Source organism: Bufo gargarizans, chromosome 8 (assembly GCF_014858855.1).
Source record: "Bufo gargarizans isolate SCDJY-AF-19 chromosome 8, ASM1485885v1, whole genome shotgun sequence".
Lineage (NCBI taxonomy): Eukaryota > Metazoa > Chordata > Amphibia > Anura > Bufonidae > Bufo > Bufo gargarizans.
The window spans coordinates 90,806,152-90,878,240 of NC_058087.1; the positions used below are offsets into that span (position 1 = coordinate 90,806,152).

At 42.6% G+C, this 72,089-nt stretch overlaps 1 protein-coding gene across 4 annotated transcripts; it reads left to right on the forward strand.

Annotated features, from left to right (window-relative positions):
• The first annotated feature begins 8,539 nt into the window (after positions 1–8,539).
• Positions 8,540–14,436, forward strand: LOC122944613 (gamma-crystallin 1-like). 4 transcript variants are annotated; one of them, XM_044303073.1, is made up of 3 exons: positions 8,540–8,548; positions 9,170–9,420; positions 14,172–14,436. In XM_044303073.1, the coding sequence occupies exons 1-3, from the start codon at positions 8,540–8,542 to the stop codon at positions 14,434–14,436; spliced, it is 525 nt and encodes a 174-aa protein (XP_044159008.1). The 4 variants fall into 4 exon arrangements, with proteins under 4 accessions (XP_044159008.1, XP_044159007.1, XP_044159006.1 ...); XM_044303072.1 differs by having other exon boundaries at positions 9,170–9,412; positions 14,161–14,436; XM_044303071.1 differs by lacking the exon at positions 8,540–8,548 and having other exon boundaries at positions 9,155–9,412; positions 14,161–14,436.
• The last annotated feature ends 57,653 nt before the right edge of the window (positions 14,437–72,089 follow it).

Below are 72,089 nucleotides of genomic sequence, written 5' to 3' on the forward strand. Positions count from 1 at the left end.
CTATGGAATGAATGGCGCTTTAATAATTAATAATGATAATAATAATGTGGGGTCGAGGACCTCATCGTCCTCCACATCATCTTCCACCCAGTATTCACCCCTACCCTCCTTTTCGGCCTGCACACTGCAGAAAGCCTGTGGCAACCTGTGTTTCGTCATCATCCGAGACGTGCTGCGGTGGTCCTCCCATGTACATATCTTGAAACATAAGTGGTTGGGCATCAGTGCACTCAATCTCTTCCACTTCTGTTGCAGGGCTAGGTGGATGGCCCTGGTAAACCCTGCTAACAGACTCATCAAAAAGCAGAAGAGACTGCTGCATGAGATGGGCTCAGACTGCTTGGCTGATTTGAAAGCGGGTGAGGTGAAAGACTGATGGACATCGGATGCAAGTGCCAACTCTAATCTTTTAGCAGGAGACTGGGTGGGAATGTGAAGGAACTGGAGACACTGTCAGCAACCCAATCTACTTTCGCCTGTACTTGTTCTGGCCTCATGATTTGTATAGCCGCATTAGGCCCAACCAAATACCGCTGCAGGTTCTGTCGTCTACTCGCACCTGGGGAATCTGTTTCATGATCGACCACGTCCTCTTGTTGCAACAGGGGCTACACCAGCAGAACCACAACTGGGACCACATCCCTTTATAGCAGAATAGGGTGTATCTAAAGGTTTTTTTTTCACAATGGCATATGCAGCAAAGGCTGCAAAATTAAAATTTTTGCCCAAAATGGGTGTTTTATAATAGCAGAATAGAACAACAGTATCTAAATGGTGTACCTCACACGTACAGATGCAGACTAGGCCGCAATTTAAGATTTTTGCCCAAAATGGGTGTTTTTACAATAGCAGAATAGAACAACAGTATCTAAATGGTGTATCTCACACGTACAGATGCAGACTAGGCCGCAATTTAAGATTTTTGCCGAAAATGGGTGTTTTTTTTTTAAATAGCAGAACAGAACAACAGTGTCTAAAGGGTGTATCTCACAATGACATATGCAGCAAAGGCTGCAAAATTTAGTTGTTTGCCCTAAATGGGTGTTTTTTTAATAGCAGAATAGAACAACAGTATGTCAAGGGTGTATCTCACAATGACAGATACAGCAAAGGCTGCAATATTAAGTATTTTGCCCAAAAAGGATGATTTTTTACTAACAGAATATGACAGCAGTATATAACGCTTGACTTTTTGCCCAAAAAAGGTGTTTTTTAAAACCGAGAAAATTATAGCTGTGTTTTTTTAGCTTAAACTGCACACTGACTAATGAGGCAGAGGCCCATGAAGGGTATTGCCAAAAATAGGTATTTTTTCAAAGCCAGAAAATTATTGAAGTATTTCAAGCTTGTTTTTAACAATAACAGATGAAGCAAAGGCTGCAATATTAAGTATTTTGCCCCAAAAGGGTGTTTTTTTACTAACAGAATATGACAGCAGTATATAACGCTTGACATATGCAGATGCAGCAAGGGCTGTAAAATTGCGTATTTTGCCCAAAAAGGGTGTTTTTTAAAACCCTGAAAATTATGGCTGTATTTCTATCTTAAATTGCACACTGACTAATGCGGCACAGGCCCCAGATGGAGGGTATTGCCAAAAATGGGTGTTTTTTAAAAAAAAGTAGATTATTATTGCAGTATTTCAAACTTGGATTTGAATGTCACAAAAGTACATATGCAGTGCTGGTGCACTGAGCTTGCATAAAGTGGTCACCGCCGCCAACCTAACTAACAGACGGATAAAAGTTATTTTTCTGTGTCACTGGGCTCAGAGCAGGGTAAAAAGATTGTGCACTGCACCCACACAACAAAATCTATGTAGATCGCTGAGTTCAATTGGAGTTCCGATTATAGATTCTGTCCTATTCTCTCCCTCACAGCAGCAGCATCCTATCCCTACACTAAGCACAGCAGAGTGACGTGCAGCACTATGTGACTCCAGCTTATATAGAGGCTGGGTCACATGCTGCACTGGCCAATCACAGCCATGCCATTAGTAGGCATGGCTGTGATGGCTTTTAAGGGCACATAGTTAAACGCTTGTTGATTGGCTGCTCTGCAGCCTTTCAAAAAACACCAAGAAATCGCCGAACACCGAACCCGAACCCGAACTTTCACTGAAAAGTTCAGGTTCGGGTCTGGGGTCCAAGAATCCTAAAGTTCGGTACGAATGGCTACTTTACAGTTTGGGTTCGCTCAACCCTATCTATTTCCCATTCCTGTCTTACGTCACCTCCTGACGAGGTTTACGCAAAACGCACATAGAGGGAGTTGGACACCCAAGTGTGCAGTGTCACGGTAGGCATCCTATAATTCTGCTGCAATGCTGTTTTGTATCAAATAATGGATTAATGGCTGAGAAACTGAGAATAATAGTATAGGAGCATGGTGCCTGATATACAATCCTGATCAAAAGTTTAAGACCACTTGCAAAAATGGCAAAAAATCATATTTAGCATGTCTGGATCTTAACAAGGTTCCAAGTAGAGCTTCAACATGCAACAAGAAGAAATGAGTGAGACAAAACATTTTTTGAGCATTTCTTCTTGACCATTTCTGCTTGTTGCATGTTGAAGTTCTACTTGGAACCTTGTTAAGATCCAGCCATGCTAAATATGATTTTTTTTTTACCATTTTTCAAGTGGTCTTAAACTTTTGATCAGGACTGTACATTTGGATTAGAGATACGCGAATTGAATTCCACGAAGTAGAATTGGATCCGAATTTCAGGATAAATTCGATTCTCCTATAAGCCGAATTTCCTCATGCTTCGTGTCAGCGAATCGATTTAAACTGAAATAGTATCTAAAAAAAAAATAATCAAACTTACCTCCTACATTTTCTCGCGACAGGCAGCCAGCCTCGATCTTGCTTGAAGATCTTCTCCCAAATCCCGTCTAGCCGGAGTGATGACGTAATCTTGCACTGCACAGGATTTCGTCCGAGATCTAAAAGCAAGATGGTGGCGGCCGGCCGGTCGCAAGCAAATGAAGGTGGTAAGTTTGATTGAATTTTTTTTATTTTAATTTTACACTCAGATGTCATGATCATGTATGAATGCGGCATCTGAGGGGTACAATGAGAGGGTGGCGCTATCGCAGCTCCCAGTCATTGCAGCCGCTACTTACTAAAAAATGCGCTTTGTGACGTAGCAATTCATCACGAAGCAAATTTTTGGGTGAAATTCGGTGAATCAGTCGAATTAAGAAATTTGCTCATCTCTAATTAGGATCCAGGTTGCATTAGTATAGAGCATGCAGCAGATCAGGGCCAATATTTTACTAGATTTATAATTATAAGGTTATTTAATTGCATATCTTGTAGGATATCTGATTGTGGGAAGTTTTGGCTGACCCCATATCATATCTATTTGTTTTTGGTGTTTTAATATTAAATTAATAAAAAGAGATTTTATGGGAATATTATGGCTACAGATTTTCCTTTTCTTAATAGAACTACTTGTTTATATGTTAAACATGTCTGAGGTCGGGGCTGAGGATCGCAATGGTTAACAGGCACAGGTTGGGTCAGGAATTAGAGAGTCAGAATGCAGAGAACAGGCAGAGGTCAGTAGAAGGGCATACAACAGAGGACAAGCACCATAGCAAGTAATTAGCAAACTAGGAACCTAATTGTTCAGGCAAGGAGTAAGGGCTGTTTCACACGAGCGGATGCCGTGCGTGGCATCCGCTCCGTGAATGAGTGCCAAGACCCCATGCAGACTGCAGAGGCACGGAGCATTAACATGACTGATAATGCTCCGTGCCTCTCTGTGATCTCTTTACTACCAAATCACAGTGAGATAAAGTTGTCACTGTGATTTCGTAGTAAAGAGATCAGAGAGGCACGGAGCATTATCAGTCATGTTAATGCTCCGTGCCTCTGCAGTCTGCATCGGGTCTTGGCACTCTTTCACAGAGCGGATGCCACGCACGGCATCCGCTCGTGTGAAACAGCCCTAAGAGAATCAACATAATATACAGTATATAGAAGCTAACTAGCAAATTAGAAACGGCCAAGCAACACCACACAGAGAAAACGAGTCTGTTAACTTTTGCAGCACTGCAAAAGGAGGTAAGATAAGGGACACAGGGTGAGTGGACTGGCCCAAAATATCAGGGCAGTGGCAAGCAGAAGCTACTAATGAAATGACAAAGAAAATGTAAGAGCTTTTTAAAATGTCCCATTTAGTGTTTGTACTTTTGAGACAGTTAGCTAAAGGGCATCTCTAAGCTTATAAATATATGCTTTACCGATGTTCTGTGTGGCTTGTTGACAAAGGACAAGGAGTCTGCAACACAAACAAAAAATCATTTCAAATGTGATGTAAAGATCATAATCTTTACATCAGTTGTTCCATGGACCCCAAAGTTTATGAAAATAGAGTAATTTATTAATAAGTGAATTTTTCAAACAATAATGAGGGATTTAATGTATGACATTTCAGTACATGTTTAGTACATGTTTGATAGCCATAATTTTTTTTTTTCATTTGGTTATGTAAATAATTTTTGCACCTTTATTTGTCGATACATGGATCTATATTTTTGTCATTTCTATTTTAGCTTTTTTGTTTTTATATTCTATACCGGGGAAAATGTTAAAAAAGAAAAAAGATAGTAGATTTTTTTTAGATTTTGTTCATGTTTTTGAATGGCACAAAGTATAAACTAAAATACTTTTTAAAATGTATATAGGATGATATATAATATAGGGGTGGAGCTAGAAGCTACACCACGTAGCATCCTTTTTTACATTTTTTTGTTTATTTAATTTTTACTTTTGAATGTGAAAATTTTTTATTTACAGTTTGTGACGTCATACAAGACCATTGGTGGGCATTTAACATTACATTTTTTTTTATTGCTACTTCTCCTGTAACTGAGGATGCCATATTATCCCAAATTACAGTGGAAATGCAGCCCCTAGATCAGTGGTGGTGAACCTATGGTACTGGTGCCAGAGAGGCATTTAGAGCTCTCTCTGTGGGCTCCCACACCATGTAAAAAGGTGTGGGTACCAATATGTCTTAGACTTTTGCAAAAAGGATGGTGGCTCACTCACTGTTCCACTTTGGGGAAGGTGCACTGCCCTGCAGCACTCCCTAATGCTGATAGAGTAAAAAAGGTAAAGAAATGGGTTGGGCGTCACTCAAATATCAGGCAAGCCAAGCTAGGTTATATCACAGAAAATTTTATGTATCACGCATATAATATATACAACATGTTGCATAAAAACATTATACTTTAAAAACAGCAATATGTAAAAATTAAAAAATAAATAAATAGCACTGAGTCAATTGTGCCAAAAAGGAGGCTGTATCACCGTAACCTCTATATATTATCCCAAAGTCTGTAGTCAAAAAGAAAGAAAGTCTCATGCAGATGTATGTCACTATGGGGTTATATCACCGTGACCTTTATAAAATATCCCAAAGTCTGTGGCCCAGAGAGATAGAGTCCCATACAATTGTATGTCACAATGGGCTATAACATGAGAGTCATATATTGTAATATACGTGATGGTCCTCATATAACAGTGCTCAAACGATACTCATATAACAGGGTACTTTACCACTCCTGCGTCTTCTATTGTGGTAAGTTCGCTTGTGCACCTGGAGCTTTTGATGCAATGCTCTGCTGTGAGCTGCAAAGACCTGCAGGTAGGATTTCCCAGGCTCTTGAGTGTTCGTTGTAACAGTAAAGCTCTGTTCCACCGCTATGACCTGCCAGGACCTGTGTGGCGTCCCACGTGGTGCACTAGGCGGTCATGTGATTTAAGTTTCCAGGCGAGGATTTCAAATCTCCTTAGGTGAAGGTGATTTGCTCCGTAATAGCTTAAAGTCCAAATGAAGACATGAAGTTACAAGCGCTTCTTTCTTGGTGGTCCCTCACTGTCAATACCATACACTTTTCGGGGCAAAAGGACCCCTTCCTCAGTGGTGTGAACAGTGATGGCAAAATGTCCTTTTTTATATTGTCCTTAATAGGAGAATTGCATGTTGGGACGGTGAGGGACTTGGAATACATGGATGTGGATTTCGTAGTTGGGATATAAAATTGGGATAACTATCCCTATTTATGAATCCTTTCTATATGGCTGAAATAGCTGGGGCTCAGTGCCGTGTACGAATTAAAAAATAATAATTATAGACGCAAATGCGATTTTTTTCATCTTTGATGTGTTTTCTCAATAAATCAATTCATATCAGCGTCCATGTACATTATACATAAAAATCACTGTAAAAACATAAATCCTGCATATAAATAAACCATTATATAAGCCAAAAAGTAAAAAAACAAACAAAAAAAACGCATGTGCGGTTTTGACGCGTTTTCAATAAGTTTTTTCTAAAAACTATTAAAAATGTTAAAAACGTAGACTGGAGATGTTGTACTGAGGTCTAAATTGCATATTCATCCTCACATGATGTAATAAACATGGCAAGCACAGGGACTACAGACTTGGGATAATATATAGAGGTTACAGTGATACAGCCTCCTTTTTGGCACAATTGACTCAGTGCTATTTATTTATTTTTTAATTTTTACATATTGTTGTTTTTAAAGTATAATGTTTTTATGCAACATGTTGTATATATTATATGTGTGATATATGCAATTTTCTGTGATATAACCTAACTTGGCTATATGTTTGCCTGATATTTGAGTGACGCCCATTTCTTTACATGTCTTAGACTTTACCTACCATTCCTCAGCGCAGGGCATGGAATATATACTATATTGGACTGCAGTATTCAGGTTAAATTGCTATGTTGGCAAAAAAATATAAATAAAAGTGGGTTTTGGGTTGCAGTTTTGGCACTCAGTCTCTAAAAGGTTTGCCATCACTGCCCTAGACGGTTTAGCAAGGCTGTTGAGCGTCATGCTAATCTAGGTGTGCTAAGACCCAGCAGCTTGTGCATACACCTGGCCACTAGCAATCAAATGATCTCTACAACAAGAGCAGTGTTGCCACTTCTTGATCTGTAAATACAGCTCTTGTTGAAAGATGCTTATACAGAGAAGTAGAAAGCTCTCTATGGAGAACCCAGCTGTAACTGACAATAAACTCCTCCTCCCTCAGCTACAAAATGTCCATGTAGCTGCTAACCCTGCAAGGATGTTCAGTAATGTCCTTGCAGAATTAACTTTGAGCCTCCCGGACATAAATAGTCAACAAGTAGTTCACAGATGGTTAAAGGGACAATACCATAACATTCTTTTTCTCACAGCCTATATGTGAATATTCTATGCAACTTAAAAAAAAAACAAACAAAAAAAAACAAGTGGTTGGTTTTCTGGATATAATTTTTTTTAAATCACCACATTTATTTTACTTCCTGTCCCACCACTTTACCTTCCTCCCTTGTCTGGTCCCCCATGACTTGCTCAGTCAGACCATTCACTCTGACCAGAGAAGGAAGGGGGTGATTGACTCAATTAGAGCATAACTCATTACACTAAGAATAATGCTCTGCTGTGCATCTTTGTAGACCTATCAAGAGAACACTAGAGCTGTCATATTTTTATTCTATGCCTTTTAGCATTTATTCTATGTCTTTCTATCCTTCCCGTAACCTCTTACCCCAAAGTAGCAGTAAACTAACAATGAGCTACCTATCTATATGGGCGTTTTCTTCTGACTGCTAAAGAAGGACAATATTTAGTATTTCATTTTTAATGGTAAAAAGACAAATGGCCAAACATTTTGAAAAAACTGTTCTTTATGAATATTGGCACATATTTACTAATGTATCTGAACCAAAAATCTGTCTTAAAACGTGGTCCAAAATGGTTCAATTTGAAGCATCTAGGGTTTCTATACTTTTTATGACATGCTCAACACGGGGGTGGAGGGGTGCCATTTTGCACCAATGTTTCTAACAATTCTGGTATAATAATCTATCTCAAAGTAAGCCAAACAATAGTTGGTTTAGAGTCAGTGAAATGTGCCTATCCCTGCATAAGATTTATCATCCAGCCTGACCCACTGTGATGAATCTGCAAATCTAGACAGCCTCTCTAAGCTTACACCATCTTTACAATTAGTAAATCTGGGCCACTGAGATAAAAGATAAATATGCCTTTCTGATGGACATGTCCCTTCACATTGTTACAGATTTGGTTGCCTTTCCTAAATTACGTGGATGCCAAAATTCAAGGGCATCATACCTTTTCTAATAGTTGCTATCCAGAAATATGTTTTACTATTTCCTGAGTTGTTGTTTTTTGTACTTTGTTTACAGTTAAATATTCCATATTTTAGTTTGAGTTTCATGTATGTGACACAGTTGTATCGCTTATATGTTCCCATCAGTGGAATATATATACAAAAGAAAAAAGTGCAAAGCAGCTTAGTTTAGTGATAATACCCAGCACTACTGTATATAGAGTGAAAAAAGCAGCACACATCCTTTTTTTAAAATAAAGCTCAAATGTCTTTTGTTAGGCAGTTGCTGCACCAGCTGTAAATGGTGTATATAAATAGGAGCTGGGCTGTTTTATCTCAGAGATCCAGTGCCTATATTACAGCCACGATGGGAAAGGTATAGTACATGTAGTGCTTGAAAATATTGTGTGTATTGAAATTTATCGGAATTCCATTTTTTTCTTAATAGAATAGAAACACATATCATAAAAATATTTTCACATTGTTTCTCTCAATTGTTTCTCTTAAGCATTTTACTCTGCATTGAACATAAATCCTGAGACCCTGGAGTATTTAACAAGTTATTCTTCATCAGTTATTCTTCTTACACATGTAATACATATTTTAATTATTTACATATGTTTCATAAAAAATAAAATAAAATATCAGCTAACATTTGTTAGGGGCCATTCACACAGAGGCTTAGGCCCCCGGAATTTTAGTGCCAAAATTACAGCGGCCACATGGTGTCTGCCTCCCATTGTTTTCAATGGGTGGCAGCGCTGCATTTTGTAGCTCAGTGGTTTAAAGCCGGGACTGCGCCAAGAAAGGACTTGAACCTTCTTGGTGTGGTGTATGGATAGCCGCCACTTGAATCTGTGTCGATTGTCAGCTCGTTGCTTAGCTTAAAGAAGCTAAGCAGTGAGCAGGTTTGTGGCATCTGAAGTGAACAACCAATGGATTTTGACAGTGACAAAATGGGCCATTACACAGTAATTTTTGGATGTCTACTACACAGATCATATTCTATGAAGACAAGAACTTCCAAGGTCGCTCCTATGAGTGCAACTCTGACAGCACAGATCTTCACTCCCATTTCAACCGCTGTAACTCTATTAAAGTGGAAAATGGAAACTGGATGGTGTATGAACGTGCCAACAATCAGGGCCACCAGTACTTCTTAAAAAGGGGAGAATATCCTGACTTCCACCACTGGATGGGATTTAATGACTCCATCAATTCTTGTCGTATTATTCCTCAGGTAGGCAAATAGCTTAGTAAATAATAAAATATGTACAAATGAAAATATACCTACAATAGAAATATTACTTTTCCTCTTTTGTAAAGACTCTTACTGTTAAAAGCTATGTACAAGTTTTTTTATGATTGTATTTTACTCATTTTTACTCAATTTACTGTATGTTTCACCCTATAAGACGCACTGGCCCATAAGACGCACCTAGGTTTTTGAGGAGGAAAATAAGAAAAAAAAATTGAACCAAAAGGTGTGCTTTTGGAAGGCTTTGAACTAATGGTAGCCTGTGAATGACACTATTATGGGGGTCTGTGGATGGCACTGTTATGGGGTCTGTGGATGGCACTGTTATGGGGTCTGTGGATTGCACTGTTATGGGGGTCTGTGGCTGACACTGTTATGGGGGTCTGTGGCTGACACTGTTATGGGGGTCTGTGGCTGACACTGTTATGGGGGTCTGTGGCTGACACTGTTATGGGGGTCTGTGGCTGACACTGTTATGGGGGCATCTGTGGATGGCATGACACTGCTATGAGGGGATCTGTGGGTGACAGATAAATAGCATCCTTTGCTATTTGACATCCACAGATCCCCCCATAACAGTTTCAGCCACTGTGAATGACCCCCAATACAGGGGGTGGGAGCTGGCATCTACACTAGTTTTTAAATGGCAGCGGGGGCCCAGTGCAGTCATTGTATTCCATTGCCCCCTGCCCAGCTCACTGTACTAATGGTATCTACTGTAACTGTAGGCAGTTAATGGTTAACTATAGATATGTTCGATCCAGCACTGAGCAGCCTGTACTTACGATCATAGAAGGCTGGAGGCAGGAGGCTGGGCAGGCGGGCACTGGCAGCGTAACTTTCTACGTCACGTGCCTGCACCGCCTGCTTCATTCATAAAGTGGGTGGAGAAGGCACGTGACGTAGGAAGTTACGCTGCCAGTGCCCGCCCGCCCAGCCTCCTGCCTCCAGCCTCCAGCCTGCTATGATCGTAAGTACAGGCTGCTCAGTGCTGGATTGAACATATCTATAGTTAACCATTGCCTGCCTGCAGTTACAGTAGATACCATTAGTACAGTGAGCGGGGTCCGGTGCAATAGAATACAGTGACTGCACCGGGCCCAGCTGCCATTACAAAACTAAAGGCTGGCCCCCGGCCCCTCTTCCCTCCTCGCTGATACACACGCCGGCCGCGCTGTGCAGCTTGCGGTCGGCGTGTATCAGTGTAAAAATGGCAGCCTTCGCGCCATAAGACGCACTGACATTTCCCTCCCACTTTTTTGGGGGAAAAAGTGTGTCTTATAGGGTAAAAATACGGTATTTAAAAAATAATATTTTCAACTGGTCTTTATTTAAAAAATTAAGCTGTTCTATCACAAAGGGTTAACTGTCTAGCTGTGTGAATCATACTTTTCACTTTCAGTTTGTGCTGGTCATCTAATGAACCTTATCTCTAAACTACTAAGAGGCCATAAACACTTATTTAATCCACATTCTGATTAGTAAGATAAGGACTGAGCTATAATGAGCAATTATAATGTCAGAGAGGAGAGGAGATGAGGAGCCAGTCAGATGACGCAGCAGATCTCTCTAAAGGAGCTTGTTAACCCTGTACAGAAAACAAGGTTCCATATTTATAATAAAGACCAATTTAAACAATGCCTTTTAACTTAAAATAAGCACAATGCCATAATAAAAAAAAAAAATTGCCCCCAAAGGTGTACATAGCCTTTAACTCTTCTGGTCCATCTTCTCCATTTAGCGGTAAACTACCATGCTTAGTGGATCCCTTAGTCTCTTCCCCTGCTGGCATAGTGATCTCATAGAGAAGTAAGAGTATTATGGATCATCATATACCATATGTGTCTCATGTGAGCTGCTGCCTGAAAGAAAAGGAAAGTAAGTCCTCTAGATAAGCAGATAAGTGAGTTACATTAGTTTTTTTTTTTATTTGTGAGCTAACCCCTTTAAAAAGAAATACAGTCAGAATGATATGTTGTTAAATAGTTTGATCATATTTTATATCAACCCAGCTTACCATCTCTATATTTTGTATACAAAATGTAATAGAATATAGCAACTTTTACTTCAGCCAACATGCTATGAGTTACAACCTTTGCATTTTTTTAATGGTTTTATTACTGCATTAGAATGTTTAAAGCAAACCTGTAAGCAGATGATGCTGCCCTGTTTAAATGCAGCAAAGTATGAGGACAAGTCCAGTCTTCTATTTGCCAAATGTACAAAACACATGTCATTTGGCTAATATGAGGGGTCAAGGAATACACTAAACACATAGTCACGAGTCTGGTGAACTCATGAGGAGACTATTCTCCCTGTCTTCCACATTATCCTCAAAGTGATTGACAGAATGCTATGTATGCAGATATACAGTAGCCAGCTGTCAATCACCATTATGAGGTAGGGAAGTGGGGTTGTCATGAATACACTGGACTCCTATACTCATTAATGGGGTACCTGTCACCATGAAAATGCAGTGCAATCTGTGGGCAGCATGTTATAGAGCAGGAGGTGCTGCGCAGATTGATGTATAGTTTTAAGGGAAAATATTTAGTATAATCTGTATTTTATACATTTAATTTCCTACTTATTTTGGACATTGAAGTCAAGGAGGCGGTCCTATCAGTGATTGACAGCTATCTCTGTATGCACAATCATAGAGGGAAGGCTGTCAATCCCTGATAGGACCGCCTCATGGACTTCAAAGTCCAGAATGTGCAGGAATTTAAATGTATAAAATACACATTATACTAAATCTTTTTCCATAAAACTGTATATCAATCTGCTCCATTCCTCTTGCTCTACAATATGCTGCCTATAGCTCAGACACCATGTTTAATGTGACAGGTTCCCTTTAACTATGTTTATTTGAGTTCTATAAAAATAAAAATTCAGACTCCTGTACTCCACTTTGCTATTTGGATAAATGCTTTTATTTCAAAGAGCGGTTCCAGTCAAAAAACGTTTTTCGACATATAGCCTTCTTCAGTACAACTGGTTTAGCCGAATAGGTGGAGAAAAAGCGTAGAGTTAGAATACCCACAGTGGGTGGCAGGTTGCTGCAGTGATGTGGGGCCCTATGGCCCTGTATGGCATGCGCTGGAATAAGGCGGTAGCCTAGAAAGAAAGGCAAAGTGGAGTACAGGAGTCTGAATTTTTATTATTATCTGGTCTGGGAACCATCTCCTGTTGCCCACACAATCAGATTGGAGTACTATCTAACCTTACATTATTTATCTTTGATTGCTATGTCATAATATTTTGTTGCTATTTTGGCTAATTGGAGAACATACAACAGACCTGCCTTAATGCCTCAGTTATGTATTCCTATATTTCACCAAGGTTTCATACTTGCTACATTCTGACTCCAGCACATTTTCTGTATGCTGGAACATACATATGTAAGAATTTTTTTCTTTTTCTTGTGTTCCCAGATTTATCCAGTTTAACACTCATTTGACTACAGCAAACGGAAGGGCCAAGCATACAATGATTAGCTTGACCAATTACTCCCAAAATGAATAGCAAAATGTACTGATCCCCCAAGGGACAAATGGGTAAAACTTAACATTTAATAAATATGTTTAAAAGTAGAAGCACTAACCAGGGTAAGACCCTCAAAGACAAACAATAGGACAGCCTGGGTGGGCCTGGACAAACAACCACTGAATGGTAACAGTATAGGATGCCATATAAAAGGAATGCTCTCACCCATCAGAGGCTGTAGAAGTTGATAGTCGAATCACTTTCAATAGGGCGGTCTTCCATGCAGTAGACTGAGATACCATTCAGAGATTGTGCCAACGCTTGACCTCGGCGTGGATAGGAGTCGGGAGCAGAGAGTCCCTAAATCACCCTAACAAGGGGCAGGGACTAGATCTCCCTACCTATCTATACGAAGTACCTGCACCGCAAGGAGCGACCCCGTCTGGATACCTTACCCTGGTCCCGGGCGGTATCCCTAGTAGACCCTACTGGAGGTTATGTTAGAAATGTACCGTCATTTTTGTGCAAAATTCTGCATTATAGGTAATTCCCTTTTCCCCACTAAGCCACACCATTTTTACCAGTCACCTACACCACTTCGACATGCTAAAGACAGACCATTTCTTGAAAACTGGCCAAATTGGCAAAATTTTAATGAAATTTTCAACTCCTAGTGCACACACGTAAGTAAATGTGGGCCACTATCCTTCACCTGGTCAGCCTCTACATGATTCTACCTCACCAACTTGGATGATATAAGGGTTGTTATATAATGTTATGGTAATTGAATTTAATTGGTTAGCTTTACAAACTATATTCAAGATGAACATATATTTTGTAGAAGGTAAAAGTGAAATAATCTAAACTAATTCATTAAAGAGGTTGTTCAGTGGGGAAAGTGGGGAAAACATTTAAGTAAATTGATCAGAGTGGTTCAGAAACATTTAATGAATCCATACTTACCTTCACCACTGCCCCTGTGCTTACCAGGGACTTCATGGTTCAGTATCAACAAACAGGGAAAGGTAAGAAATGACTGTGGGCTTTTCTGGCATTTCCTACATGTCGAGACTGGACAGTGAGACCAGCCTAGACCCAGTAAGCACCGAAAAGGCAGCAGCATGATGTATATAGATTATTTTATTTATTTTTTAAACCACTCTGAACACTTTACAAAAAGATTTCCCCACTGGACAACTTCATTAGAATTTTCATCATAATGAGGTAATCATTTTTATTTTCAGCACCGTGGTACTTTCCGTATTAGAATATATGAAAGAGAAGATTTTAGGGGTCACACAGAAGAATTTACAGAAGATTGCCCACAAGTTTATGAAGAATTTAAATACCATGATATTCACTCCTGCAATGTGCTTGAGGGACACTGGATCTTCTATGAATTGCCCAGTTATAGCGGTCGTCAGTATTACCTGAGACCTGGAGAGTACAGGAGACACTCTGATTGGGGCGCTGTGAACGCTAGGGTTGGCTCCTTTAGAAGAGTTCAGGATCTGTATTAATAACATACATTTACGCTTTCCATTTTAATTGTCAATAAAATGGTTCATGATTGAATTTGACTTTTTATGTTTAACTTCTATTTCTAATTATTTCTAGTTTATTCCTAATTGTTTTTAATACTTTTATCTAAGTATTTATATCTAAGTATTTAACACTAAACAATAATACAACATTTGTTAATTTCGTTATAACCATAAGGTCTCATGCACATGATTGCTCCTGTTGTTACAGCTGCAAAATGTGGATCCTTGTGTCTGTTTTGAAATCCATATCGCATCCTAGCATGTTCAGCACCCATTCTGTATTTTCAAATTTTATAGCCATATTACATCTTTTTTTCATGGCCTGCTAAAATGAATTTAGGAAATAGTCTCTAGATTGTGCGAACCCACCAGGAGGACAACTCATCAATATCATGAAACTGGATAACCCTATTAAATTTATTTTTAGGAAAAAATTACTTGAACAGTGTTTCTAATAAGGGCATAGCTATAGTGGGTATAGAGGTAGCTGTTGCACATGGGCACTAGGATCAAAAGGTGCCCAAAATGACAGTATTATACATAACACATGAGCATTTGACAGGTTTAGCATCAGGCCCATGAACTTCTAGTTAGGCTGGATTTACATCCAGATGGAGCAGGTGATTGTTGGGAAGGAAGCATTCCTGACAATTGCCTGCTCATCAGTGGAGGTGAAGCACTGCATCTCTCGTCTCCATACCAATTGTCTCTAGGCAGCAGAGTGCTGTTTAGGAGCAAGATCTGCTGCCTAGAAGCGATGATTGAGGTGTCCACATAAAAACTTGTTCACCCAATAAATGAGCATTTCGCTTGTTCAGGGGTGAATCTGCGACAGCTGTACATAGGCAGATTATCGGTAATGAATCTTCGTATGAACATTTGTCGACAATAATATACCCAACAATTAGGCAGTGTAATTCCAACATTACACTTTTTAAACCAGAAGTGTGAGGTGCTAAGCATGATAGTGATCAAATCTTTCAGATAAATTGGAATAACCATGCAAAGTTTTGCATCATCTTGTTTTGGTAATGATTTGCAAGGAATTTAATATATTTCAAAATTATTTTGGAATGAAACAAAAAAAGAAGGAGATGTCAAGCCCCAAAAAGACCTTCTCAAGATAGGAGGGAGGTACCAAAAACATGTTGTGTGAATATAGAAAAAGAGTCAACCATAGATCAAAACACTATGATGAGCAATTTAAATATAAATCCTTCCACAAGTATCTCCTCTGTATCTCCACAGCCCTTTTTCCTTTGCCCAATCATTGCAGCAAATGACAAATGTTCATCCAAATCTCACTCCTACACCAGCACTAACCTCACAGGAAAAACTACCCCTGGGGAAGGGAGTATGTAGATAGCCCCCTTTTTTTAGAACAAAGAGGGATATAACTAAGGGATCGGGAGAAGTGGGGATACAGCAAATAGAACTAGCTGTACCCACAGAGGACACAAGTGATAAACAAATAATTAATTTATCTAGACATAGAATAACAACATCACAAAAGGCACTCCTTAGTAGAGGCCTATCATTTTCTCCAATACCACAATGTGATAAATTTCTCTGAATTAAGGATGTCAATCTTTTTGCACGTAAGCTGGCCCTATACAAAATACATAAACAATTGGAATCTGATGCACACAGAACATTTGAAAATGAGAAAAGAAGTGTGGAAGCATTGGAGAGTCTAATGAGGGAGAATGAAGGATATGAAGTGACCCTGGATCCGCCCCTTTATATCCCTTAAACCTAAATCTAAGAGTACTCTATCATTTGCACAGTTCAAGGAAATAGACACCTTTGTGCAGTTGGTAACACAAGATATAAAGTTATTAAAAATGAGAGATCGCATCAAATCTCAGCAATGATGAACTTATAGCTAGAGGAATTAAAAACTAATAATGACATCATAATAAAACCTAGTGATAAAGGGGGCAACATAGTCATCCAAAATCGAGAAGACTATGTGGATATGGTCCTAAGGTTACTCAGGGACAAAAAACATACAGATAACTTCAGGAAAATCCTACTAATGGATACTTGGAAGATTTGAAACATCTTCTCACTGAGGCCAAACAGAAGAACTTAATTACAAAGGATGAGTTAATATATCTGTTTAACAAAAACCCGACTATCCCAACTTTCTATGCTCCTCCAAAGGTGCACAAGAACAAAACACTGATTCCAAGTAGGCCTGTAGTATGCGGGAATGATAGCTTAACTCAGGGAATCAGTGAATACGTAGGCCAAATACTCAGACCCTTTGTAACCTCCTTACCTTCATACATCAAGGATACAAAGGATTTCCCTCTTAAGATTAATGATATATAGTCACCAAACACTTTATTGGCAAGCCTTGATTGTCAAATCATTATATAGTAATATACAGCACCAACTTGGTTTACAGGCAGTAAAATCATATTTGAGCACAAAGAACACAAATTTTTATCAGCACAATGATTTGGTTTTGTCCATGTTAGAATTAGTTTTGGAGCACAATTATTTTGTTTTTCAGGGGCACTTTTGCAAGAAAACCAATAGGATCGCAATGGTGACTTCTTGTGCCCCATCTTATGCAAATCTTTTTTTAGGGTGGTGGGAGGATCACTTAGTATTCATGGACAAGATGTCGTCATATGTCTGCCACATAATGTTTTTGGGCAGATATATAGACTACATTTTTGTCCTATGGGATGGAGGACACTCACTTTTTAACAAATTCGCCCAGGCATTAAACGATAATCAGATATGAATGAAATATACATTTGAGATTCAAGAGAAGGAGATCTATTTGCTTGATGTAAAAATAATGAAAAGGGAGGATGGTCAACTGGATACCAAGGTATATAGAAAACCAACTTCTACAAACAGCTATTTGCACTGGACAAGCTGGCATCAGTGTTCCCTCGAAGCCGTGCGGGTACACGGCCATGCAGCAATTATTGTGCCCCCGCTCACAAGTTTAATAAGTACGCTCAGCGGCCGCTCACTCTGCTTGCAAAAAATGCCCACACTTGCCCATACTCATGATGAGTCTGACTTCTTCGAAAACTTCCTGCTGTGCGGGGTGCCGCCTACTACATATTCCGGCGTTACTGCTGCCTCCTCCTTCTTTTTCTGACCAAAGAAGAGGAGCAGCAGTGCACAGTAAAAGGTAACGTGGAGGCGGCCCTGGCAGAAGTGCCATCTTAGAAGCTAGACTCCGTTCTGAGACCGAGAGCTGCCTGCTGCGCCTGCTACATAAGTATGCTGGGGAGTCAGGTGTCAGCCAACTGGAGTCCAATCAATGAGATGAGATTGGAGGTGTTGGTTTGCTTTTCACAAGAAGCATTGCGTGAATGATCAATTGCTAAACGGTCTGTGGGAAAAAAAATCCCTTTAGGGGTCTCTACCTAATAATAAAATATATAAACTTTATTTAATTCATCTAAAATGTACACTCAACAAGAAAAAAAAACATTGTTAAAATTATCAGAGTGCAGTGAGGTGTGAAAATGGGCTACTCTCTATTACAGGTTGTTATTGGCAACTACCAGGGCTCATCCGTTTTAGCCCTTTATTCATTCATCAATGCCTCACAGGTGCAACACTTGGAGCATGCTCCCATCAGGAAAATTTGGGAGTATATGGTTGTGTCACTTCGAGGGGCAATCTTGATCGACCAATATGTTTCACATTTATTAGTATTTTGTTATTTTGTCTCTTATCTGTTTTATTATTTTTGTCTATTGTGGAGTCCTATCACTGCCACACATCCACCATATGCACCAGCCTATCAGAGTATTTACTGTGTGTGTAATAGTATCTATGCCTGGGAGATGTTGCAACTGTAGCAACAATTCGATATCTCCTCAGGCACTTGTGCTCTGTATGCTAGTTAATGACATAGGTGGGTGCGTTGGTCTCCTACTAGTTTCTGCTGCTTTTGTCCTCAGTATGGGTTGATGTTAAATACGTGTGAGACATACAGATCGCTTCCCCCCTCACTAGATGCTGCCTGCTTGTTCCGCTCCTACTGCTCCTGAATATTCTCACTGTCCTCTGTCTAAAACTAAGTTGCGCTACACTAACATACCCCTCCCGACATGTTTCGCCACATGCGTGGCTTCGTCAGGGGAAGTGGGGTATAGGTGCGCGCGCGCTCGCAGTGACCTCTATTTGTGTGCGTGAATGATGCCTCGCAGAAAAGAGCTCTCAGAAGACCAACGATTAAGAATTGTTGACTTGCATAAAGCAGGAAAGGGTTATAAAAGTATCTCCAAAAGCCTTGCTGTTCATCAGTCCACAGTAAGACAAATTGTCTATAAATGGAGAAAGTTCAGCACTGCTGCTACTCTCCCTAGGAGTGTCCGTCCTTTATGCTAACATCCCTGTTAGCGAATCTACGATACGTAAAACATTAAACAAGAATGGATTTCATGGGAGGATACCACAGAGGAAGCCACTGCTGCCAAAAAAAACATTGCTGCACATTTTCAGTTTGCACAAGAGCACCTGGATGTTCCACAGCAGTACTGACAAAATATTCTGTCCACAGATGAAACCAAAGTTGAGTTGTTTGGAAGAAACACACAACACTATGTGTGGAGAAAAAGAGGCACAGCACACCAACATCAAAACCTCATCCCATCTTTGAAGTATGGTGGTGGGGGCATCATGGTTTGGGGCTGCTTTGCTGCATCAGGGCCTGGGTGGATTGCTATCATCGAAGGGAAAATGAATTCCCAAGTTTATCAAGACATTTTGCAGGAGAACTTAAGGCCATCTGTCCACCAGCTGAATCTCAACAGAAGATGGGTGTTGCAACAGGACAACAACCCAAAGCATAGAAGTAAATCAACAACAGAATGTCTTAAACAGAAGGAAATACGCCTTCTGAAGTGGCCCAGTCAGAGTCCTGACCTCAACCCGATTGAGATGCTGTGGCATAACCTCAAGAAAGCGATTCACACCAGACACCCCATGAATATTGCTGAACTGAAACCGTTCTGTAAAGAGGAATGGTCAAAAATTACTCCTGACCGTTGTGCACGTCTGATCTGTAACTACAGGAAACGTTTGGTGGAAGTTATTAATGCCAAAGGATGTTCAACCAGTTTTTAAATCCAAGGGTTCACATACTTTTTCCACCTGCACTGTGAATGTTTACATGGTGTGTTCAATAAAAACATTGTAACATTTAATTATTTGTGGGTTATTAGTTTAAGCAGACTGTGATTGTCTATTGTTGTGACTTAGGGAAAGAAGTGGAATGTTATGCAATGGCCAAGTCAATCACCTGACCTGAATCCGATTGAGCATGCATTTCACTTGCTGAAGACAAAACTGAAGGAAAAATGCCCCAAGAACAAGCAGGAACTAAAGACAGTTGCAGTAGAGGCCTAGCAGAGCATCACCAGGGATGAAACCCAGCGTCTGGTGATGTCTATGCATTCCAAACTTCAGGCTGTAATTGACTGCAAAGTATTAAAAAGTGAAAGTTTGATTTATTATTAATATTCTGTCCCATTACTTTTGGTCCCTTAACAAGTGGGAGGCACATATGCAAACTGTTGTAATTCCTACAACACTCATCTGATTTGGATGAAATTAAAGCTGACAGTCTGCAGTTAAAGCACATATTGTTAGTTTGATTTCAAATCCATTGTGGTGGTGGTGGTGTATAGAGCCAAAAATGTTAGAATTGTGTCGATGTCCCAATATTTATGGACCTGACTGTAAATCAGATTTTAAAAAAAACACTCCTATTTTACAGTCAGAAAGGGAATTGCAGCCAGTTCTTACCTCCAACCCCAGTATCACCTACCGTAGAGGCCCTAATCTGAGGGACCATTTGGTCCACAGTTTTCTTCAAGACACTAAAACCATGGACATGATCATCAAAGAGAAACATTGAGGATCAGCACCGTGTGGAGACTGTTCTTTATGTAGATATATCCCCCGAATTAAGCAATTTACTAATCCAGTTGATAAGAAGGAATATGAGATTAGACAGTTGATTAATTTTAAGACCCAAGGGGTAATCTACATTGCAGCATGTCCATGTCCTAAATTGTATGTCAGGAAGACGACACAAGAACTAAGACGCTGTATTTAGGGTAATTTAAGTACAATATTGACAGACAAGGACACTTCTATCTCAAGACATATTAAATATGTCCACGAAAAAAATAGTAGCCTTTTACAATGTGAGGCTCGCTGGATCCATAAGCTCAACACAATGAGCCCGTATAGACTTAATGAAGGATTTTCCTTCACAGCATTTATTTAATAGAAAATGAATAGGAATACATTAAAGTAACACTTGTTACAATTATCTCCATTAAGTAATGTACTTACATGTAATAGTATCAATATTTACAGCTCAATAAAGGGAACTAAATAGGATTGGAAGAATATAATATACTATACTGCTATGAGTATATTATATTGGTGCTGTATGGGTTTATATATTGGGACTAAAGGGGAATAATAATATATAAGAGTAATAAGAAGAAAAATGAAATTATGTAAATGAAAAATAAAGGACACTAAGGAACGAAAGACAAAGTATTAATAGATAAAAAGAAATAGATAAAAAGTATATTGGGAGATTTAAGAAAAAAAATTATTTGATCATCATGATCATATATGATAGGTGGTATATATAATGGACATATGATGGTACTGGTAGCTAGGATAGTCCATCTATTAGTTTTCCCATTACAACAAAGACTAAAAAGATTAGGTGAATTTAGTATTCATTATTCATTTCTGTCCTATCCCCTAAAAGAGTAAAACTACATGAATGTTCCATAATCCTGATCTAACCCATACAGCTCAGTGGTCGAGATCCTTCCCTTAAGAATATAGCAAAGAATGAACATGAAAAATCATCAATCAAGTTCAAGCACAAGCGCAGATGACACCTGCAGATCGAGGGAATAATGTCCCGAAACATGCACAAGGAGGAGAAGAGACTCAAAATATAACCATCACCTAATTTATGTGTATTAATACAAAAACTCCAGATAAAATCATATTGGAACTTGTTTATTGGGTTTTCAAAATAAGTTGCTGCGGCGAAGTAAGTTTCGGCAACTATGTGCCTTCATCAGACTAATGCCTTTTGGGAGAGCAAGCCATGAGGGTGTAGATGCCGTACTTCAGACATGCGGATATACCACTAGAGGACGGCTGGAGCGCCGCTGCCTTCTCAAACTGCTGATCGGCGGGGGTCCCGGGTGTCGGACCCCCGCCGATCAGAAGCTGATGATCTATCTAGAGGATAGATCATCAGTTAATTAAAAGTGCAGAACCCCTTTAAAGTTTTCGAATGGCCCAGCCAGAGCCCAGGCCTGAATCCAATTGAAAATCTGTGGGGTGATCTGAAGAGGGCTGTGCACAGGAGATATCCTCGCAATCTGACAGATTTGGAGTGTTGTTGCAAAGAAGAGTGGGCAAATCTTGCCAAGTCAAAATGTGCCATGCTGATAGATAGTGGTGGGTTGGTGTCAAGCTACTTAGGTGTGTAATAGGTTTTACATCAGCGTAACATTTGTAAAGAAGTGAATTAAAGGATGTAGGGGTGTAATATAGAGATATGGATGTATAGGATAAAAACACACACACATATATATATATATATATATATATATATACAGTACAGACCAAAAGTTTGGACACACCTTCTCATTCAAAGAGTTTTCTTTATTTTCATGACTATGAAAATTGTAGATTAACACTGAAGGCATCAAAACTATTAATTAACACATGTGGAATTATATACATAACAAAAAATGTGAAACAACTGAAAATATGTCATATTCTAGGTTCTTCAAAGTAGCCAAGTTTTGCTTTGATTACTGCTTTGCACACTCTTGGCATTCTCTTGATGAGCTTCAAGAGGTAGTCACCTGAAATGGTCTTCCAACAGTCTTGAAGGAGTTCCCAGAGATGCTTAGCACTTGTTGACCCTTTTGCCTTCACTCTGCGGTCCAGCTCACCCCAAACCATCTCGATTGGGTTCAGGTCCGGTGACTGTGGAGGCCATGTCATCTGGCGCAGCACCCCATCACTCTCCTTCATGGTCAAATAGCCCTTACACAGCCTGGAGGTGTGTTTGGGGTCATTGTCCTGTTGAAAAATAAATGATGGTCCAACTAAACGCAAACCGGATGGAATAGCATGCCGCTGCAAGATGCTGTGGTAGCCATGCTGGTTCAGTATGCCTTCAATTTTGAATAAATCCCAAACAGTGTCACCAGCAAAGCACCCCCACACCATCACACCTCCTCCTCCATGCTTTATGGTGGGAACAAGGCATGTAGAGTCCATCCGTTCACCTTTTCTGCGTCGCACAAAGATACGGTGGTTGGAACCAAAGATCTCAAATTTGGACTCATTAGACCAAAGCACAGATTTCCACTGGTCTAATGTCCATTCCTTGTGTTCTTTAGCCCAAACAAGTCTCTTCTGCTTGTTGCCTGTCCTTAGCAGTGGTTTCATAGCAGATATTCTACCATGAAGGCCTGATTCACACAGTCTCCTCTTAACAGTTGTTCTAGAAATGTGTCTGCTGCTAGTACTTTGTGTGGCATTGACCTGGTCTCTAATCTGAGCTGCTGTTGAGCTGCTGTTAACCTGCGATTTCTGAGGCTGGTGACTCGGATGAACTTATCCTCTGCAGCAGAGGTGACTCTTGGTCCTCCTTTCCTGGGGCGGTCCGCATGTGAGCCAGTTTCTTTGTAGTGCTTGATGGTTTTTGTGACTGCACTTTCATTTCTTAAAGTAATAATGGCCACTCGTTTTTCTTGCCATAATACAAATTCTATCAGTCTATTCAGTAGGACTATCAGCTGTGTATCCACCTGACTTCTCCACAACGCAACTGATGGTCCCAACCCCATTTATAAGGCAAGAAATCCCACTTATTAAACCTGACAGGGCACACCTGTGAAGTGAAAACCATTTCAGGTGACTACCTTTTGAAGCTCATCAAGAGAATGCCAAGAGTGTGCAAAGCAGTAATCAAAGCAAAAGGTGGCTACTTTGAAGAACCTAGAATACAACATATTTTCAGTTGTTTCACACTTTTTCGTTAAGTATATAATTCCACATGTGTTAATTCATAGTTTTGATGCCTTCAGTGTAAATCTACAATTTTCATAGTCATGAAAATAAAGGAAACTCTTTGAATGAGAAGGGGTGTCCGAACTTTTGGTCTGTACTGTATATAAAATCTGCATAAAAGATTAAACGATTGTACACATAGATAGGATCACTGCATACCGTCTCGAGTGCCTGAGAGACCGTGTTCTGCAGTATCGTACACAATACAGTGTGGTACAGTTGGGCAAATCAATAGGTAAAATCTGTTTAAAAGGATACCAAGACATATATTGAAATAATGTGGTATCGTAGGTTCATTTACTCACTTCACGAGGGGGGCGGTTTACCAGGATAAGCATAATACACCTGTAAACCGAACACCCCCCCAGCCTGGATCGCTTCTAGAGTTTTAATGGATGAAGGCAGCCAAACACACGTGTGCTTCTCTTCAAAGGTCTTTATTGCATGTACATATAAAAATCCGGCTCTGTACGGCCGGCCGGAAGGGGGAGTGTCCGGCTGCGCTTTTGCGCATGACCGGAAGTTGGTGCGTTTCAAGCTGGAACGCATCGTATCATCCGGTCTAATTTTTAGTTTCCTTCATTTCCTTATATTGTATTTCTATGTGCGGTGCGCGTGTCCGGAAGTTCGGCTTTGCGTTCCAAGCTGGAACACATGTGGGACTTCTGCTTTTTGAGCTCTTTGGTTTCACTGATTCTTGTGTTAATCTTTATGCTGTTTAAGCTCATAATTATGGGGGCACATCAAGCATCATAATTATGGGGGCATTCGAGATGGACATTGTGTATAGTGGGGGAAATCTATCTCTGGGGTACATGGACTGGACATTTGAGTATAATAAGAATAAAATAGATTGGATTAAAAGATCATCTTTTCTGGTGGCATATAAAATCGACCCTATATATAATATGCCATATATAAGCGTCTTATAAAATCTATGTTGCTTTCTTCTAACATTGTGTGGGTATCTGATTAAAGAGGTGTGGGGCTAATTGGCGAGTATCAGTGGGAACAAAAGGGGAAAGGGGAGGGATGTTAACATTTATAGTTAAGGTATTCGGTTGTGTTGTTATGTATTCTAATGGGGTACGTCAGACTCATGAACAAAATATAAATAAATAAATAAAATGAAAATATTAAAAATGAAAATAAAAATAAATATAAATGAATAAAAGTAAAAATAAAAAAATATATAAAAGTTATATCACTTAAAATAGAAATGGTTCTGGTGGTGGGGTTGTTTTTCTCGGGATAAAGTGAATTCGAGTTTATCGATCAAAGACATATGTATTTAAAATGTGGTTTGGGTATAATCAATACTTCGATAAATAAATAAATGTGAAATCGGTTTACTCTATTTATGTTGCTGTTTCTTTATTTCTTGTATATGTATATATACATGTATATATATGTGTGCATGCATATATATGTGTGCATATTCTCTCTACAGGGAGTGCAGAATTATTAGGCAAGTTGTATTTTTGAGGATTAATTTTATTATTGAACAACAACCATGTTCTCAATGAACCCAAAAAACTCATTAATATCAAAGCTGAATATTTTTGGAAGTAGTTTTTAGTTTGTTTTTAGTTTTAGCTATTTTAGGGGGATATCTGTGTGTGCAGGTGACTATTACTGTGCATAATTATTAGGCAACTTAACAAAAAACAAATATATACCCATTTCAATTATTTATTTTTACCAGTGAAACCAATATAACATCTCAACATTCACAAATATATATTTCTGACATTCAAAAACAAAACAAAAACAAATCAGTGACCAATATAGCCACCTTTCTTTGCAAGGACACTCAAAAGCCTGCCATCCATGGATTCTGTCAGTGTTTTGATCTGTTCACCATCAACATTGCGTGCAGCAGCAACCACAGCCTCCCAGACACTGTTCAGAGAGGTGTACTGTTTTCCCTCCTTGTAAATCTCACATTTGATGATGGACCACAGGTTCTCAATGGGGTTCAGATCAGGTGAACAAGGAGGCCATGTCATTAGATTTTCTTCTTTTTTACCCTTTCTTGCCAGCCACGCTGTGGAGTACTTGGACGTGTGTGATGGAGCATTGTCCTGCATGAAAATCATGTTTTTCTTGAAGGATGCAGACTTCTTCCTGTACCACTGCTTGAAGAAGGTGTCTTCCAGAAACTGGCAGTAGGACTGGGAGTTGAGCTTGACTCCATCCTCAACCCAAAAAGGCCCCACAAGCTTATCTTTGATGATACCAGCCCAAACCAGTACTCCATCTCCACCTTGCTGGCGTCTGAGTCGGACTGGAGCTCTCTGCCCTTTACCAATCCAGCCACGGGCCCATCCATCTGGCCCATCAAGACTCACTCTCATTTCATCAGTCCATAAAACCTTAGAAAAATCAGTCTTGAGATATTTCTTGGCCCAGTCTTGACGTTTCAGCTTGTGTGTCTTGTTCAGTGGTGGTCGTCTTTCAGCCTTTCTTACCTTGGCCATGTCTCTGAGTATTGCACACCTTGTGCTTTTGGGCATTCCAGTGATGTTGCAGCTCTGAAATATGGCCAAACTGGTGGCAAGTGGCATCTTGGCAGCTGCACGCTTGACTTTTCTCAGTTCATGGGCAGTTATTTTGCGCCTTGGTTTTTCCACACGCTTCTTGCGACCCTGTTGACTATTTTGAATGAAACTCTTGATTGTTCGATGATCACGCTTCAGAAGCTTTGCAATTTTAAGAGTGCTGCATCCCTCTGCAAGATATCTCACTATTTTTGACTTTTCTGAGCCTGTCAAGTCCTTCTTTTGACCCATTTTGCCAAAGGAAAGGAAGTTGCCTAATAATTATGCACACCTGATATAGGGTGTTGATGTCATTAGACCACACCCCTTCTCATTACAGAGATAAACATCACCTAATATGCTTAATTGGTAGTAGGCTTTCGAGCCTGTACAGCTTGGAGTAAGACAACATGCATAAAGAGGATGATGTGGTCAAAATACTCATTTGCCTAATAATTCTGCACTCCCTGTATATATAGTTCGCTTCCCTCGCTCTTTGCTAAACCTTTTTATGTTTTTTATTTGTATACTCTATTTTGGGTTTTATTTAGGGATTTTTATATACAATATTGGATGTTTTGGTCTGAGTAGATACAGCAGTTTAAAAGGAACATAAATGGAACATAAATGTTAGTTGGGCAGTATGGAATTGGGGGTGGGGGGGGGGCGGGGTTGGTGAGAGGAGAAGGAGGGGGGAGAAGGAGTGCTTTTTAGGACTTCGGAAGGGGTAGAGGGAGAGAGTGATGGGGGTGCTTTTTGGGGGGTATTAGGTGTGACTTTAGCGATAATTAATAATTAGTAGTTGGCTTGTTCCAGTGTTTCGTTAAGGCCAAATGGAGGGTGTTGAGTTAAAAAAATCCAGAACATATCCTTCCTACAGAGTTGCTGGTAGGAAGGGGTTTGTTCTAGGGGGATGACCTTTAGATCGAGGGGGTTGCCTTCGTGCGCTAGTGTGAAATGGCGCGAGACGCTGTGTGTCGTGATTTTTCTTTTTATGTTTGTTCTGTGTTCGTTCATTCACTCTCTCAGGGTTTGTGTCGTGCGGCCAACGTAATAGATGTTGCAGGGTCATTGAAGTAGGTAAATGACGTTTCTGCTGGCACAGGTTATTTGTTGTAGAAATGGGATCTTGCCTATGGGGTGTGGAATGTCTATCTCTCTGTTTGCAGTTTTAATCATCTGGCAGCATTTGCATTTTTTCACTCTGCATTTTGAGGATCCCTTGAATTCTGATGTTTGTTTGTTGATTTTTCGTAATTTTTTGGGTGTGTTTGTTTGAGCATGATGGGGCTAGAATGTTTTTAAGGGTTTTAGCTCTTCGGAAGGTGAGTCTTGGTGTTTTCGGGATTTCTTTACCTAGAATGGGGTCTTTGAGTAGTACTGACCAGTGTTTGGTTAAAATGTGTCTGATTATTTGGTGGTTTTTATTGTGTCTTGTGATTAACCCTGGTATGAAGGGGGTTCCTTTAGTTGCTTTTTTTCTTGGTAGAAGATTTTGCTTCTGATCTATTTGTGAAATTTTATTTTTTCGAATTTCTGATGAGTTGTGGGGGTAATATTTCTGTAGGAATCTTTGGCTTAGGGTCTCTATTTGTGTTTTTTTTTTTAGACTGCAACAGTTATTTATTGCAGTGTTTGGTACAAGCAATCAGATGATCAAGTTTTTTTTTTTAGTTTATATTTTTGTTGTAATTTTCATACAACAAATAACATGGGGGTAACAGGGTACCAAGGTATAGGCACGCAGGCCAAGCTGATGTAGTAGTGAGTACAATGCAAGCATACAGACGTGGACAAAATTGTTGGTACCCTTTGGTCAATGAAAGAAAAAGTCACAATGGTCACAGAAATAACTTTAATCTGACAAAAGTAATAATAAATTAAAATTCTATAAATGTTAACCAATGAAAGTCAGACATTGTTTTTCAACCATGCTTCAACAGAATTATGTAAAAAAATAAACTCATGAAACAGGCATGGACAAAAATGATGGTACCCCTAGAAAACACAGAACATAATGTGACCAAAGGGACATGTTAATTCAAGGTGTGTCCACTAATTAGCATCACAGGTGTCTACAACCTTGTAATCAGCCATTGGGCCTATATATATGGCTCCAGGTAATCACTGTGTTGTTTGGTGATATGGTGTGTACCACACTCGACATGGACCAGAGGAAGCAAAGGAAAGAGCTGTCTCAAGAGATCAGAAAGAAAATTATAGACAAGCATGTTAAAGGTAAAGGCTATAAGACCATCTCCAAGCAACTAGATGTTCCTGTGAGTACAGTTGCACATATTATTCATAAGTTTAAGATCCATGGGACTGTAGCCAACCTCCCTGGACGTGGCCGCAGGAGGAAAATTGATGACAAATCTAAGAGACGGATAATCCGAATGGTAACAAAAGAGCCTAGAAAGACTTCTAAAGAGATTCAAGGTGAACTTCATGCTCAAGGAACATCAGTGTCAGATCGCACCATCCGTCGTTGTTTGAGCCAAAGTGGACTACATGGGAGACGACCAAGGAGGACACCATTGTTGAAAACGAATCATAAAAAAGCAAGACTGGAATATGCCAAACTACATGTTGACAAGCCACAAAGCTTCTGGGAGAATGTCCTGTGGACAGATGAGACAAAAATCGAAGTTTTTGCCAAGGCACATCAGCTGTATGTTCACAGACGAAAAAATGAAGCATATCAAGAAAAGAACACTGTCCCTACTGTGAAACATGGAGGAGGCTCTGTTATGTTCTGGGGCTGCTTTGCTGTGTCTGGCACAGGGTGTCTTGAATCTGTGCAGGGTACAATGAAATCTCAAGACTATCAAGGAATTCTAGAGAGAAATGTACTAGCCAGTGTCAGAAAGCTTGGTCTCAGTCGCAGGTCATGGGTCTTGCAACAGGACAATGACCCAAAACACACCGCTAAAAACACCCAAGAATGGCTAAGAGGAAAAAATTGGACTATTCTAAAGTGGCCTTCTATGAGCCCTGACCTCAATCCTATTGAGCATCTTTGGAAGGAGCTGAAACATGCAGTCTGGAAAAGGCACCCTTCAAACCGGACACAACTGGAGCAGTTTGCTCATGAGGAGTGGGCCAAAATACCTGCTGAGAGGTGCAGATGTCTCATTGACAGTTACAGGAAGCGTTTGATTGCAGTGATTGCCTCAAAAGGTTGCGCAACAAAATATTAAGTTAGGGGTACCATCATTTTTGTCCATGCCTGTTTCATGAGTTTATTTTTTTACATAATTCTGTTGAAGCATGGTTGAAAAACAATGTCTGACTTTCATTGGTTAACATTTATAGAATTTTAATTTATTATTACTTTTGTCAGATTAAAGTTATTTCTGTGACCATTGTGACTTTTTCTTTCATTGACCAAAGGGTACCAACAATTTTGTCCACGTCTGTACATCTGTCATTTAGTTATATCAGAGCAGGTACAAATCATAAGATATTCAGTGTGGGGGAGGCAGACAGACAACAAGGGGAGAAAAGGATCAGACGACTAGAGAAGCCACATAAGAAGATTACCTAATCAGCTTAAATCACATGTAGATGTTGGAGAGCAGACTTGCTCCAAGGGTCTGGCCAAATACCAGAATCTAAGGGCAAATAGTTGAAAAACTACGTTATGTCCACTGACTGCTGCCAGAGGAAGGGCAGGAACCAGTAATAAAACCTTAAGGCCAGACTGCATACCAGTGAGTTAAAGTCTAGCTTGAGTTGGAAGAGTGTCCAGTGTGTCTTTTTGTGTCATAGGGGAACCTAAAAGAAGACCACAGAGACCATTTTTTGAGGAATGCTACGTGAGAACGCATTTCCCATGAGGATAACTCTTCGAACCTGTGTAGCTGATCCACTTTCTGTATCAATTGTTCCTTCAGTGGGACTGAGGGTTGCAACCAAAATTTGGATAGGAGAAGACGTGCAGCTAACAACAACTGTGAGAAGATAAATGGTGGTTGGGTGTGGCTATACTCTTGAGGGAGAGATAAGAGAGCTAATTGTGGGGAGGGCTGGATGTCAGTATGACAAATCTTGTTAGCTAATGAGAAAATCTCAGACCACCATTGGAGGATGATGGGGCAGGACCACCAGATATGAAGAAAGGTCCCCCTCTCCCCACAGCACCTCCAGCAGATGTCCGAAGCAGAATCAGTGAAGAGAGATGTCTTATTTGGCGTATTATGCCATCTGATGCCGTGGGGAGACTGAAAGAGCTTATGTAAGGAGGCGAACGGGAGTATGATATTCAAATCTGTTTCCCATTGTTTCACAAAGGGAGGTTTGTTAAGATAGGTGTAGAACACAGTTTACTGTAGATTTGCAATATCAATCTTTTAGGGGTGGTGGACTGGGATATTATTGATTCTAACCAGACCAGGGGGCGAAATAAATCACTCAAGTGAATATGTTGTTTTATGTAGGATCTGAGGTATAAAATTGAGAAAAGGTCTCAGGCATGGGGATTCAGTAGAGTATTTGTGGCTTCTAGATCTAGTATTTCTCCATCAGAGTGCATCAGTGAAAATAGTGAAATCGGCGAGGCCTTTAAACCTAGGGAGGTCGATGACCTTAGGGAGAGGGGAGCTGTCTCTAGTACATATTTTATTGTTAGAAGTGGAGAGGGGAAGGGTATAGAACAATGAGGAGGATGGCCATTTCCAAGCCCCAAGAGTGGCTTTGATAATTGGGTAATGGAACATCAATCCGGGAAGGACAGTTTGATGACCTAGCAGGAGGGCTCTAGCCGGTCTGTTGAGTAAGTAAATCTCCAATTCTACTGCTAATGATTGTGTAGGGGAGCGCAGCCATGCTACCGCACGGGATATGAGTATGGCTTTGCCATATAGTTCAGGGTTTGGTAGGCCTATACCCCCTGCATGCTTGGGTTTTGTAAGGAGGGAGAATGAGAGTCTTGCTTTCCTCCCACTCCAGATGAAGGATCTAAATGTTTTTATTAGTGAGGAATAGTAAGCTTTGGCTATGGGGATGGGTAGGGTTTGTTGCAAGTAGGTGAGACGAGGGAGTATAAGGGATGTAAGTAGGTTTTTACGTCCGAACCAAGACATTGTAGGATTAGACCGGGCAAGGTTATCTATTGCATCAAAAATTGAGGATCTTAGAGGGATGTAGTTTAGTGGAAAGAGATCCGATATTTTAGGGCAAATTTTAACTCCAAGATATTTAATGAAGGGAGAGGTCCAGTTGAAGGGGGAATCTACCATTAATTGCTGTTTAGTTGAATGGAAAATACCCGAGCATAGGACTAAAGACTTGTTGGCATTAATTTTAAAGTCTGAGATTGTACTGAAGAATGAGATGAGTCAAGATGAGTTTGGATATGAGGCAGAGAGACTGCTGGGTTAACCGTCATTATGAGGACATCATCAGCAAATGCTGCAATTTTTTGTTCCCTGCCTCCTAAACATAGACCCTTGATCTCCCTATCCAACCTTATGACAGAAAGGAGTGGTTCCAATGCTAGGATGAATAAAAGTGGGGAAAAGGGGCAGCCCTGACGAGTCCCATTGTTTATGGCGAATGGAGAGGATAAGTTTCCATTAACTAGTACTAGGGCTGAAGCTTGGTTATACATGGCAAAGGTGGCTTGAACAAAGGGACCAGGAAGGCCAAGCCTCATCATCACCTGCTTTAAGTACGTCCAATTGACCCTGTCAAATGCTTTTTCAGCATCAGTACTGAGAAGAAGTAGGGGGGAGGAGGTACGCTTGGCATGGCAAAGGGTGTTAATTACTCTGGTAGTATTATCTTTGCCCTCTCTACTGCACATAAAGCCTACCTGGTCCCCATGAGCAAGTTGGGGGAGGAGGGTCGCCAGTCTGTTGGATAACATTTTGGCTAGAAGTTTGAGGTCTATGTTTAGGAGGGATATGGGCCTATAATTGGAACAATGTTTAGGATCTTTCCCTTCTTTGGGTATGAGTGTGATATGGGCCACTGTCATATCTCTAGAGAGGGGGTTCCACATAGAGTGGTATTACAAACGTCAAGGAGGTACGGGAGCAGGAGTTTGTGGAAGGTCTTATAATATGAGACCGGAAGGCCGTCTGGTCCTGGACTCTTCCCTGTTAGTAATTGGCTCAAAGCCTTGTTAAGCTCAGTTAAGGAGAAGAGGGCTTCTAATCTAGTTTTCTGTTCAGGAGAGATGGAAGGAACATTAGACGATTCTAAAAATACTGAGATACTGGAGGCACTTATTTCAGGGGTTGAAGATGGGGTAAGATTATATACATTTTTGTAAAAGGAGCGGAATTGGGCAGCTATCTGGTGAACTGAGAAAATTGATTTGCCCTCATGATAGGACAGTTGGTGAACATAGTTAGCAGATCTCCTCCCCTTAATCCTGCTCATTAAAAATTTAGTGGCCTTGTCGCCATGTGCATAACATTTTAGTTGTGTATTCATGTAGTATTTGGCTGTCTTAGTAATTAAAAGGGACTTCAGTTTTGCTCTGAATTCCGAAAGTTCCCGCAGCTGAGGATCAGAAGGGTTTGTTTTGTGGCTCGATTCAAGTTTCTGTATGTGTTTCAACGTCTCATCTATTTCTTTTTCTGTCAATCTTTTTTGATAGGATCCAATATTAATAAATTGGCCTCTGATAACAGGCTTGTGTGCATCCCAAAGGGTGTTAACAGAAAGATCAGGAGATTTGTTCATGGAGAAGTATTCTGTGATGTGCTTGGAGACCAAGTCAACTGTGTCTTGGAATCCCAGGAGAGATTCATTTAGTCACCAATTGAAACTATGGGGGTTACTATTAGGGGCTGATACTGAAAGGAAGATAGGGGAATGATCCGAAAGATGCATGGAGGATATTAGGGCCTTGCTACAGAGGTGAAGGTGTTCCTTAGAGACGAACAGGTAGTCTAAGCGATGATAGGTGCCATGCATTGGGGAGTAGAACATATAGTCCTGGGTACTAGGATGGTGAGAACGCCAAACATCAATCAGGTGTAAGTTCCAGAAGATATTACGTAGGGCTTTGAGGGACTTGCTGGAGTGGTTTGACTTATGAGCTGAGGTGTCAATTTGCGGGAGTAAGGCAACGTTCAGATCTCCTCCTAGAATCACAATCCCCTCCTTGAAGGATTCAATGATTGGGAAGATACTGTAGTTGAGAACCAGTGAAGTTGATTGGAGTTGGGGGCATATAGATTTATGAAGGTATATGTTTGTGGGCCTATGGTGCCTTTAACTAAAATAAATCTACTTTCTGGGTCTTGGACGTGAAATGTATATAGGAAAGGAATCCTCCTTTGAAATCCTATGCTGACCCCACCTGAAGCTGACTTATTACCCCCACAGTGGTACCAGTTAGAATAATGAGAAAATTGCATGTTGGGGTAATGATTGAAGCGGAAATGCGTCTCCTGGAGGAACACAACTCCAGCACCGTTCTTCATTAGAATGGTAAAGATTTGACTCTGCTTTGAGGGGGAGTAAAAGCCTTTAACATTATAGGAGGCTATGTGCAGATCAGCCATGAAAGGAAGTAGGTGTAAGGTTACCTTGCAGCCATTGATGTGTCCTCCAGGAGAATGCATTGATGGTGTGGGGTTCCGCTTTCTGGATCCGGGACTGGACCAGTTGTTTGGAGGTCTCGCATTGTACCGATATATAGAACATATACCTTGGGAAAAAAGTAGGGGGAAACACAAGTAAATAACAAATTAGAACCACGAAATGAAGGGGAACATGTAAGGCAGAATAGGCCTTAGACATTTGGAGGGGGTGTGGTCAGACGACCGGTTAGAAGATCGTATAACACCCAGGAGTGCCATGAAAGGAGGCAAGGATGGGCGTAGTATATTGTAAGGAACAATCATAAAAGAACAAATAGCCACATTTGTCAAATGTCCGCGAGTTGCAGGCGACTACTGGAGCGTGACATTGGCTAGAGTGGAGGTCCATTTAACACAGGAACCAGAGCTTGGGACCATCTAGGACTCTTGGGAAAGGCTCCTGGGAGTGAGTTGATGCCCTCTCTTCTTGGATATTGAAGACTTCGGGGTCCTCTGCACTTCAAATGTGGTCACCTTGGGCAGGTCTGGTAGATCACCTAGGTCTTGATAAAGTTCCCAATTTTCAATGGGCATAGGGGAGACATTCAGGTGATCATAAACTGAAGGAAGCTCAGGGTATGATGATATGTTGAAACCCCTGCTGGCGTGCGAAAAAGCAAGTCCAAATGGATAGGACCAGCAGTATAAAACCTTGTTTGACCGTAGCCAAACGGTCAGAGGTTTTAGGGCTCTGCGCTTTTTGAGAGTGGAGGGAGCTAAGTCCTGATATATCTCTAACATGGAGTCTTCATAGGTGAGATCAATGTGGTTGCGTGCCGCTTCCAAGATGGCGGATTTGACAGGGAAGTTGAGGAACCTGCATATGATGTCTCGAGGTGGCTCAGATGGCTTGGGCTTGGGACGCAGCGCCCTGTGGGTGCGTTCAATTACGATTTCTTGAGGAAAATCAGATCCCAGCAGGGAGCCACATATGGTAAGGATGACCGCATTAATATCGCCAGGTGGAACAGATTCAGGGATCCCTCTGAACCTCAAGTTATTGTGGCGCCCTCTATTTTCTTGGTCTTCAAGGGCGTTATGTAGCTCATTTAGGTGAGCAGTGCAGTGGTTGAGAGATATCGCTACCGCAGTTTGATGGTTTAATGCAGCGATTTGGTGGGATTCTAAGGTTTCCACCCGCTCCCTGATGTGTCTCACCTCCTGTCTGCAGGCCGATAGTTCTGCCATAATGGGCTCCATGACTCTGCTGAGGGCTCTATCCAGATACTTCCTGGCTTGGCGATCCTCCGAATCGCTTTCTCCATCGGAAAGTGCCGGGGCACGCTTCAGGGTTTTGGCCTGTTGAGCCAGCGCCATTTAAGGTTCCCGCGATGCGATCGTTGCGGCTGCCTTTTTAAGAAATTTCTCCATATCGCCGCCGGGTATTTGGCCCTTAAGGATCGCAGGGTGTTCTCCTTGCTTGGGGTTCACGATTTTTACCATCTTTGCTTTCGTGGGCTAAATTAAGCTGGCGTTAGGGACGATCTTCCTGACGGAGTAAAGCACTATGCGTCCCTCTATTTGTGTTTTCATGGTGTCCGTGTTTGTGCAGTTGCGTCTTATTCTTTTCATCTGGCTAAAGGGTATGTTGGTTTTCCATTTATGGTAGTGACAGCTGTTGAAATCTAGGAAGCTATTGGCATCTACGTTTTTGAAATGTGTGCTGGTGGAGATAATGTTGCTTTTACTGTTGAGGTGGAGGTCTAGGAAGACTGGGTTAGTCGGGTCTGATTCTAGTGTAAGTTTAATGTTCCAATTATTTTGGTTGAGGGTCTGTACGAATGTTTTGAGGTCATTGTTATTTCCTTGCCAGATGAAGATGATATCATCAATGTATCTCTTGCAAAATTTGATGTTGGGGTGCTTTAGTAGACCAAGTTGGTCCTTGAAAGCCCCTATGAAAAGATTTGCATATGAGGGTGCAAATTTGGTGCCCATAGCTGTTTCTTTGGTTTGGATGTAGAAATTGTCTTTGTATGTAAAATAATTGTGGCCTAGGATGAATTCTATGGATCTCAGGATGAATTCTTTTTGGGTTGGTGTCATGATTGTGTCGTCCAAATATCTATTTGTGACATTAAGGCCTAGTGAGTGTATGATGTTGCTGTATAGTGATGTTACATCCAGCGTGGCCCAGATGTAGTCAACTTGCCACGTGACTTCCTCTAGGCTCTGGATGAGGTGTGCCGAGTCTTTAAGGTAGGATGGGAGCGTGATAACGTATCTCTGAACGATGCCGTCAATGTATTCTGACATACTAGAGGTAAGGGAATCTATGCCTGAGAAAATTGGTCTACCGCGGGGGGTCGGACAGGGATTTGTGGATTTTAGGGAGGTAATAGAATTGGGCAATGGCTGGATGGGATACTTTGAGGTATTTCTGTTCTTTTTTATCTAGGATTCCCTGTGATGTTCCGTGTTCTATTAGGTCGTGAAGTTGGGTTTTGTATTCTTTGGTGGGATCTTCAGTGATCAGTTTATAGTAATTGGTGTCTGATAAGATTCTTTGGGCCTCTTTCTCGTACTGGTCTGTGCTGAGAACAACTATTCCTCCTCCTTTATCTGCACTTTTTATGACGATGTTGGGGTTGTCTTTTAGGTTTTTTAGGGCTTTTTTCTGGTTGTTATTGAGGTTATCCGGTTTGTTTGTTATGGGTTTGGAGATGTCTGGTTGTGTGGGATCTTTGCCTTTTTTGGGGGGCTTTGGTTGGTGAGAATGCACGTTTGAGGTCATCTAGAACCATGTTATAATAACTTTCTAGATGTAGGCCTCGGCTTTCTAGGGGATAGTAGCAGGATTTGTTTTTTAGTGGCGGTTTGATGGTAATGGTCGGTTCTAGGGTCTGTATCTCGTTGTGTATTGTATTTGATGCTGATGAGGTAGAGGCTATTGCATCGTTTGAACTTTCATTGACTGGACTTTTGTTTGTGTTTGTTGTATGATTTTTGATACTGAAATGGCAATGTAGGGTTAGTCTTCTAATGAATTGGTTGAGATCTACGAATAGTTCAAAGAGGTCTGGTTTGTTGGTAGGGCAGAAGGATAGGCCTTTGCTTAATAGTTCTATTTCTGTTTTGTTTAGGTTATATCCAGAGAGGTTAAAGATACCTTTTTATTTTAGTGTGTCAGAAACTGATTTTATTGTGACTGGGTTTTTGGTCTGTGTTTTTTTGTTTGTTGGTAGATTTTTTCCTGCCACCTCTACATCCTCTGTAGCGGGGTTTGGTCTTTTTTTGGGGTTCGAGATGGGGCTGTAGAAGTTGGTGATTTTTAATGGTTCCTATGTTTTGGATTGGGTCGGTTGTGTGGGGCCTGGTGTCACGGCGGACAAGCACTCAGACACACAGAAGAACAAACAACCAGGCTCTGGACGAGAAGCAGGGGAAGGGTCACCTCCTAGCTAATCCCTGACCTCTCTCCCTGCACTGCTCAGCCCACATGCAGACCTTGGTGGTAGGAATTCTGTGTCCTCGTGCCTGGGCTAATACACCCTAAATTCCCTGAGATGGTTAAAAAGGGGAAATAGGAGCAGCCTGCTCACACAGAACCTGGATGGAAGAGATGACACAAACACAACAAAAACAGCAAACAACAAAAACAGAAACCACACTTATCTTATCTGAGCTGGGACAGACAACCTTCCTTCCTAGCTTGCTTCCTAGGCCAGACTGATTTCTATAACCCGCTCAGAGCACTGGAATTGAGAGCCATTTAAACTAATGACCCCACCCAGTGCACCTGATGGGAGGCGGATCCAGCACGACTCCAAAACAAACACTAAACAAGTGCTGCTATTCTGGCCGACCTCCGCACATAGTCAAAGCCGGGCATGACAGTACCCCCCCTTCTACGTACCCCCCCTTCCAACCTTATCCTGATGGGATCTATGAAAAGCCCTCACCAGTCTGCTGGCACTGACATCCAGTGCAGGAACCCACATCCTCTCCTCAGGGCCGTATCCCCTCCAGTGTACCACATACTGAAGGGAACCCCGAAGAACTCTAGAGTCGAGAACCCTAGAGCTCTCGAACTCCAAATTTCCATCGACCAGAACAGGAGGAGGTTCCACCAGTTTCAAGTATTTTTTCAGTAAAGACCTGTGGAACACATCATGAATCCTCCAAGTTTGCGGAAGATCCAGCCGAAACGCTACTGGGTTGATCACTGCAGATATTTTGTACGGACCGATAAATCTTGGATCCAGTTTCCAAGATTGCACTCTCAACTTAATATTTTTAGCGGACAACCATAACCAGATCACCCACACACAGGCGCGGACCAGTCACACGTCTCTTGTCAGCCATTCGCTTATACCTCTCACCCATCTTCTCCAAATTCCCTTGGATCTTCCGCCAGATGGAAGACAAGGCGGCAGAAGAAAATCTCTACTCCTCTGGCATCCCAGAGGAACCAGTCCCAGAAAAGGTACCAAACTGAGGATGAAAGCCGTATGCACCGAAAAACGACGACTTACCCGTGGACTCCTGCCTACGGTTATTCAAAGCAAATTCTGCTAGAGACAAGAATGAGGACCAGTCCTCCTGATTCTCAGCCACAAAGCACCTCAAGTAGGTCTCCAGGTTTTGATTTGTACGCTCTGTCTGTCCATTCGACTGCAGATGAAAAGCTGAAGAAAACGAAAGTTGAATGCCAAGCCGAGAGCAGAACGCCCTCCAAAACCTGGAGACAAACTGTGTGCCCCTATCGAAGACCACATCCGAAGGAATACCATGCAATTTCACAATATTATCCACAAAAATCTGCGCAAGGGTCTTAGCGTTAGGCAGACTAGTTAAAGATATAAAGTGAGCCATTTTACTGAAACTGTCAACTACCACCAAAATTACTGTTCTCCCGGAGGAACTCGGTAGATCCGTAATAAAGTCCATAGAAAAGTGCGTCCAGGAACGAGACGGAATAGACAATGGAAGAAGTGAACCACCCGGTCGAGTATGAGCAACCTTTGACCGAGCACAGGTTTCACAAGCTGTCACGTAATCCTCAATGCTCTTACGTAACCCTGGCCACCAGAAACTCCGGGATACCAGATCACAGGTGGACTTACCACCAGGATGCCCAGCAAGGACAGTATTGTGATGTTCCTTAAATATCTTGTATCCCAGGCCCTCAGGAACAAACAACCTCCCTAGGGGACAAGAACCTGGAGCCCCCTCCTGGGTTCCCAACACCTCCATCTCCAATTCGGGGTACAGAGCGGAGACCACCACCCCATCAGCCAAAATCGGAGCAGGATCCTCTGAATCACCTCCCCCAGGAAAGCTGCGAGTCAAGGCATCTGCCTTGACATTCTTAACCCCTGGGCGAAAGGTAACCACAAAATTGAACCTGGTAAAAAACAGTGACCATCTGGCCTGTCTAGGGTTCAGACGCTTGGCAGATTGCAAGTAAGCCAAATTCTTATGGTCTGTATATACCGTAACGGGGTGAGATGCCCCCTCCAACCAGTGACGCCATTCCTCAAAGGCCAACTTGATAGCCAGCAACTCTCTATCTCCAACATCATAATTCCTCTCGGCGACCGAGAGCTTCTTGGAGAAAAAAGTACACGGGACCCATTTGCCAGGAGATGAACCCTGCGACAGTACCGCTCCAACCCCCACTTCAGATGCATCAACCTCCACAATTAATGGCTGAGACACATCGGGCTGCACCAGAATGGGAGCAGACGCAAAACGCTCCTTAATAGCCGAAAAGGCCGGCAATGCCTCATCCGACTAGACAGAGACGTCAGCGCCCTTCTTGGTCATATGCATCAGAGATCTTACAATGGTGGAATAGTTTGAAATAAATTTCCTATAATAATTAGTAAACCCCAAGAACCGCATCAAAGCTTTCTGATTCTCTGGTTGGTCCCATTCCAGAACCAGAGTCAGAAAGCAGATATCCCAAGAATGGAAGCTCCTGCACTGAAAATAAACATAACTCCAATTTAGCATATCATTTATTCTCCTGAAGGATCGTTAAAACCTGTCTCACATGATCCTGATGGGTCTTCAGATCAGGAGAATAAATTTAAATGTCATCCAAATAAACCATCACGAACCTCCCCACCAGGTGATGAAAAATGTCATTGACAAATCGCTGAAATACTGCTGGCACATTCGTTAACCCAAAAGGCATAACCAGATTCTCAAAATGACCCTTGTGCGTATTGAAGGCAGTTTTCCACTAATCCCCCTCCTTGATTCTGATCAGGTTGTAGGCCCCTCTCAAATCCACCTTGGCTCCCACAATCTGATCAAAAAGGTCAGAAATCAAAGGCAGGGGATATGGATCACGGACCGTAATACGGTTCATTTCCCGGAAATCCAAACACGGTCTCAGCGATCCATCTCTTTTCTTTACAAAGAACAAGCCTACTGCCACCGGAGACTTAGATGGCCTAATATGACCTTTTGCCAAACTCTCTGCGATATACTTTCACATGACCTCTCTTTCGGGTTGAGAAAGGTTGTAAAGCCGAGATTTTGGCAATTTAGCCCCAGGGATGAGATTAACTGGACAATCATAGTCTTGATGAGGGGGTAATTCCTGAGCCCCACCCTCCCAAAAGACATCCGCAAAATCTGAGAGATACTGAGGTAAAATTGGAGTGGACACCCCAGAGATAGATGTGCCAAGACAATTATCCGAACAAAAATCACTCCAACCAATGATTTGTCTCGCTTGCCAATCTATAATTGGGTTATGTTTAGTCAACCATGGCAACCCCAAAACTATAGGAGCTGGCAAATCCTTCATGACAAAACAAGAAATAATCTCAACATGTGCATCACCCACCCTTAAGTGAATACCATGAACAATGTGAGTAAGACTCCTTTGAGAAAGAGGGGAAGAATCAATTGCAAAAACTTGAATCTCATTCTCTAAAGTGCAAGTACTTAGTCCTAGATTTTGAAGAAAAAGAGAGTCAATTAGGTTTACCCCAGCACCACAATCAAGGAATACTTCAACAACAAAAAAATCTTGACTCTAGCGCCACCACAGCTGGAAGGAGAACAAGGGAACTGCAGGGAGCTTGCATACCTGCCTGTCCTCCACTCCATTCACGCTACCAAGTGACAGGGAAGTTTTTCTTTCTTTCTTTTTCACTTCCACCTGCAGTTTAACATAAGGACAAGCAAAAATAAAATGACCACTCTTTCCACAATAGTAACACAGTTTGTGCAATTTCCTAAAGTCTCTACTTTTAGAATGGCAAGAAACCTGACCCAGATGCATGGGTTCCTCCGCTATCCCAGAGTTACCTGTAACATCACCCGGGGAGGTAGTAGAGACGAAACTACTCATACTCATGCGCGGAGGGAGCCCTACACCTTTCTCTGATACGTCTATCTAACCGTACTGCTAAAGACATGGCATTCTCCAAAGAGTCTGGGTATTCATAAAAAGCAAGGGCATCCTTCAATCTCTCAGATAACTCTTGACAAAACTGACTACGTAACGCGGGATGATTCCACTCTGATTCAGTAGCCCATCTCCTAAACTCAACACAGTAAGCCTCTGCAGTATGTTCAGCCTGAAATTTATTACGTAACCTCGACTCCGCCATCAAAACCCAATCAGGGTCATCGTAGATTAATCCCAGAGCCTTAAAAAATTCCTCCACCGACCGAGGGCCCGAGAACTGAGTGGCAGAGAAAAGGCCCAGGATTGCGCGTCCCCTTTAAGCAGAGAAATGATTATTCCTATCCTCTGACTCTCATCACCTGACGACGATGGACGCTGCCGAAAATACAATTTGCAGAATTCTCTAAAACAGATGAATCGATCAGGAAGAGCCACTTTAGGCTCCACACAAATTTGACCTGCACCTGATGCCAGAGCATTCTGACACCGCGTGACCGAACCATGTAGCTCCACAACCTCTAGGGATAGCCCCTGCATGCGGTCAACTAACGCTTCAATTGACGCCATCACAAAACCGCTGAGCAATGACAGTCAAACTTTGGCAGGTTATAATGTCACGACGGACAAGCACTCAGATACACAGAAGAACCAACAACCAGGCTCTGGGCGAGAAGCAGGGGAAGGGTCACCTCCTAGCTAATCCCTGACCTCTCTCCCTGCACTGCTCAGCCCACATGCAGACCTTGGTGGTAAAAAAGCTGTGTCCTCGTGCCTGGGCTAATACACCCTAAATTCCTTGAGATGGTGAAAAGGGGAAATAGGAGCAGCCTGCTCGCACAGAACCTGGGTGGAAGAGATGACACAAACACAACAAAAACAGCAAACAACAAAAACAGAAACCACACTTATCTTATCTGAGCTGGGACAGACAACCTTGTTTCCTAGGCCAGACTGATTTCTATAACCCGCTCAGAGCACTGGAATTGAGAGCCATTTAAACTAATGACCCCACCCAGTGCACCTGATGGGAGGCGGATCCAGCACGACTCCAAAACAAACACGAAACACGTGCTGCTATTCTGGCCGACCTCCGCACATAGTCAGAGCCGGGCATGACACCTGGTGTGGAAATGAGTGTGTTCAGGATTTGTGTGCTTGATAGGTTCAGGCGGGGAGGTGGTATTGTTAGTAAAGAAGAGCCCCCCATTGGTCCTGTCTTGTTGAGCGTGGATAGTTGCTCTAGGAGAGGACTTTCTGTTAGAGTGGGGGTAAGTCTAAAAAATGTTGGTCCGGGCTTGGGTAGGATGAGCTGAGTGTGTGGTGATGTTAAGTGGAGATAGTGGGTGCATTGAGTCGTTTTCTGTGTCTGTTTGTGTTTCTGCTGCGTCTTGATTTTGGAGACGGAATGGGTGGGCATTTGGTGAGAAATGTGCAGGTGTGCATTTGGGTTGTACAGCTCCTTGTGTATGGTGTGGCTGGGTGTTGGATCCTAATCTGTATGTTGCTTGAGGTGTGGTGTAGATTGATAACTCTGGGTCGTATTTATATCGTGAGGTTGGGTTTTTTGGGGTATTGGTTGTGGGGGGGGGGGAAGTTCTTCGTTGTTGTCGTTCTCTCCTGTAGATAAGGCATGGGATTGTTGGTGGTGGTTCGGGAGGATTAGGTGGGCCGTTGTATTTACCCCACTTAATGTTTTGTGTTGGATACTTTTTATCTTGTCTGCTTACAGCCTCGGCATAGGTTTTTGGTTTCTCTTTTATTTCGGTATTGTTGTTGAATCTTGTAGGTTTGGGGTTCTGTCTAGTTACTGGGGGGAAAGTGCTGTAGGGGGGCTTTTTTTCTGGAGGGATATGGTGTGTAGGGGCTCTTTTGTGGAGATTCTTTTCCCAGGTTCTTACTTGGTTGTTGCTATAGTCCCCAAGGTCTCTGAGGAGTTTGGTGCATTTGGACCGTACAAGGTTGTATTCATATATTCTTAGGGGTTCTTTTTGATAGTTTAGGGGTGGACTTGTATTGGGGTTGGCTCTGTTAAACTTGAGGTGATAGTCGAGATTGGTAGTTAGGTTTCTACTCGTGTTTCTCCGTTTAGCTATAAGGATCTTCATGAAGGATTGGGAGCAGTTATCACTGATGTGTAGCCAGTCTGTGTTAAAGATGTGGTCATTGGGGAATGTGTGTTTGAGTGATAGTCTTAATCCTCTGGGGATGAGGTTTAGGGCCAAGTAGGTCCTCAGAAAAAAAAGGTCTATTTCATTGTGATTCTGTTAGGTGGGTGTTGGCGTGTGTGGTCCATTGGTTCATCTCGATATTTCTAATAGTCTTATAGTCATTTGGGGTTAGTAGTAGGGATACTTCTTTTTTAACTCTTGGTATGATATTTCGGATGTCGTCTCTCAGGTAGCTCCATCCCGTGTCAGCCTCTTTTCCTCTGATTGTTGGGGGTGGTGTCCTCAGACGATCCATAGTGGGTATAAGAGAGAGAGACAAAGTATGAGGGTCAGACGGATCTTTTGGAAAGGATTCCACCAGATCTGAAAAACTTGAGGCGCCTCGGGTTTGTAGGAGTGGGGTGGAAAGGAGGTTGGGTGCTAGATACTGCTCTGGGTTTAGTCAGGTCGACAAAGGTGTCTACCTGTAAAGGATATGGTAATATGCCAAAGTAGGGGGACTGGTAGGTGGTAGTACCCTCCAGGTCTCACCTATTCTTGGATAAACCCTATTGAGCGCCAATAGTGGTCGGTCGATAGTAGTGGGTCGGTGTCAAGCTACTTAGGTGTGTAATAGGTTTTACATCATCGTAACATTTGTAAAGAAGTGAATTCAAGGATGTAGGAATGTATATAGAGGTATCGATGTATAGGATAAAAACATATACAGTACAGACCAAAAGTTTGGACACACCTTCTCATTCAAAGAGTTTTCTTTATTTTCATGACTATGAAAATTGTAGATTCCCACTGAAGGTATCAAAACTATGAATTAACACATGTGGAATTATATACATAGCAAAAAAGTGTGAAACAACTGAAAATATGTCATATTCTAGGTTCTTCAAAAGTAGCCACCTTTTGCTTTGATTACTGCTTTGCACACTCTTGGCATTCTCTTGATGAGCTTCAAGAGGTAGTCACCTGAAATGTTTTTCACTTCACAGGTGTGCCCTGTCAGGTTTAATAAGTGGGATTTCTTGCCTTATAAATGGGGTTGGGACCATCAGTTGCGTTGTGGAGAAGTCAGGTGGATACACAGCTGATAGTCCTACTGAATAGACTGATAGAATTTGTATTATGGCAAGTAAAACTAGTGAACATCATTACTTTAAGAAATGAAGGTCAGTCAGTCTGAAAAATTGGGAAAACTTTGAAAGTGTCCCCAAGTGCAATCACAAAAATCTACAAAGAAACTGGCTCACATGCGGACCGCCCCAGGAAAGGAAGACCAAGAATCACCTCTGCTGCAGAGGATAAATTCATCTGAATCACCAGCCTCAGAAATCGCAGGTTAACAGCAGCTCAGATTAGAGACCAGGTCAATGCCACACAGAGTTCTAGCAGCAGACACATCTCTAAAACAGCTGTTAAGAGGAGACTGTGTGAATCAGGCCTTCATGGTAGAATATCTGCTAGGAAACCACTGCTAAGGACAGGCAACAAGCAGAAGAGACGTGTTTGGGCTAAAAAACAAAAGGAATGGACATTAGACCAGTGGAAATCTGTGCTTTGGTCTAATGAGCCAAATTTAGATCTTTGGTTCCAACCACTGTGTCTTTGTGCGACGCAGAAAAGGTGAACGGATGGACTCTACATGCCTGATTCCCACCGTGAAGCATGGAGGAGGAGGTGTGATGGTGTGGGATTTCTTTGCTGGTGACACTGTTGGGGATTTATTCAAAATTGAAGGCATACTGAACCAGCATGTCTACCACAGCATCTTGCAGCAGCATGCTATTCCATCCGGTTTGCGTTAAGTTGGACCATCATTTATTTTTCAACAGGACAATGACCCCAAACACACCTCCAGGCTGTGTAAGGGTTATTTGACCATGAAGGAGAGTGATGGGGTGCTGCGCCAGATGACCTGGCCTCCACAGTCACCGGACCTGAACCCAATCGAGATGATTTGGGGTGAGCTGGACCGCAGAGTGAAGGCAAAAGGGCCAACAAGTGTTAAGCATCTCTGGGAACTCCTTCAAGACTGTTGGAAGACCATTTCAGGTGACTACCTCTTGAAGCTCATCAAGAGAATGCCAAGAGTGTGCAAAGCAGTAATCAAAGCAAAAGGTGGCTACTTTGAAGAACCTAGAATATGACATATTTTCTGTTGTTTCACACTTTTTTTGTTATGTATATAATTCCACATGTGATAATTCATAGTTTTGATGCCATCAGTGTGAATTTACAATTTTAATAGTCATGAAAATAAAGAAAACTCTTTGAATGAGAAGGTGTGTTTAAACTTTTGGTCTGTAATGTATATGTATATATATATAACAGCTAAAAAGTAGGACTGCACTTTTTCGCTTTTATATTATTGGGTACTGCCGTTACTGCTGTTGGGCATTGCACCCGTCTCCTGGATGGTGCTCCCACTGGACTTTTTCTTCAATATATATATATATATATATATATATATATATAAAAATATATATATATATTTAAAAATAGCAAAAAAGGGCAGCACGCCAAAAAGTAAAAATGCAAAAATGCTTTATTTGCCCATATGGGACATGCAATGTTTCGGCTCTATGCAGGAGCCTTTCTCAAACAGTGAGTACAGACAAAATATTGAGTTTATATACCATTTTTCTAGGTCATATCAATTCACAAGACAAGTGTAAATGATTCATAATACATGAGACAATTTAGCGAAAAATTGCAATACAAGTGCATTCATTACAGTGTAACACCAGTAATCACTGATGCATGATCATACAGTGTACATGATTCTGTGATCTATAAAAAATCTTACATAAATTCATAATTGACAATCATGACATTAACAATGCCAGCTGTGTGTAATAATAAAGTGCTAACTGCTTACTACGTAGGTAATGCAGACGGAGGGTGAAGGGGGAGGTGGAAAATAAGCGGCTGCCATAGCTCACGTGGTCCGGCGTGCCTGTGGCGCAACTGCGCATGTCTCAATGACGTGTCTCTCACACTTCCGGGTTTCGATATGCTCGCAGTCCCGCGGCTGCGTACTGCTGTCCTGAAGTCACCTCAGCCATTTTTATTATAGGAATAGGAATAATATGTTTACTGCCAGACACTTCTATCGGCGGAGTCCGATGTGTGCAGAGATCAGGGGATAGCACCTATTAGTGCCATATAACTTCTATCAGTGGCTAAGTGGGTTCGGATGCGGGCCGCAGCAACATGAGAAGTGAAGCCCCCATCCGGGATCCCAGACCAGTTGCACGTCAGCACGCTAGTGCAGAGTCAACATCAAATTTAATTGGTCGGAATCCCTTTTATCTCGATGCACTCTGAACAAAGCATAGAGATAGGGAATATCATTCGACGTCATTGGAATATATTGGGTGGGTGCCATAGTGCTATTAAGGAATTTCATTCCCCACCTTTAATGTCTTATCGTAGGTCTAAAAGTATCAAAGACCAACTGGTCAAGGCCAATGTAGGTACACTAAAAACAGCAAGACAGACAACGCTGACAACAAGCAGTGTTGGATGTTTTCCGTGTCTATCATGTGTAAATTGTAAATATGTTCTAAAAGGCAGAAATTTTGTGCATCCACAAACTGGGATGGCATATCAGATATGGCATTATTTGACTTGCGATTTCAGTTACATTATTTATGTGCTGACGTGTCCGTGCAATTTAATTTACGTCGGTGAGACAACCACTGACTTCAAGTCACGACTTAATAATCACTGTTTGAGCATAAGGAAAAAACGGCTCGACCTGCCAGTGTCAAAACATTTTGTGGATCTCAAACACACAGAAAGGCACTTGAGATGCTGCATTATTGATTTTATACCAATGCCTAGGAGAGGTGGCAACAGAATTAATCTTTAGAAAAAAAGGGAATTGAAGTGGATTCATACACTGAAGTCCCTTAAACCGCATGGTCTGAATGTGGACTACAAAATTGGGGTGGGCTAGGATCATGGTTTGCCCTTTTGCTGCTTTTTATGATGTTGACCGCTCCTGTGTATATTGTGTGATTATTTGTACTGGACAAAAAATATATGTTCTTTATTTTCATATTTTTTATAATAATTTATTGTTTCTTTGTTTTTTTCCTCTTTTTACTACAGTAGGTATGCCACGGAGTATGGAGTGAGGAAGTTTGAGGCTGCATCCGTGCACGTCGTGCTGTTATAATACACTGATGAGGATTGATCTACTTTTGTCTAAATTTGGGATCTTTTGGAGCTGTAGTCCGTTGTTTACACAGTAGGTGGTTGCGAGGAGAACCCTCTTTAACAGGTGGTGACTTGGTGCGCTTGGATCATAGACACAGTGCGACTCTGCACTAGCGTGCTGACGCGCAACTGGTCTGGGATCCCGGATGGGGGCTTCACTTCTCATGTTGCTGCGGCCCGCATCCGAACCCACTTAGCCACTGATAGAAGTTATATGGCACTAATAGGTGCTATCACCTGATCTCTGCACACATCGGACTCCGCCGATAGTAGTGTCTGGCAGTAAACATATTATTCCTATAATAAAAATGGCTGAGGTGACTTCAGGACAGCAGTACGCAGCCGCGGGACTGCGGGCATATCGAAACCCGGAAGTGTGAGAGACACGTCATTGAGACATGCGCAGTTGCGCCACAGGCACGCCGGACCGCGTGAGCTATGGCAGCCGCTTATTTTCCACCTCCCCCTTCACCCTCCGTCTGCTTTACCTACATAGTAAGCAGTTAGCACTTTATTATTACACACAGCTGGCATTGTTAATGTCATGATTGTCAATTATGAATTTATGTAAGATTTTTTATAGATCACAGAATCATGTACACTGTATGATCATGCATCAGTGATTACTGGTGTTACACTGTAATGAATGCACTTGTATTGCAATTTTTTGCTAAATTGTCTCATGTATTATGAATTGTTTATGAATCTTGTGAATTGATATGACCTAGTATAATTGTATATAAACTCAGTATTTTGTCTGTACTCACTGTTTGAGAAAGGCTCCTGCATAGAGCCGAAACGTTGCATGTCCCATATGGGTGAATAAAGCATTTTTGCATCTTTACTTTTTGGAGTGCTGCCCTTTTTTGCTATTTTTATCTATCTGGATTGGCTTATATCCATATTGGGCTAGTTGCACCCGCTTTTATATCATTGACGGTGCTGCCACTACACTTTTTTGTTTTTCTCTCTCTCTCTCTCTCTATATATATATATATATATATGTATAAAACATCTGCATAAAAGATTAAAAGATTTTACACATAGATAGGATCACTGCATACCGTCTCGAGTGCCTGAGAGACGGTGTTCTGCAGTATCGCAGTATCGTACACGATACAGTGTGGTACAGTTGGGCAAATCAATAAGTAAAATCTGTTTAAAAGGATACCAAGACATATATTGAAATAATGTGGTATCGTAGGTTCATTTACTCACTTCACGAGGGGGGGCGGTTTACCAAGATAAGCATAATACACCTGTAAACCGAACACCCCCCCAGCCTGGATCGCTTCTAGAGTTTTAACGGATGAAGGCAGCCAATCACACGTCTGCTTCTCTTCAAAGGTCTTTATTGCATGTACATATAAAAATCCGGCTCAACGCGTTTTGGGACAGGCACGTCCCTTCATCAGGAGCAATAGTGTCCCTGTCTGTGGTCACAGGTATTTCTACCCTAAGTTTATTATTGGTGTTTGTTAAAATGGCCACTAATTGGCCGGCCGGAAGGGGGAGTGTACGTCTGCGCTTTTGCGCATGACCGGAAGTTGGTGCGTTCCAAGTTGGAACGCGTCATAGCCATCATCAACGAGTGGCCATCATTACTTTAAGAAATTAAGGTCAGTCAGTCCGAAAATTGGGAAAACTTTGAAAGTGTCCCCAAGTGCAGTGACAAAAACCATCAAGCGCTACAAAGAAACTGGCTCACGTGCAGACCGCCCCAGAAAAGGAAGACCAAGAGTCACCTCTGCTGCAGAGGATAAGTTCATCCGAGTCACCAGCCTCAGAAATCGCAGGTTAACAGCAGCTCAGATTAGAGACCAGGTCAATGCCACACAGAGTTCTAGCAGCAGACACATCTCTAGAACAACTGTTAAGAGGAGACTGTGTGAATCAGGCCTTCATGGTAGAATATCTGCTAGGAAACCACTGCTAAGGACAGGCAACAAGCAGAAGAGACGTGTTTGGGCTAAAGAACACAAGGAATGGACATTAGACCAGTGGAAATCTGTGCTTCGGTCTGATGAGTCCAAATTTGAGATCTTTGGTTCCAACCACCGTGTCTTTGTGCAACGCAGAAAAGGTGAACGGATTGACTCTACATGCCTGGTTCCCACCGTGAAGCATGGAGGAGGAGGTGTGATGGTGTGGGGGTTCTTTGTTTGTGACACTGTTGGGGATTTATTCAAAATTGAAGGCATACTGAACCAGCATGGCTACCACAGCATCTTGCAGCGGCATGCTATTCCATCCGGTTTGCGTTTAGTTGGACCATCATTTATTTTTCGACAGGACAATGACCCCAAACACAACTCCAGGCTGTGTAAGGGCTATTTAACCATGAAGGAGAGTGATGGGTTGCTGCGCCAGATGACCTGGCCTCCACAGTCACCGGACCTGAACCCAATCGAGAGGGTTTGGGGTGAGCTGGACCGCAGAGTGAAGGCAAAAGGGCCAACAAGTGCTAAGCATCTCTGGGAACTCCTTCAAGACTGTTAGAAGACCATTTCAGGTGACTACCTCTTGAAGCTCATCAAGAGAATGCCAAGAGTGTGCAAAGCAGTAATCAAAGCAAAAGGTGGCTACTTTGAAGAACCTAGAATATGATATATTTGTTAGTTGTTTCACACTTTTTTTGTTATGTATATAATTCCACATGTGTTAATTCATAGTTTTGATGCCTTCAGTGTGAATCTACAATTTTCATAGTTATGAAAATAAAGAAAACTCTTTGAATGAGAAGGTGTGTCCAAACTTTTGGTCTGTACTGTGTATATATATATATATATATATATATATATATATGTTTTTATCCTATACATCGATATCTCTATATACATCCCTACATCCTTTAATTCACTTCTTTACAAATGTTACGCTGATGTAAAACCTATTACACACCTAAGTAGCTTGACACCAACCCACCACTATCGACCGACCACTATTGTCGCCCAAAAGGGTTTATCCAAGAATAGGTGAGACCTGGAGGGTACTACCACTTACCAGTCCCCCTACTTTGGCATACTACCATATCCTTCACAGGCAGACACCCTTGTCGACCTGACTAAACCCGGAGCAGCCTCTAGTATCTAGCACCCAACCTCCTTTCCACCCCACTCCTACAAACCCGAGGCGCCTCAAGTTTTTCAGATCTAGTGGAATCCTTTCCAATAGACCCGTCTGACCCTCATACTTTCTCTCTCTCTCTCTTATACCCATGCTGATAGACTCATACCCAAAAAGCCTGAGTGCTGTAATAACATCAAAAGGTGCTTCAACAAAGTATTAGTTTAAAGGTGTGCACACTTATACAACCATATTATTTTATCTTTATATTTTTTCTCCCCTCTACCTAAAAGATTTCAGTTTGTATTTCAATTGAGTTGTACAGTTTATAAGTCACATTAAAGGTGGAAAAAGTTCTGAAAATCTTTGTCTCATTTTTTTTTACATCACAGAAACCTGACATTTTGACAGGGGTGTGTAGACTTTTATATCCACTGTATGTCCTTTACAGCCCACTGGGTAAATATGGTTCTGGCCCAGAGACATCAGCAACTTGGTCAGGTGATGGCAAACACGACTCAGAGTTGTAATCGTGGGATTTCTGCGCCAATGTACTACTCTGTCTCTTCATCCTCCACCTTGTCCTCAGCTTCCACTGTAGACACAGTTCAGAGTGGTCCTCCAGCATGCCACCTATACAAAGCATGGCCTTGTCACAAGGTTCTGCACCTGGTCAGCCCGGGCAATAAATCTGACTGGCGAGGGGACAGATGACGTGGCGCCTACATCGGAGCCCGCACTTACACCTGAGCCCCATGGAGGCTTAATTTGCACAGGAGAAGGAAGGCATAAACACCCAGAAATTCTATACAGAAGCAGGTGATTTATGTACCAAAGCAACAGGAGGAGCTAGAAGGCAATAACGAAGACAACGCAGATGACCACAACAGACTGTGGCAGTATGCAGCGGAGATGAAGGCATGGAGTCCCTCTGAGACCTTGATAAAATGGCCAGATTCATGCTGAGTTGCTTGCGTAGTTTCTACGTAGTATTGTGACTCTTCATGCTGTTGCCACCCTCACCACTCCGTTCTAGGGCCACTATTGTCATTCTTTATACTGTTACCACCCTCATCAAAAGCATGAGTGGGTCCAAAACAAAGAAGACATACAAATATTTCCATCACATGTTATCTCTGTTTTGTACCCACTCCTGTTTTTGCCTTTTCAATAGTGATCATATACCTACTGATGCAAAATACAGACCAAAAACTGCATGCAGGACTTCTTTTACATCTGAATAAAGCCGATTTCAGAGGCAAATGGCCAAAACTCATGCAAATTGAGCATGAGGTGTCTATCATACTGTCAGTATTTTGCATCACAATTCAATCATGATTTAGAAGCCAAAAGTAGGATTAGTTCCAAAACACAGAAGATATGAAAATACTTCCATCAATTGTTATCACTGTTTTGGACCCACTCCCATTTTTGCCTTACCGACACTGATCAAATGCTGACCAAATATTGACTGATGCTCAAACTACAGAATCCACTTTTTTTAGGCTGCTCTTCTGACGGATCAGAAGAACAGACAAATAAACAGTAATGTGAACAAAGCTTTACTGCTGACACCCTCCCCACTGTCATGGGGCCACTCCTTGAATTTTGGTACACTGCATTGTTAAGTCCACACCAATAAATTAGAGCTGATGCTAACATTGACCTGTATGGCAGATTTGCCACTTCTGTTATTTGGTCAGTTACTTCCATCACTTATTGTGAAGCAAATTCAGGAGCCAAGCCTACTCTCTGATCTAGATCTGCCCCTGTTCTATGGGGTTGACTTGCAGCTGCTTTGGACTGACATTTACTGATCAAATGAGTGACGTGTGAACTAAGCCTAATAGTGACGCATATGTTGTTCTACATCTAACAAAAGGGATTCAAACGCACGTGATTGCACATGCATAACATGGATTAAAAGAACATTTTTTTTCTCCACTGCTTTATTGGCACTGCATCCCTTCCATGTCCTTTTTTTGTTCCTCTAAAGAGTCATTGGTACCACTGCAGGGGCGCGTTTATTTTTATTTTTTTACTTTACTGAAGGATACACAGGTGCATATATGTGACCTGCCTGTTATTCTGACGCACAGTAAATGTTTTACTACCAGAAAGGACTAGCTGTACAAGTTGCTGCACTGGACAGTTGTGTACACCAGGATAGATTCTCCCTAAGGATGAACTGCAGGCTGGAACATACCTGATTTAATGCTCTTCGTGATTAATTAATTTCGATTGAAGCAATTTTTTCGGAAAAATGTGGCGAAGCGACCAAATAGAATTTTTGAAAACTTTGCTCATCTCTAATTGCGGCTATTTTTATTGTATTGATGACTCTAAAGTAAAAAATAACAAGACAACAAAAAACCTGTATAGTCTAATCCTGCAGCCAAATTTCGTTTGAAAATTATGTTTGGTGGGAAAGCCAGAATTACACATAGATCGAGGTACAACTGCAGGATTAGACTGCACATGGTTTGTTTGTTATCTGGTACCTTGGAGATACATTTGACTGTATATGAGCTATAGAAACAAAAAGGTAGTAAATTAATTACTGCCTATAGAATTCCTGCAGCTTCTTTTTGCATGTCAGGTATAAAAAGATTGGTTATAAAGGTGGATATATGCTCTATTAAGTCATTTGGACATAATAGAGGTGTCCTCTGCTCAGGACCTTCCCGCTATGAGTCAAAAAGGAAAGCTGCTATACATAAGTGTCTCCCATTATGACAGACTCAACTGTTCTTGTATTACAAGGATGGCGATATCTGACTGGCCCCAAAGTATTACTACATTTCTGCTTGGCAGCCTGCAGTTTCCCCATGGAAAATTGGCTATTTGCCTTGGACAGTGGGAGTGGGGCTTGAGGTGATTAGTTGATTTCTCCACGGCTACATTTTGAGAGGGGTTGTCTCTGACCAAATTTACACAGGATGCATTATATTTAAGGCCAATCTATTCAAAAGAGTGCATTCTCCAAATTATATTTATTCACTGAGTTTGGGTTTTATGAGTAAAACTAGCAGAAGGACCCGGCTTTGCACGGGTATATTTCATATATTTCATTTAATGTTTGTGTGTGTCGTTAAAAGATATTGAAAGTATCCACTCTAACAGTGACATCTACAGTACCACGCCCCTTTAAAAGTGACCTTTTTATTAGTGACCTCCACAGTACCCTGTTGTCACAGCCTTTGGTGCGCCCTTTGACACTTTTGCCACGATTGCAGAGCCCTGAGCGACGTGTTGCTGTTTTGGCATGTGGTGGCGCTGTCTCGGCTTTTGCTTTGTGCGCCGTGACATGGATACCGCGCATGCTGTTGCTGGTGGTTGGCTGGTGTGTGCACTTCCCCTTTAAGTTGTATCCTCCCTGTGTCTGGTGCTGGAAGGGTTAACTTCCTGACTGGGTGTGGTCACTTGGGTTTTATTACCTGTGGCTCCCTGGCTCGAGTCAGTGGTACTCCAGCTCTGCTCCAGTCCAGGGTGTTCTATCTGCCCAGTCCTTGAGGGCCACCTTGTAGGACATCAATGTCATCCCTCTGTCTTCTCCTTGTCTTTTCCCTACCTTATCTGTTGTCTGTTGTCTGTTTGGTGAGGGTTTGATTTGTTGTTATGTCTAGTTTGTTGATACATGTCTGGTGTGTTGTTTGTGTTGTCCAGCATGTATGCTAGACATTCCCTTTTCTACCTCCGGAAGGGGTGAACCATAAGCCTGTATGCAGTGCTGCCTGGGGCTGCTGTGCACCTTGCGGCATGGAGTTCAGGCAGTATCTGGTGTGCTGGATACCTGTGTGTTGTTTGTACGGTGTCCTATTTGGTGTGTGGGCTCCTGTACTTATGCACAGGTTCCAGTCATGGTGGCTGCGGCAGGTAAGTGTGTTTCTGGTGTTCTTACCTGCAGACTCTGTTGCTGCATATGGTCCTTTCCTTGCTGCTAGGTGATTTGAGACTCCTGTTCATCTGTGTCTGGGAAGAACAGTTCGTCTCTCCCTTGCTCCTAAGTGAGGGATTATCAGGGCGACTCAGGGCCAAAGGTATCCTAGTATGAGCCATCCTACCATCCAGGTCCGCTCATACGGTGAGGAGTTAGGGTAAGGATTAGGGACGCTTTAGGAGGTGACCTGCTCCCTGATTCCGACGTCCTGGCCTAGCTGCTTCCCCTTTATTCCTGACATTGTACGGTGAGGTGTTCCCCCACTCCCCACCGTGACACCCGTCTCGTTAACAGTGATTTCCACAATAACCCTCTCCCTTAACAGTGACCTCTACAGAGCTCTGTTTCCTTAAAATGTGAACTCTGCAACACCCCGTCCCCTTAACAGTGACCTCTACAGCATCCCGCCCCTTAACACTCCATAGTGGACCGTCCCCTTAACTGTGACCCCCACAGTTCCCTATCCCCTTAACAGAGACCTTCGCAGCACCTGCCCCTTTAACAGTGATCTCCACAGCAGCCCACCCCTTTAACACTGATCTCGATAGCGGACCATCCCCTTAACTGTGACCTCCATGGCAGCCTGCCCCTGGAGTGGCCAGAGGTCTGTTTTTAGGCCAGACAGTCCTGCTTTCAGACTCCCTGTTCTCTGTCTGGTGCAGGGCCTGGACGGACACAGGGATGTTCTTTTAAACAGCTCACTCTCAGACAGCAGCACTGTGCTATCTGAGCATGATCTGCAGGGAGAAAGTCAGCCTCCCTCCTACCCCTGCAGCTTACAGAAGTTGATTTTTACCTTTACCTGCAGAGTGGGAGGGGGTGTGACTTAGCGGGATCTGGGGGTGGCCTCAATGCCCACCCTACCTGCCCCTGAAATGAGAACTCCACAGCAGTCCGCTCTCTTAACAGTGTCATCCACAGCGCCCTGCCTTTTTAAAGCTGACTTGTAGCAGTAAAGGAAAATGGCTGGTTTGTTATGGAAACCTTGTGTAAAACTGTGTGTATGTGGAGACTAAGGGCCTGCAAGCTTCTATTGGCTGATGAGGGTCATGTGACCAGGCTACTATTGGCTAATGCATTTTTGGGGAATATCTCCCACAGAGATGTCCTTTTGAACAGCTCATGTCAGACAGCAGCACTGTGCTGTCTGAGCATGAGCTGCAGGGATAAAGTCACCATCCCTCCCACCCCTGCAGCTGACAAAAGTTGATTTTTATCTTCATTTTTTTCAATCCCTGTTGGCTGGGGAGTGGGAGGAGTCGTGGCTTAGCTGGACCTGGGGGAAGGGTTTTTAAGTCTGTCTTTTGAGGGTTGCCTGAATGGCCACCCTACCTGCCCCCTAAACGGTGACCTCCACAGCACTCAGCTCCCTTAACAGTGCCATCCACAGTGCCTTGCCCCTTTAAAGCTGACCTGCAGCAGTAAAGAAAAATGGCTGGGTTGTTATGGAAATCTGGTGTAAAACTGTGTGTAGGTGGAGACTAAGGACCTGCGAGCCTCCATTGGCTGATAAGGGACATGTGACCGTGTGTATGGCAGTTGGGATATGAACAAAATTACAAAAAACAAGATAGCTTTCACACCATTATACATTCAAACAATAGAGCTAAGAAATGGGGGTCATTCTAAATAAAAGTGGTACAATACTGACTATAAATGAGTTAATGGAAGCTCTTAGCGCACATATTTGCTCAAACATGTGTCGGGCCCATCTTCCCTGTCGCAAAGGTGGCTTCTGCAGATGGGTCCCTAACACTAAATATACTGCCTCTCAGAAGTCCCAGGTATTTGGGTGTGTTCAGTCTAAAAGCGCTACCCTCAATATATGCTACAATAGAATTTAGACTAGAACCTTCAGAATCACAGGTGCAAATCCATGAAGCAAACATAATTACAAAAAATAAGATGGCTGCACACCATTATACATACAAACAATAGAGCTAAGACCTGCAGGCATTTTGTGATTGTAAATGCGACGGTGCGGTTTCCTTTAGCGGACATACCATACACACACATACACACATACATTCAGCTTCATATATTAGATATATAGTATATCAAGTTGTCCTTCTCGTCCATTCATGAAGCATATCTGGTCTATTTACCGGGTTTGCCTCATCTCACCGTTACTAAGGTGAGATGAGACACAGTCCCAACCACCTCCTGGCTGGGAAACAGCAGAGTGCTCTGGTGCTCTGCTGTTTCAGTAGCTCTCATTGTTGTGCAAGAGAGCTACTGAAACAGCGTTGCACAGTAAGCTGTGCTGTTTGAAAAAAAGAGTTTATAAAGATGGCTAGCTAGACATGCCAGAACTTTTGCTAGCTGTTTTGACAGGTAATGAATGCTTTTAATTTTTTTTTATTAAATGAAGGGGGAATGTATCTATTGTGCTGTTCCTGAGGGTATTCTCCTGGTCTTTCTCTGGTATTCTGGCTATGTAATGGCCCACTCTTTATTTTTAATGTAATGGCCCCCACTTTATTATTAATGTAATGGCCCCCACTTTATTATTAATGTAATGGCCCCCACTTTATTATTAATGTAATGGCCCCCTCTTTATTATTAATATAATGGCCCCCTCTTTATTATTAATATAATGACCCCCTCTTTATTATTAATGTACTGGCCCCCTCTTTATTATTAATATAATGGCTCCCTCTTTGTTATTAATGTAATGGCCCCCTCTTTGTTATTAAAGTGGGGGCCATTATATTAATAATAAAGAGGGGGCCATTATATTAATAATAAAGAGGGGGCCATTATATTAATAATAAAGAGGGGGCCATTATATTAATAATAAAGAGGGGGCCATTATATTAATAATAAAGAGGGGGCCATTATATTAATAATAAAGAGGGGGCCATTATATTAATAATAAAGAGGGGGCCATTATATTAATAATAGAGGGGGCCATTATATTAATAATAAAGAGGGGGCCATTATATTAATAATAAAGAGGGGGCCATTATATTAATAATAAAGAGGGGGCCATTATATTAATAATAAAGAGGGGGCCATTATATTAATAATAGAGGGGGCCATTATATTAATAATAAAGTGGGGGCCATTATATTAATAATAAAGAGGGGGCCATTATATTAATAATAAAGAGGGGGCCATTATATTAATAATAAAGAGGGGGCCATTATATTAATAATAAAGAGGGGGCCATTATATTAAAAATAAAGAGTGGGCCATTATAATAATAATAAAGAGGGGGCCGTTACAGTAATAACAAAGAGGGGGCCGTTACAGTAATAACAAAGAGGGGGCCGTTACAGTAATAACAAAGAGGGGGCCGTTACAGTAATAACAAAGAGGGGGCCGTTACAGTAATAATAAAGAGGGGGCCGTTACAGTAATAATAAAGAGGGGGCCATTATATTAATAATAAAGAGGGGGCCATTATATTAATAAAAAAAGAGGGGGTATATATGGTGTATGTAAATATGTCGTGACTGTGTTGCATATATATGGTGTATGTAAATATGTGTCATGACTCGTGACGCGCTGCGTATCCACCGCTGAGTAGGGAACCTGTTGTTAAAAATTTGAATCCCACCCCTGGGCCAAACACACTGATGCAAAGCACCATTGGTTCAGGCAATACACATAGTCAGAACCATGGCTAATTTTAAGCAATGAGGCTAGTTTTAGGCAGTGTGGCAATGTGAACATTGAGATGTTCACATTGTGGAGTAAAGGCCCCTAGATAGGAGGCTACTAAGTTAGCTGGTGGACACCAATATAGTTAGAATAGCTGATTCCAGCCAGTCTGGGGCAGGCTTTTACTGGAAACAGGCAATGTGCTGGGTGGGTGCATGTTCCCTATACTCCAGTCCGGGACTTAGGGCATGCTCATGTCCAGAAATTCCATTTAATCTGGTTTCTGGAATTGGGTGTGTCTCTCTCTGGAGAGTGTGCATACAGAGGCCTGGTGAGGCTCCTTCAATGTGGTCTCAGCTATGCAATAGCCTGGACTTTGGGGTACTAAGTGATGCCCGGGAACAAGCATTGAAAGAGTTGGGAGGACTGCTAGACCACAACCCCCTGCAAAGCTACTGCACTTGTTACAGCCTGAGGGCTGGTGGACTGTATGTCTGGGGTAAGCCGCACCTGGTTCCATTTGTGAACGCTATTGTATAGCAGAGTTAGGGATATGATGTTTATTATGTTTAGGTAGAGCCCAGATGGGCAGGCTTTTGTTTTATGCCAAGCTGTGTATAAGGAGTGTCAAATAAATCGCACTGTTTCGACCTGAAACCCAGTGGTGATGAAGGTAATTCGGTGAGAATGTGTCGAGTGTTCCCTACCAGTAGAGACCGAGTCCTAGAGAGAATGTGCCGAGGATCTGCGAGGCTGTTGCTAAGGGCAACCAACCACAACAGCGTGCGGCGGCCCACTAGTTATAGAGCGGAGCAAGTGGCTAATATTCTGTGGCTGGAGATCCCAAGGACAGCGTTTCTCGTAGCAACCACTGCAGTCAGCAGTCTGCAGGTGATTTTGTAATGGAGGATCCTGGAGTATCCTTGGATCCTGGGACTGCCGAGCCCAAGACATCATTCCTGTTATTAATTATGTGACAGACCCAGTGACAGAGAGCCGGCGGCAGGGGATACCTGCTGGGACGGTGAATGATAAATCACTGAGGCGAGGAACTGTCTCAGAAGTGGGTGACATTTGAGAAAACGCAGGGTCTGAACAGGCCGGTAAGCCTGTTGTGGTTGCTCCCTCGCAGGACTTTGCAGGGGAGAAGGTTGTTGTGTTGCCCAAAATGCCCATGACCAAGGCTAGGCATGGGGTGACAAAAATTAGAGACCCTATGCTAGTCCAGGTAAGGGGTAGCACAATATGGAAACCTGAGATTAATAAAGTGAGAAATATGCTGGACAGACATGCGGTTAATGAGGACTGTCAGGTAGTTCTCATTGAGTGTGAGGCTATAGTGACAGCTGGGACTGATGGACTTGCTGCCATAAATTCGCCCATATATGAGAGAAGGTTGGTCCGTGATTTGTGGGGTAGAAACACTTCTGCGGTCGGTCACTAAAAGGGTGACCAATAGCAACTCACAGAGGGAGACTGCCATGTCAAGACCCTGCAAAACTAAGGTGGTTACTAGTAGCGACCAGATGACAGTTATACCTGATGTGATGAGAACTGAGTGGGGAGATGGCAGCCTAGTGTCTGAGACCCATACCCAGGCAGGAGTAGATGCCTAGACAGGTCAGTACAGCTACAAACTTGAAGATGTTTTCGCTCGCTTTGCACATTCCTTAGATAAACTAGAGAAGGGACTAGCTAGAGGTTCTCGCAGAGCAACTGCAGAAAGCTCCAGAGGAGTCAAAGGAAGAGACTCAGAAAGAGATGAATGAACTGAAGGATCTAGAGTCACAAATAGAAGCGGAAATTCTCCAACTTCAAGAGGTACTTGGAGCTTCTGAGCGATCCAGGAAAGCAGGAAAGGGATGAGCTGGCTGATGAGGTCTTAAACAGCGCCTCTGCAAAATCTGCTCTCTTGGAGGAGAAAAGACATTTTGAAGCCAGGATGGCTCAACTTGATCAAGAGTTGCGTGATCGGATGGTGGACCTGGACCACCAGAGACAAACTGTGTCTAGATTGGAGAAGAAACAGAAGAAGTTTGACCAGCTCCTGGTTGAAGAAAAACACATATCAGCTCGATATGCCAAAGAACGTGACTGAGTGGAGGCTGATGCTCGGTAGAAGGAGACCAAAGCCCTCTCCTTGGCGAGAGCCCTTGAAAAAGCGCTTGAGGAGCGAGATCAATTTGAGAGGCTGAACAGGTAACTCAGAGCAGATATAAAAAATCTCATGAGCTCAAAAGATGACGTCGGGAAGAACGTCTATGACTTGGAGAAATCTAAGTGTGTTCTCGAGCACAGGTGGAAAATGAGAAACCTGAAGAGGAGAGTCCTCTGAAAGAAGTCAAGAAGCCTAAGCCAGAGCCTGTTAAGAATAGGACTGGACTGGTGTCTAGTGAAGACCCCGGTGTCCCCAGTACCTCCAACCTTGATGAGAAAGAGGAGGAGGGGTTCAGATTGGAAGTATATGATGCCGTGTCTGAGAAGGATGAGAAAGCTAACAAAGTGAATTAAGACTCCAAAGGAGACTTAACCGCTCCAGGACCGCCTAACGCACGAATGCGTCCTGGAGGCGGTCGATTCATTCCTCCTGGACGCATCCGTGCATCATCTTGCGAGAGGCGAGATTTCCTGTGAACGCGCGCACACAGGCGCGCGCGTTCACAGGATCAGCCGTTAAGCGAGAGGATCTACAGCCTGCCAGCGGCGATCGCCGCTGGCAGGCTGTAGATGCGATTTTTTTTTTAACCCCTAATAGGTATATTAGACGCTGTTTTGATAACAGCGTCTAATATACCTGCTACCTGGTCCTCTGGTGGTGCCTTTTGCTTGGATCGACCACCAGAGGACACAGGTAGCTCTGTAAAGTAGCACCAAACACCACTACACTACACTACACCCCCCGTCACTTATTAACCCCTTATGAACCCCTGATCACCCCATATAGACTCCGTGATCACCCTCCTGTCATTGATCACCCCCCTGTGAGGCTCCATTCAGATGTCCGTATGTGTTTTACGGATCCACGCATCCATGGATCGGATCCGCAAAACACATACGGACGTCTGAATTGAGCCTTACAGGGGGGTGATCAATGACAGGGGGGTGATCACCCCATATACACTCCGTGATCACCCCCTGTCATTGATCACCCCCCTGTCAGGCTCCATTCAGACGCCCGTATGTGTTTTACAGATCCACGCATCCATGGATCGGATCCGCAAAACACATACGGACGTCTGAATGGAGCCTTACAGGGGGGTGATCAGGGAGTCTATATGGGATGATCACCTCCTGTAAGGCTCCATTCAGATGTCCGTATGTGTTTTACGGATCCACTGTCACGAGGGTATCGAGAACCACGCCTGACTCCGTTATACCCGGGGTCAGGAAGTCGCAGCGGTTGGCTGCACGCTCTATTTAAGATAGGGCTGTTTTCCTTATGGTAGCTTTCTGGGTTTGCTTTGCAAACCCTTTTGGCTCACTCAGGGATCCGTAGCTCCTTCTCCTCAGCTGTTCCTTGTCCAGCACTCCCAAACTTCCTTATATTCCTCTCTCACACTTCTCTGGTTGCCAGAGATAGAGCTTCCTGCCTGGACATGTATCCTGACCCACTGGAGCTGTGTTGCTGCGTTCTCTGACTGTTGATTCAGAACGCTACCCTCCGGATCCCTGTTGGACCTTTGTGGACAGTTGTTGTCGTCCACCTGGGTGTTTGTGTTTGTCTGTGTTTGTCTGTCCTCTCCCTGGTGTTTCCCTCTTAGTGCAGTGGTGAGGACTAGCGATCCCACTGAGGACTAGTTCACTATCTAGGGCTCATTTCAGGGAAAGCCAGGGTTTAGGCACGTGATCGCCGCACGGGTGAGGAACCCGTCTAGGGACGTCAGGGCAGTCAGGTGCCAGCCGCAAGGTGAGTTAGGGGTCACCACCTTTCCCTCTCCCTTAGGCAGGGCTTTCCCTGTTTTCCTCCCTGTGCGTGACACCGGTCATTACATTATCTCTGGCCTTTATTTTGTGTAGGTAAAAAAAAAAAAAAAAAAAATATTTATATATATATATATTTTTTTTACCTACTTAGAATCCAGTATGGATCAAATTGCTGCTCTGTCCAAACAATTTCATGGCCTGTCTTTGGAGGTGGTAGGATTGAAGGCGTCGGTCCTCCAGCAACAGTAGCAATTACAACTGACCGCAAGCCCAGCGGTTGCTACTGGTAACCAGGTTGTTGCGGAACCCAAGGTCCCTCTCCCTGACAGATTTTCTGGGGGAAGGGACAAGTTTTTGGCATTCCGTGAGGCCTGTAAGTTATATTTTAAACTGCGCCCTCACTCCTCTGGTAATGAAGATCAGCGGGTGGGGGTTGTTATTTCCCTGCTGCAGGGGGACCCGCAGTCCTGGGCGTTCTCTTTACCTACTGATTCCCAGGCTCTTCGGTCAGTGGATGAGTTTTTCGGGGCCGTGGGTCTCATATATGACGACCCTGACCGAGTAGCACTGGCTGAATCAAGATTACGGAGACTCTTACAAGGAGAACGGCCGGTAGAGGAGTATTGCTCTGAATTACGTAGGTGGGCTACGGATACCCAATGGAACGACCCGGCTCTCAGGAGTCAGTTCTGCTCTGGGTTATCCGAAGGAGTTAAGGATGCGCTTGCATTATATGAGACCCCCTTTTCCCTTGATGCGGTTATGTCCCTTTCTATCCGTATAGAGAGACGCCTTAGGGACAGGTTGAAAGAACCGGAGAAATTGGTAACTCCTCTCAAGCAGCAGTTAGTCTGTACGGACTTAGACGAGCCTATGCAGCTAGGAGGAACTACTCGTCAGGTCCGTCCTCCTGAGGCTCGCCGTAGGCGTGGGGTTTGTTTTTTTTGTGGGGAGAGGGGTCATTTCATTAATGTCTGTCCTTCTTTCCTCAGAAACAAAAGACCGTCGGAAAAACTACTAACCCCAGGCTGTGTGGAGGATGTCAGCCGGGGGGTATACGTCTCCTCCATACGTACATCGCAATTTGTGTTGCCAGCGGTTATTGTTTTTGGTGATAAGACGGAGACTATTTCTTTCTTTTTAGACAGTGGAGCAGGGGTAAATTTGATAGATGCCCATTTTGCCCGCACTTTGGGTTTGTCTCTCTGTACGTTACAGAGACCCATTCCCATATTTGCTATTGATTCTGCTCCCCTGTCTCAGAGAAACCTCACCCACATTGTTCATAATATACACCTTCGGGTAGGGGACCACCATAACGAGATGCTTTCAGGTTATGTTCTGGAGGGGCTTCCCACTCCGGTGGTGCTGGGTCTTCCCTGGTTGGTAGCGCACAATCCTGTAGTGGATTGGCAGGCCAGGGAGATATTGGAGTGGAGTGAGCAGTGCAGAGAAAATTGCTTAAATAGCAATTGCTTAGTTGCCTCCATAACTACCCTACCTACATTTATTTCGGATTTTGAGGATGTTTTTTCTGAAAAGGGTTGTCAGAAGTTACCACCTCATCATCCTTATGATTGCCTGGTTAACCTTATTCCCGGCGCAAAATTACCCAAGACCAGGTTATATAATCTTTCGGGTCCAGAGAGACAAGCCATGAAAGATTATATCTCTGAGAGCTTGGCTAAGGGACACATCAGGCCCTCTTCTTCACCCGTGGCTGCAGGGTTTTTCTTCGTTAAAAAGAAAGATGGGGGCCTGCGTCCTTGCTTAGATTTTCGCGAATTAAATCGGATAACCATCCGAGACCCATACCCTCTTCCTCTCATTCCTGACCTGTTTAATCAGATTGCGGGTGCTAGGTGGTTCTCCAAACTTGATCTTAGGGGGGCCTACAATCTGATTCGTATTAAGGAGGGGGATGAGTGGAAGACAGCGTTTAACACCCCTGAGGGGCATTATGAAAATCTAGTTATGCCTTTCGGTCTGACCAATGCTCCTGCCGTCTTTCAACATTTCGTTAATGACATTTTTAGTCATCTAATCGGCAGGTTTGTGGTAATATACCTAGATGATATTTTAATTTATTCGTCTGATCTGAGAACACATGAGGAGCATGTCAGACAAGTACTGCAGGTCCTACGGACGAATGAATTATATGCTAAGATTGAAAAATGTGTCTTCGCCGTTCAGGAAATACAATTCCTGGGTTATTTTTTATCTGCTTCAGGTTTCCGTATGGATCCTAGGAAGGTCCAGGCAATTTTAGATTGGGATCTTCCTGAGAACCTCAAAGCACTACAACGGTTCTTGGGCTTCGCGAATTTCTATAGGAAATTCATTAAAAATTATTCACTTATTGTAAAACCGCTTACTGACATGACTAGGAAGGGGACTGATTTTTCTAAATGGTCTAACGCCGCTAAAGTTGCTTTTTCCTCTCTAAAAGAGAGGTTTACCTCAGCACCTGTACTAGTCCAACCTGATGTCTCTCAGCCTTTTATTGTTGAAGTCGATGCGTCAGAGGTGGGAGTGGGGGCGGTGCTGTCTCAGGGTCCGTCTCCTGGCAAATGGCGTCCTTGTGCTTTCTTTTCGAAAAAACTATCTGCAGCAGAAAAGAACTACGATATTGGCAATAGGGAACTATTAGCTATTAAACTTGCGTTTGAGGAGTGGCGACACTTCTTAGAGGGGGCAGTCCACCCCGTCACTGTGATTACGGACCACAAAAATCTCCTGTACCTCGAATCAGCTAAGCGTCTCACCCCTAGACAGGCTAGGTGGTCGCTATTTTTTACCAGGTTTAACTTTGTTATTACCTATCGTCCTGGGGCAAAGAACACCAAGGCTGATGCACTATCTCGTTGTTTCCCTGGAGGGGGTAATGTGAGTGATCCGGTGCCCATTCTACAAAGAGGAGTGGTTGTCTCTGCGGTACACTCTGTTTTGGAGGGGAAGGTGTTAGAGGCCCAGGGGGACGCCCCGGTCTCTTGCCCCTCAGAGAAATTGTTTGTACCGTTGAACCTACGTTTCGAATTATTAAAGGAACATCATAATTCGGCACTTGCTGGGCACCCGGGTAGTAAAGCAACCTTGGAGCTATTGTCTCGTCGTTTTTGGTGGCCAAGGTTGCGTCAGGATGTTTTGGATTTTGTGTCTTCTTGTTCTACCTGTGCGCGCGCAAAAGTTTCACATACACGTCCTGCAGGGTCTCTATTACCACTCATCATTCCCAATAGACCGTGGACACATCTGTCAATGGATTTTATCACTGACTTACCTTTGTCTGCTGGTAAAACAGTGATTTTGGTAGTAGTGGACAGGTTTAGCAAAATGGTACACTTCATTGCGTTACCCGCACTACCTAATGCTAAGACTCTTGCTCAGGTATTCGTCAGTGAAATCGTGAAGCTTCACGGGGTCCCCTCCGATGTTGTTTCGGATCGGGGTACCCAGTTTATTTCTAAATTTTGGAAAGCTTTTTGTTCCCGTTTGGGGGTACACTTGTCCTTTTCCTCAGCTTTCCATCCTCAGTCGAATGGACAGACTGAGCGAACCAACCAAAACCTTGAGACATATCTAAGATGTTTTGTGTCTGAAAACCAAGAGTTGTGGTCATCATATTTACCGTTAGCTGAGTTTGCCATAAATAATCGTCGTCAGGAATCCACTGGCAAGTCACCATTTCTTGGTGCATATGGTTTTCATCCCCAATTCTGTACTTTCAAAGAGGGGGGGTCTTCTGGGGTTCCCGAAGAGGAACGTTTTTCGTCATCTCTTTCATCGGTATGGCAGAAGGTGCAAGCTAACTTGAAAAATATGGGAGGTAAATACAAATGCATGGCTGATAAGAGACGGTCGCCAGGTCCGGACCTAGGAGTGAATGACTATGTGTGGTTGTCTACTAGGAATATTAAATTGAAGGTTCCCTCTTGGAAACTGGGTCCTAGGTTTATTGGCCCTTACAAAATTGTAGCCATCATCAACCCCCGTGGCTTTTCGCCTGGAGTTACCTCAGACTTTTAAAATTCATAATGTTTTTCATAAGTTGTTACTCAAAAAATATGTTCCACATCACCGTTGCCACCCCCTCCTGTTGTCGTGGATGGTAATCTAGAATTTCAGATATCCAAAATTGTTAATTCTCGTCGGGTCCGCCGCTCTCTTCAATATCTGGTGCATTGGAGAGGTTACGGTCCCGAGGAAAGAATGTGGGTTCCTGCGTCTGAGGTAAACGCCGACAGGTTAGTTCGGGTTTTTCATGCCTCTCATCCTGAGAGACCTGGTCCTGAGTGTCCGGAGGCCCCTCGTAGAGAGGGGGGTACTGTCACGAGGGTATCGAGAACCACGCCTGACTCCGTTATACCCGGGGTCAGGAAGTCGCAGCGGTTGGCTGCACGCTCTATTTAAGATAGGGCTGTTTTCCTTATGGTAGCTTTCTGGGTTTGCTTTGCAAACCCTTTTGGCTCACTCAGGGATCCGTAGCTCCTTCTCCTCAGCTGTTCCTTGTCCAGCACTCCCAAACCTCCTTATATTCCTCTCTCACACTTCTCTGGTTGCCAGAGATAGAGCTTCCTGCCTGGACATGTATCCTGACCCACTGGAGCTGTGTTGCTGCGTTCTCTGACTGTTGATTCAGAACGCTACCCTCCGGATCCCTGTTGGACCTTTGTGGACAGTTGTTGTCGTCCACCTGGGTGTTTGTGTTTGTCTGTGTTTGTCTGTCCTCTCCCTGGTGTTTCCCTCTTAGTGCAGTGGTGAGGACTAGCGATCCCACCGGCCCGTTCACTATCTAGGGCTCATTTCAGGGAAAGCCAGGGTTTAGGCACGTGATCGCCGCACGGGTGAGGAACCCGTCTAGGGACGTCAGGGCAGTCAGGTGCCAGCCACAAGGTGAGTTAGGGGTCACCACCTTTCCCTCTCCCTTAGGCAGGGCTTTCCCTGTTTTCCTCCCTGTGCGTGACACCGGTCATTACATCCACGCATCCATGGATCAGATCCGCAAAACACATACGGACGTCTGAATGGAGCCTTACAGGGGGTGATCACCCCATATAGACTCTCTGATCACCCCCTGTCATTGATCACCCCCCTGTCATTGATCACCCCCCTGTAAGGCTCCATTCAGACGTCCGTATGTTTTCTACGAATCCACGCATCCATGGATCGGATCCACAAAACACATACGGACGTCTGAATGGAGCCTTACAGGGGGGTGATCACCCCATATAGACTCCCTGATCACCCCCCTGTCATTGATCACCCCCCTGTAAGACTCCATTCAGACGTCCGTATGTGTTTTGCGGATCCGATCCATGGTTCCGCAAAACACATACGGACGTCTGAATGGAGCCTGACAGGGGGGTGATCAATGACAGGGTGGTGATCACCCCATATAGACTCCCTGATCACCCTCTGTCATTGATCATTCCCCTGTAAGGCTCCATTCAGACGTCCGTATGTGTTTTGCGGATCCGATCCATGGATCCGCAAATCATCACCCCCCTGTAAGGCTCCATTCAGACGTCCGTATGTGTTTTACGGATCCGCGCATCCATGAATCGGATCCGCAAAACACATACGAACGTCTGAATGGAGCCTTACAGGGGGGTGATCAATGACAGGGTGGTGATCACCCCATATAGACTCCCTGATCACCCCTCTGTCATTGATCATTCAGACATTTGAAAACTGCAAAGGTATGTGGATAGCTCACCACCCTCCTCAGTGTGGTAGGGGTGCTCTAGCCGAGAAGACTGCTCACTCTAACAGTCCAAGAAAGTAGAATAAATGGAAAAAGGCGGCTGGCACTCACTATGTGGTTTCACATCAAACAACAATTTATTAGAATCACTATACCGCTAATATGGCAATATAATACATACAATATAAAAGTGGTAATTAAAAAATCCCCTAAAAAATAAATAATAAAATGCAAAGTATCTTATTATATTGAGTCATAAACCGCACCACAAATGACTAAAGTCTCTGTTGGAGAATAAATCGCTCTTTGTCTATTTGGGCAGTAATGTCCACTTTGATACCAATGCTGTCACTTTAAATGCAAAATGTAGCCCAGTCCACAAGCTGTGTGAAATGATGTTGAGGAGTAGTATCACTCACTTTATGTTTCTCTTTCACAGTCCGTATAACAATCTTTTCACTTCCAATTTGGGATATATGATCGATTTCTAGGGTAAATGTTTGTAGCTTACCCTCCCAGACGAATCTCCAGCCGTCTGTTTGTACTGCTTCTGCTCGCTCTCGGCGTCTCCGCTCTCCGGCGTTTGTCACGTGGTGTACCGGAGTTATCGCGGGATTTGAGTGTTTCAGTCCGAGGATCTGATGAGAGCTGCAGAGTAGGTAAAAAATGGAGCGCTCCACTTGTAGAAAATAATTCAGATATCGTCGATCATGTAGAGAGCTTGTATAAAGCTTTATACAAGCTCTCTACATGATCGACGATATCTGAATTATTTTCTACAAGTGGAGCGCTCCATTTTTTACCTACTCTGCAGCTCTCATCAGATCCTCGGACTGAAACACTCAAATCCCGCGATAACTCCGGTACACCACGTGACAAACGCCGGAGAGCGGAGACGCCGAGAGCGAGCAGAAGCAGTACAAACAGACGGCTGGAGATTCGTCTGGGAGGGTAAGCTACAAACATTTACCCTAGAAATCGATCATATATCCCAAATTGGAAGTGAAAAGATTGTTATACGGACTGTGAAAGAGAAACATAAAGTGAGTGATACTACTCCTCAACATCATTTCACACAGCTTGTGGACTGGGCTACATTTTGCATTTAAAGTGACAGCATTGGTATCAAAGTGGACATTACTGCCCAAATAGACAAAGAGCGATTTATTCTCCAACAGAGACTTTAGTCATTTGTGGTGCGGTTTATGACTCAATATAATAAGATACTTTGCATTTTATTATTTATTTTTTAGGGGATTTTTTAATTACCACTTTTATATTGTATGTATTATATTGCCATATTAGCGGTATAGTGATTCTAATAAATTGTTGTTTGATGTGAAACCACATAGTGAGTGCCAGCCGCCTTTTTCCATTCATTCAGACATTTGTTTGGCACAAGTTAGCGGAAATAGATATATATATATATATATATTTTTTTTTTGTTTTGTTTCTTACAAAGTCTCATATTCCACTAACTTGTGTCAAAAAATAAAATCTCACATGAACTCACCATACCCCTCACAGAATCCAAATGCGTAAAAATGTTTAGACATATTCCAGACTTCTTCTCACGCTTTAGGGCCCCTAAAATGCCAGGGCAGTATAAATACCCCACATGTGACCCCATTTAGGAAAGAAGACACCCCAAGGTATTCCGTGAGGCGCATATTGAGTCCATGAAAGATTAAAATTTTTGTCCCAAGTTAGCGGAAAGGGAGACTTTGTGAGAAAAAAAAAATCAACTTCCGCTAACTTGTGCAAAAAAAAATAAAAAATTCGATGAACTCGCCATGCCCCTCATTGAATAACTTGGGGTGTCTTCTTTCCCAAATGGGGTCACATGTGGGGTATTTATACTGCCCTGGCATTTTAGGGGCCCTAAAGCGTGAGAAGAAGTCTGGGATCTAAAAATGCCCTCCTAAAAGAAATTTGGTCCCCTTTGCCCATCTAGGCTGCAAAAAAGTGTCACACATGTGGTATCGCCTTGTTGGCAATGTGTTTTGGGGTGTCATTTTACATATACCAGTGCTTGGTGAGAGAAATATCTTGGTCAAATGCCAACTTTGTATAAACAAATGGGAAAAGTTGTCTTTTGCCGAGATATTTCTCTCACCCAGCATGGGTATATGTAAAAAGACACCCCAAAACACATTCCCCAACTTCTCCTGAGTACGGCGATACCACATGTGTGACACTTTTTTGCAGCCCAGGTGGGCAAATGGGCCCACATTCCAAAAAGCACCTTTCGGATTTCACCGGACATTTTTTACAGATTTTGATTTCAAACTACTTCTCACGCATTTGGGCCCCTAAAATGCCAGGGCAGTATAACTACCCCACAAGTGACCCCATTTTGGAAAGAAGACACCCCAAGGTATTCCATGAGGGGCATGGCGAGTTCCTAGAATTTTTTATTTTTGGTCACAAGTTAGCGGAAAATGATGATTTTTTTTTTCCTTACAAAGTCTCATATTCCACTAACTTATGACAAAAAATAAAAACTTCCATGAACTCACTATGCCCATCACGAAATACCTTGGGGTGTCTTCTTTCCAAAATGGGGTCATTTGTGGGGTAGTTATACTGCCCTGGCATTTTAGGGGCCCAAATGTGTGCAAAGTAGTTTGAAATCAAAATCTGTAAAAAATGGCTGGTGAAATCCTAAAGGTGCTCTTTGGAATGTGGGCCCCTTTGCCCACCTAGGCTGCAAAAAAGTGTCACACATGTGGTATTGCCGTACTCAGGAGAAGTTGGGGAATATGTTTTGGGGTGTCATTTTACATATACCCATGCTGGGTGAGAGAAATATCTCGGCAAAAGACAACTTTTCCCATTTCTTTATACAAAGTTGGCATTTGACCAAGATATTTATCTCGCCCAGCATTGGTATATGTAAAATGACACCCCAAAACACATTCCCCAACTTCTCCTGAGTACGGTGATACCACATGTGTGACACTTTTTTGCAGCCTAGGTGGGCAAAGGGGCCCACATTCCAAAGAGCACCTTTCGGATTTCACCGGCCATTTTTTACAGATTTGATTTCAAACTACTTTGCATGCATTTAGGCCCCTAAAATGCCAGGGCAGTATAACTACCCCACAAGTGACCCCATTTTGGAAAGAAGACACACCAAGGTATTTCATGATGGGCATAGTGAGTTTATGGAAGTTTTTATGTTCTGTCACAAGTTAGTGAAATATGAGACTTTGTAAGAAAAAAAAGAAAAAGAAAAAATCATTATTTTCCACTAACTTGTGACCAAAAATTTAAAGTTCTATGAACTCACTATGTCCATCAGTGAATACCTTAGGGTGTCTACTTTCCAAAATAGGGTTATTTGTGGAGTTTTTCTACTGTCTGGGCATTGTTGAACCTCAGGAAACATATCAGGTGATCAGAAAGTCAGAGCTGCTTCAAAAAGCAGAAATGTAAATTTTTGTACCATAGTTTGTAAACGCTATAACTTTTACCTAAACCATTTTTTTTTACCCAAACATCTTTTTTTTAATCAAAGACATGTAGAACAATAAATTTAGAGAAAAATGTAAATATAGATGTCGTTTTTTTAGAAAAACTTTACAACTGAAAGTGAAAAATGTCATTTTTTTGCAAAAATTTTGTTAAATTTCGATTAATAACAAAAAAAGTTAAAATGTCAGCAGCAATGAAATACCACCAAATGAAAGCTCTATTAGTGAGAAGAAAAGGAGGTAAAATTCATTTGGGTGGTAAGTTGTATGACCGAGCAATAAACGGTGAAAGTAGTGTAGTGCAGAATTGTAAAAAGTGGTCTGGTCATTAAGGGTGTTTAAGCTAGGGGGGCTGAAGTGGTTAAAGTCTAAAGAAGCAAAGGCCAAAGAGTTGGGAGAAATCCTCAGATGTTTATCCAGAGACCAAGGATAAGGCTGAAGAGGGGTCTGCCGAAGTGGGGAGAGCCAAACCTGAGGTAACCCCTGTGGGGACTAAAGAAAAAAGAGAAGTAGAAGTGCTATCTGGTCATAGAATAAAAAAACGAAGTGAGTGTGAACATCAGGTGAAATTAGAGCGGCTGAAGGGTGGTTTAAAACTGACCAGCCGGATCTCCAACAAAAGGAGCTCCCTGTGGAAAACACGGCTGTAAAGGTTGTGGAAGTTAAAGGTTGTGGGCCTAAGAAGAAATCTGAAAAAGAATCAAACCAGAAAGCTAAGTTCTCCAGCGAAGAGGAGACGAAGGAGGCCTTTACTTTAGACACTGTAGTCTAGGTAGGAAGGCAGTGTTTATGGCAAACCAAGCTCTGATGGCCTGGGTCTGGCAAACTAAAGGGAAGCCTGCAACGTGGCCCATCATTTCCAGGGGGAACGTTGAGCCAGAAGATGGCAGTATAATGTAG

Coding starts and splice junctions, on each gene's coding strand:
- LOC122944613 (XM_044303070.1), top strand. CDS start 9,155: ATGTCTACTACACAGATCATATTCTATGAAGACAAGAACTTCCAAGGT. Junction 9,396..14,140: donor TAATGACTCCATCAATTCTT/GTCGTATTATTC, acceptor CATCATAATGAG/GTAATCATTTTTATTTTCAG.